The 72089-nt window shown below is 41.3% G+C and overlaps 1 protein-coding gene across 2 annotated transcripts; it reads right to left on the reverse strand.

Annotated features, from left to right (window-relative positions):
- Positions 1–3398: 3398 nt before the first annotated feature.
- Positions 3399–49595, reverse strand: DOK5 (docking protein 5). Of its 2 annotated transcripts, XM_076351771.1 has the most exons (9): positions 49447–49595; positions 28053–28160; positions 16599–16713; positions 16379–16498; positions 15433–15622; positions 13927–14062; positions 7330–7392; positions 6983–7103; positions 3399–4066 (listed from the first exon to the last, which is right to left on the reverse strand). In XM_076351771.1, exons 1-9 carry the CDS (start codon positions 49510–49512, stop codon positions 3999–4001), a joined length of 987 nt encoding a protein of 328 aa, XP_076207886.1. In that variant the 5' UTR covers positions 49513–49595; the 3' UTR covers positions 3399–3998. The 2 variants fall into 2 exon arrangements, with proteins under 2 accessions (XP_076207886.1, XP_076207887.1); XM_076351772.1 differs by lacking the exon at positions 7330–7392.
- Positions 49596–72089: the final 22494 nt, after the last annotated feature.

Below are 72089 nucleotides of genomic sequence, written 5' to 3' on the forward strand. Positions count from 1 at the left end.
TTTTTTTTTTTCCCCTAATGTACTTGATTCCAAGATTAGCCTTTTAAGATCATTACCCGCCGAGTTCTGCTGCAGTCTGGACCGTCTCCATCTACCCACTGTGCTATTACCAGTTTGCTGGTTCATTCCTGCTCAAAAGATATAACAACTTTTCTTAGCATGGATTTGAAAAGCGGGGTAAGCAGCTCTACGCTTTCTCTTCCGATCCATTCTTCTTTTACCCCTAAAACATATTCTTCCATCTCCACAATTATGGCTTGCAGATTGGTCACTGGTCTTTTGTGGGATGAAAGGGACCAGAGGGTACAGCATTTCTGTCTGCTCTTTGAGGAGCAGCCGTCTGAGAAATCGCACAGCATTACTTAGAGCTGTATGAATGGGAGAGGTTACACAGAGCCAAAGACCTGCTCATTGGGATGACTTTGCAGAACACTTTTCTGCCTTTGAAAAAGTTATCTAGGAAGATCTGTGGACATTTGAGAAAGAACAAGGTTGACTGATATAAAAGGGTGTGCTGGAATCTGGTGGAGCAACTAAAACTAGTCCATGAAATTGTTATCCTCCTTTTTACATACCGGATGAGCTCAAAAAACCCCTTGTGAAGTCCTGTTAAATTGGAGGGCCTGTGTGCAGGGCAGAGACTGGAGAAAAATATTCTCAAGGATTTGTCACACACTGATCCTTGAATCCCGTGGTCATCCTGAGCCCCACAGCTCTACAAATGGATGTGCAGCGTATTTTCTGAAGTACATCTCTTCAGAGCGTAGCTTAGTTACCTGAAGGATTTCCACTCTGCATCTGTCTTCACTGGCGTATCAGGTACCGCTGGCACCCAACTGGCACACACGATGGCATCATCATATCGCTGTCGTACATACGCAGTCTGCTGTACAGTCTAAACAACCCAACTCTAAATACAGTGAAGACCTTCCCATCACCATAAAGCCAGTAACTATAAGGGTAGCAAACCCTCTCGCTTCCTTCAGCTAATGACCTTGCTAACTAAGCAAGCCAGCCATGATGCAAAGTTAAGTGACTTAATCTGCCAGTACCACAAATTAAAACAAAGCAACTTCTTGATATTGTGTCATAAACACAGAGTAGTTCAAAGCAAAGTTACTTTTAGGCCTTTTTTCCATCCTTCACAGACAGTTTCACTAGAAAGAGTAATATGAGAGCCAGTTGATTTAATGACCCTTCATTTAAAGGCCAATGTTAGAGTGGGGTTTTTTGTCTTCTTTGTAATTGGACTGTTCAACCACAGGTAGTCTTACTATATCAATCACTGAATGAGTGAAAGGTGAATAAAAGCATTTACTGAGCTGTCGTATCCATGATAATACAACAGATGCTGTCAGCTCTAAAGGGAATACATTAGCAGAAGTAAACCTGAAAGATAAAGACCTATTAGTCATAACACGCCTTTCAATCACTTATTTATGTTAGCAGTTCAGCTTTGAAATAAAGTGAACGCAATCCTTATTTTCAATAAATTAAGCTTATCTTTGCACTATGGTGTATCTTAAGCAATGATGGCATATTGATTTTTTTCCTTCAGAAACACATTTACCTTCACCACACTCATTGGTTTGCTTCCCTGAAAGCCTCCCTCACCTGCAGTTCTGTTAGTACAACCCTTGTGGATGTAGAAACCCGCTATCTTACATTTTCCAGTGTTTTACTTCACAGTTGATAATGTGTTTATTAAACTGATATACAGATCCTAAGCCCAAACCAGTTAAAAGAGAACTTACTGCAGTGACTGGTTACTTCAGGACACTGTAACAAAAAGGCTGAATTGACTTGGAAACATCTGCTCCTTGCTTATTCCTGGAGAGAAAGTCTGTTTAATAAAGGAAGGTAAAGACATTATACAGCACACAATGCAATTCAAGAGCTGAACTATCCCAACGTGTCAGCACTGTAGCAGGGCACAGCTATTTGCAGTAGCTGAGCACGTTAGCTTGGGATCGGGCACCATACGGGACTCCAGCCGAGACCTTGCCAGCCTTAAGCAGAGCAGAAGAATTACTTCAGCTGTCTTGAAAGCTAAATGCTTTTACATTCCCTTATGACATTTAGTTGTTTTGCAGCAACACGGCCTTGTTGCCTCATGTTCCACTTGTAATCTGCTATAACCCTTACATCCATTTCTAAAGGGCTGCTGTCTTGCTTCTCTTCCCATTATGTATTTGTGTAGTCAATTAGCCTTGCTTAGAAGCAGTTGTCCCTATTGAATTTCTTCAATTTGTCCAGATCATTTTGTATTCTAATCTTGTATTCCTGTGTCCTTCCTTCCCATTTTATAGATCTGCAGTTTTAATAAGTACACTCCCTACTGCTCTGTCCAAGTGATTAACCAGGACCGGAACCAGACCCAGAACCGCACGCCACTCTGGATATCCTCCTCCAGCACTAAACACTGACAGCATCTCTGAGTACAGCTCACTGTAACTATGAGTATAGTTTTGAAATCTACTTTTAGTCATCACGTGGGTCATGATCAACGTCATGTCCTCCCAATCTGCTTTGAAACTTCATCTTCAGAATTAAAAGCCAAGCTTAAGATATTTGCTATTTTTACTCAAACCATAAGACCATTACCTCTGTCATGTGAGAAAATTAGCCTGTGCTAACTCATTCTCTACAAACATGAACAAATGTAGCTCACTCTCTACAAACCTACTCTGGCCATTGCATTCTTTTACTTTTTTTCCAGGATATCTGCTGAAAAATCAGCTGCTAACATTATACATGCCTAGATAAATGCAATTATCATTAGAATTGTATCCCATATTTTTTCAATTAAAAATATGCAGAGACCCTATTCCCCACTAGTGCCATCAAAATAAGACCTAGTCCTTAAGCTTGTTAGGTGAGCAGGAATGAGAGGGTTAGAGACGATCAGTCTGACTTGTAACCTGACAAGGCGTTCTTACTCAGAGCTCGTTAACAAAATGATTTAACTACACCTCGCTAAGCGCAGTGCTTCACTTGCATTCAGGGTAATCACAGCTTTCTATCTACAGCTGTTACACATTTCTGACCATTTGGCGTAGCACAAAGTAGTCAACCATGCTATTTTTGAAAAGTCTGTTTGCTGTTAAATTAAGATGCTGGTGCCAATCTATGAAAGTAGTGCATAACACGGATGCTGTCACAAAACAGAGAAATCTGCTTTCTGCCACAAAATGGTCTGTGGCATTGTGAGACTCCTGTTGAATCTACTACTCTGTTTCACTAGGACACCCAATGAGCGGTTGTGTTGCTTTAGATGTGGAAGGGGCACCCAAAGCAAACCACTGACCCCCTCCATCCTTCCTTCTAGTGCCCCAGTGGCTCCACAACAGCTCTGTTCATGATGCTGATAGTGACAACAAAAAGCACTGTACCACAAATTAAGTGGAACTTTTTTTTTATTTTAAACATTTACAGAGATGGAAATAAATACAGGAAATAGAAGATAGAGAGGGTGCTTTTAAAAGAAATCAATCAAGTCTTCATCAGGCTTCAAACAGGAAAAATTGTATCCAATAGCTGCTTAAAACTGGCCACCGTTTCAAAGATCAAGGATTAGGCTGAACAATAACGTAAATAACTAAAGATAAGCATTACAACAAACAAGGGCGACACAGCTGACATCAGTGAACACACAGCTGTAATAGACAAAATGGAACCACACTACAACAAGAAGCTCTCATATATTTACAACATACCTATCATACAAAAACATTTGGAAATATTTAGGGAGTGATTTCTTCTCTGTCCAGCTGTAAGATATAAAAGAAACACTGGAGGGCTTGTTGGTTTCGTTCCCCTCCCCAATATCTACAGAATAGTTTTAACTTTTGGCAAAGTTTAAAAAAAACTTTGTATTGCAAGAATTTTTCATCCAACCTGAACTCTTCCATGTTTCCATCCTTGCTTATCATCATCACTGTCATCCACTGGGGCAGTTTGTCAGAAGACAAAGAGTCTGTAAAGTTCTTTACAGTCTTTTATCGATGGTCTGACCTGTAGGTTGGAAAAGTGTCTGTGCGATGAAGCTTCACTGGGCTAGAAACATCTTCGCCGAGTCAGATGCAAAAAACAGAACAACATTCAGTAAGACACAGGCACCTTATTCAGCATTTTATAAAGGACTATGTGAACTACAGATTACAGCCTTTTAATTAAACCTATCCCTGCTTAATCTGCTGCTCCACCTCAGAGACATCCCCACTCAGATTTTCTTTCACAGTTCCTTCAGAACAGAGATGTACAAAGCAAATTAATTTTTTAAGAGTTCTGACTTTGCATTTTAAATGAAAAATGCACTTTAGCTCACAATATTAGCATCAGTTCTTTTCTGTTCATTAGAAAAGGGGAAAAGAATCAATTCAGAAACCATAAATTCCAACTATGGCGGAAGAAAGTTTTTGCACACAAGGTTTCAGATGCCTCTACCATTTCAGTGAGTGAAATGCTGCTTCATACATCTGGAATTACACAACTCGGTATAACAATTATTTCATATTTCTTTTTCCAGTAGTAATTGAAACATTTCAAGATTTTGGCAACCCAATCTAATTAGAGGTGCCTGGGCTACCTCAGTAGCCCTGACTGATGAATGAGACAAGGACTTCAGTGTCTTTCCTAATTACAATGCTGGCTGCATGGCTGGCTTATTTTTCAAAGACTTTTACCCCATTCTCATGATGACAAACTCCTAGGATCCTATTTTTTCCAGTTTAACAAGCAAGCTATTTTTCTAAATGTAAAACAAGTAGTTTGTACCCATATAGTCTATTTATCTTGTGTCAACTCAGTGCTGAATTCTTGTTTTAATAAAGGACTCTATAGTAAGGCATAGTAAGCCCAATCCACTGATTGTGTCAGAGTGCTGCAAGCAGTCTTGTTCTCGTGTGCCACAGGCTGCCACCAGCAGGTCATCTTCCCATGCCCTAATTTATTGAACAAATTTGAACAGGCATGTAAGTGCTGCTTTTATTATTCATTCCTCCTCTGGAATATTTGCCGGCCTTAGCTGGGGCTTTTTATGTGCTGCCTGCCCCCTCTAGTGTTGAAAAAAGGAAAAAGGAAAAATAGTAGCTTTTATGATTTTGCTGAAAATCAGACGACCAGAATGGAATATGGCTATATATGTCAGGGCTGTCAGCACTTGCAATTTTTAATCACACCTTGTGATATTTTATGTTTTGGAGCTGCTAGCCTCTATAGTTTCCCACTTTATCAATAAAAGTAAAATAAATATCTATCATTCATTATTCCTTGAGAAACTCCTAATATCTGAGGGGAGGAAAAAATAAACAAACAAAAAAACAAACAAACAAAAAGACTGCAAAAGTTTTCCAAACCAGGATGTTTTAACATATCTGTCTAGTGATTTCTGAATGCTTGATGTTGGTAAATGGTATCTCCATGTTAGTACCAGAAAGCCCTGCCAGCTCCTGAGGTTTTCTGCTAAACACAGGTTTACCTGTGTTTTTTTTGCAGCAGGCTGAGGCACCAAGAGCAGGGCTGCACCTTGGAGCAGCACACGCCAGCCCTGACCTTCAGGGATGACAGAGAAACAGCCTGTATCCTGGTGACCAAGCTGAGCTTCACTTTCTAATGCTCCCACAGCGAAGGGAAACTGCTTCAGTCCATCTTTATCATCCAGATGTTTAATCAAGCTCAGCCTTTGTTCCATATGTTGTGAAAATAAAGTTACGGCAGGTATTGTCTCCTTCCATTCAATACTCCAGGCTGCTCCCCTTCTATTAAGTGTTTAGTCTGTTTTCTGCTGGCTTCTCTGAGTAATGCCCTGATCCTGACGTCACAACTCATCAATACAAACACTAACTCAGCCAATCCATGTAGCTTAGAGTGGAAGATTGTGTTTTGAAATACAAATGGGCTTTTAAAAAAAAAAAAACAAACCTCTAAAAACACGCATGACTACAAGATGCTGACATTGGACCAGCTCCTCAGAGGTACTAAGCACCTGCAGCTCCTACTGCAGAGGTGCCTCTGGGGAAACCGGCACAAAGCAACAGCAGTGCGTGGCAGGTGCTGCAGTTTTCACTTTATCTCAGGAGATTAAAGTTCAGTGTTGAAACACGCTCTGAAATATGCGGGCAGAGATGGCTCACGTCAGCACTCCTGCGAAGCCCCTGCTAGCCATCCATCCTGCAGGCGCAGTGGGCTCCTTTCCTTCTCCCCATCCGTGCGCTCAGTAACCACTAGATGTCCCTTGGTGACCACGGAGGGACAACTGGGTGCAGAGACCTCTCCGGGGAGCGATTCCTCCCTCTCTGCAGCCTGGGAAGGTTTTCAGGCAGGAGGGGACTGAGCTGTGCTGCCCCTTGGGCTGACAGCAAGGAGGAGATTTGGAGAAAGACGTCTGCCCATCTTCAGGCCACGCTGCAATGCACAGTGGCAGCACTGCAGCTGTTCAAGCAACAGTTTTCTAGAACTACTTATCGTGGCTATTTCCTTTTACTTTCCCTAATTCAGCTGTTTTTGAGGATGTAGTTGTTTAGGTTGAACATTAGCAAGTACACAAAACGAATAATGAAGACTGCATCATTCTTAGCATGAGGCAGCCACCCGAAGAAGAGAGGAGCCAAATGGTTATAAGTCTGGCAAAAAAAAAATCAGGTGCCATTAGAAGAGTTTGGTAGCAGGAAGGATTGGGCAACCTTGATAACTGGCCATCCTGTAACAGTAATTTCTCCTTGTTTACCTAAAAATGGTCAGAAAACTTGTCGAATGAAGGATCCCTCTCCAATGGGGAGTAAGAAGAGCACCTCCTGATGACAAGCCCTCTGCCAAGTTGTCCATCTTAAGGTGGGATGTGCCCTGCTCTCCATCAATCAGAGAGCAGTGACAACTGGCTTAGACCGAACATCAGCCTTCAGTGAGATGGACGGATACGGAAATGATTCAACAATGTCGTGATCCGATTTGTGCATTGACTCTTTGCACCCCAGCCCCTTACCTTGCAGACCGTAGAGCTGGCCAGTGCTGTGCTGTCGCGTGATGTGCTGCCAGTAGGCACTGCGGGGCAAGGGCACCATGGTGCTGAGGGACACGGCTCGCTCGCTCATTTTCATCTGAAGCTGCAAAGCAGTAAACTGATGTGAAGGAGACAGTCATGTTTATTGCAAATCCTCCGAGAATAGCACGACCACCAGCTGCAAGGACTTCTAACGATATGGCCAGCACAGCCTCTCCCTCCCTCCCTCTGCCCACCCTACACGAGCAGAGGCAACTGAGGGGTTAGTCTCCAGGGGCACACACCACTCGGGTTAGGAGGCCATGCTGCTGTTGCACACCAAAGCTCACCTTGGTGCTCCCCTGGTCCTGGGCTAGCACTGCTTCCCCTGAGGGGAGTTTTAACTCAAGCAGCTGAAACAGAAACCGGGGATCAGTGGAAGATAGGAAAGTGCTGGTATGGTCCCCCTTTAGCAGCAAAGCCATCCGAGGGTCTTCCCAGCTACGCAAGCAACTTGCCAATGCTAAATACAGCCTCAGCCCATCGAGAACCCGACTGGAGATGTTTCACATGGGTGAGGACAAGTTATTCTTGTTAATTTTGAAGCATTTTCTATTCATCTCCCATCTCCTACAGCTGAGGAGTGTGCCAGCTGGATGGCACAGGAGTTCAACACAGGAGATAACTGCATCCTTCAGCTAAATTCCTTAAACAAACAGCACATCCAGGTATGCTGAGAGGAGAGCACGTGGGCTGCAGTGCATTGCTGGAAGCCCCATCTCACACTTCCCCATTTTTTGTAGGCCTTCAAGCTACATTTTCTTACATAATCACAGTCCCTTGTTAGTTATACTATACTTAACACAAAAATATGAGAACTGACTACTTTAAAGCATTTTTTTCCATTAATTTAATAAGATGTATGTGCAGGCTGATAAAAATAATTGTATTTCATCATAAGCTTCACAGTACAGCTAAAATTCTCCTCCCAAAGCTCAGGAAAACATCAGTTCAAACATACCGAGACTGTACTTGACTTTTCTAATTTATAAAAAAGATAGCTTTTTACAGAAAAGTAAGCTTTTAAATTTTAGTTTCACAAAACCTGAAGTGAAAGAACCTTTTACAAGATCATCAGTATATTCTGGAGCAAAACCAAACAGGCAAAGCAAGCACAGAAAAGAGGTGAGGACTGGCTGTATACAGAGAGACCCATTCCCAAGTTATTTAGAAGTGCCATCTACCTTCAACCTCCTCTCTGTACGGTGGATACTGTGCCTGTGATGTGAAGGTAAAACAAAACAAAACCAAATCCAGATCAACTCCCGCTCTTAGAACACCCACCTCCACGTCAGCTGGATGTGAATCACTGCACCGTGCAAGGTTCCACCTACGTTGTACAGCGTATTTATTACAGCTCCTTCACTAAAGCCCAGACACCCTTTGCAGTGTCACCACACACATCTCAGCACCATGGAAACAAACAATGATGGATCTTTTACTGGGAATAAAAATCAGCAGAGCATTGTGAGGATGGCATTTCCTGGCTGGAGATACTTTTTTTGGTGGTTCCATTTATTGGTGAGTTGGACAGCAAGCTAAGGCAGTTTGAGCAACAGTTTGGCTGTCAGGAGGAGTGCAAAAAACCAAGAGGCTATCCTGGGAGAAAAAAAGAGACACAGCTAGAGAAAGATTAGATAAAGACACAGAAAAGGGCCAGAAGGGCTGCTCCTCCTGAACTCAATCAGCAGGGGGAAAAATTAAAAAACCCACAGCTGGAGGTAAGAATTAGTATGTTATGTCCTGAATACACAGCGTTTCATCAAAACGCTTCGGACTGCGAGCAAAGGCAGCTTTAATGATGATGGATTTCATTCTCATAATTAACCTACTGTATCTCTGTGGCAACAGAAAGAGTAGGAATAACTTGATAATGACCTGGCTTTATGCTGCAGAAGCACCCAGCACCGTAAGCAGGTCAAAAACAGTCAGAATTGATATGCTGGAACATGCATGAGCAAAGGCTGCGAGCGGAGCGCCAGGCAGGACATGCAACTCCACACACCATTAATACAACAAATAATTTGTTAACTGGAGGGCACCTAATCTGTAGCCTTTCACCCTCTTCTGCCCAAGGAAGGAGGAGAATGCTGAAACCTGAAAGGAGATCAGGATCCCCAGAGCAGTTCAAATGCAGCTCCCTGCACACGTGGCAGGGATCAAGTTATGTTAAGTCACGCTTAAACCAAAGCAGCAGCAAAGATGTGAGCAGTGGTGAGGGACAACACAAAGCCACCCTGCAGCTCTGCTGGCTACGAGAGATCCGCAGAGGAAGGGGATGGAGAAGCAGCACTCGCAGCCATCGGCAGCCAGTGCCGAGAGCAGCTGGGGAGCTGCTGTGCCACCTCTTGTCACCTGGATGAGAGATGTACAGAGCTATTCTAAGGCACAGCTCTGGGTCAACCACAGGGTGCAGTTGGTTCCCAGAAGTCTTGGGGGCTCGGGGAGGAAAGATTAAGTATTTTCTTTCTTAGATCCCACCTTAACAATCAGCAAAACTTGCATTAGAGGCAAAACCACTGTCTGCTAAGAAAAAAAAAAAAAAAAAAAAAAAAAAATCCCGCCAAAACAAACCAACCAACCAAAAAGCAAACAAAAAACCCCACCCAAAAAAACCCACACACCAACATTCTCTCAAGCTAGCTGTGCACATGGCTCCAAAAGGAAAGGAAAGAAAGATGATTTAAGATTTGTTAGGTTTGGTTGGTTTCCTCAGGCTGGACAATGCAATTTTCAAAGATTTTGCAGAACAACTTGCACTAAGTAAACCTTCATCTTGGGATCCCCAATTGGAAAACATTGCACTCACTGTCTTTTTGAGGGAATTTTCTTCCCAGTGAAGCAAATTCATGTAAACAATCAAAATCAATTAGAACAATAATTGCTTAAGAAACATTTGCTAAATTCATTACAGCAAAACTACAGAATGGTATACTAATAAAAACAACTTCAGAAATTAGAGGGCACTAACATATTGCTGCCGTTTTGACTACTGTCCATTTTACACTAATACTCAATATTCTTCTCTTATTTCAAAAGTTAGTGAGCACCATTTCCACTCTTAATTATGAATCTCTGTGGAAATGGCCAGAGATAATAGCGGGTTCCAGCCTGGACAAATGCACTCGCACATCAGATGGATCTAGTGCAAAGTGCACACTTGACCTGCTGAGATGGGAATAAGAGTCAGGGAAGGCTGCCGGTAAACTGGCTGATAATATCTTTCTGTGAAGCACTGAGCTTTAACTGCCAAAACTGGGAAGTTCACTGTTATTACTTTAGTGAGATGTCAAGTTGTAATGTCTTTTTTTAAAGCAACCTGAAGTGAGAACAGGCATAAATGACAGCAGTCAAGTCACAGCACTACTCCCACCAGTTTTCATGGCAACCAAATACTCACAAAAACATAACTTGAATAGATATTTTCTTTCCGTTGTCTGGCAATGCAAAAGTGAAAGGAAACAAACAGTTGGATGAGATGAGTTACCAAATGACCAGAATGGCTTCATGCATTGCTAAGCAAAGCCAGCTCTTTCTTCCCTTTAAAAGAGAAAAGGGAGAGGTCTTTGAATTCACTGAAAAGGAAAATAAACGAAACCCACTTGTGAAAGTGTCACAGACTCTGGTCAGCATATGCTCAGACCTCGCCAGAAAGCAACAACACATTGACAGAAAGTGTCAGGGTGAGATTCCCAGCTGAGGAACAACTATCGCATCAATTTTCCACATGCATTTCAGGAGCCAGAGCCAGTTATAGTCACAAACTGAACCAACATACCGTAATATAAAGAGAGCGACTGCTGGGGAGGTGACAGACACATTATAGCCCACATGCTCAACAGTACTTGGCAGCTTTATTTTGCTTTATCAGCATGGGACATTCAACTCCCCCCCTTTTTTTTTTTTGCACAGGCTCCAGGAGCCCTCAGGTAGCTTAATACCATCTTCACCTCAGTCTTGGATAATCACATCACTGACGTAGCAGTGGTCAGGATTACAGGAGCAAACAGAAGACATTCAGTGTAGACTTAATTTCTCACCATCAGTATCTCTGACTTTCTACTTTTATTACCCTTTCTGTAAATAATAGCTCAAGCTTCACTAATACGAAAATTCACACAGGGTAAATAATTCTTGGAGATAGAAACAATATAGACAGCCGAGCGTGAAGTGCAAGCATCTAAAATGAACTCCTCGTTGAAGCATTCAAAAGCAGAAGAAAAACAGAGGGGAAATCAATCAATCCAAACAAAGATGTACCTTACAAATATTTTGTAATCAGCAAAATAAGACACCTGAGTTCTACACTGATACAATGATCCTCTGCCTAAACTTCTAAATCTGACTATCCTTGAACCCCAGAGAAGCCACCAAGTCTTACTGACTATTTTGGAACCAGACAACGTTTCTATGACAGACTTAGGAAACTCTTATTCAGGGGCGTATGGACTCATCTGAAACAATTATATTCCACTACTAAATTACAAGACTTTCAGTTCGCCAGGAATATGTTCATGTCCCCCACTTAGCACTCTAGGGTCTATAAAATTAGATTTAGGAGTTGTGGTTGGACACAGTGTTCATGAAAAAGCTTTTAGAGGTTGTGCAGCTGCTCTCTATTGAAATCTATAGCAACTGTACATCTGCTGAGTCTATTGGCACTTCTAAGACGGAAATTTTAGAGCACAGCATCAGACATCATCTATTAAAGATGCTATTACATAAGTGTAAAATCACCAAATATGAAATTGCCTGTAAGCCTATTCACTACTGTTACTGAACTTATCTCTGTTTTTTGAAAACGAAGTTGTGCTCTCAACAGGTTACTCAATCGCTTCTGATCCTGGTGGGCTACAAAGGTTAGCTAGTTATGCTGACTTACCCTAGCTTAATTTTAATCTGCTTAATTTAGTTACTGTTGAGTACTGGTATCATCTACCCATCTGTCTCAACTTAGATAATTTTGGATATTTTTGGACAAAAACTCCCTTCGCTAACTAGAACTATAAAGTTTTTTGTTTTAAACAAAAGTCAAGAAACAGCAAAGATGGTGTTAGATGATACTTTACTGGGAAAGGGAAGAATACCAGTGCAGCTGGCTGCAGTTCACCTGCTAGTTCTAACACTTGTGAAGGAAAGCAAGCAACGTGTCAAGCTCTTCCCAGTGAACCTGGAAGTGCTGGGAAAAGCATGTGGTCTAAATGGACACAGGGCAGAGGCTGTCACAAGAAAGGGTCCAAGTTAGCACTTCACCCTCACAGACACAGCGCTCTCCCACGGGCATTACAGAAGTGACCACATTGTAATGACACCAGCCAGAAGTTAACAGAGTAGCATCAGCTGAAAACTGGTATATCATGCTATAAATAGTGTGAAATAAATGTATTTTTTATATTAAAAAACCACTAACTAGTCTCTTTCCTGTTGAAAGTAAAGACATTGCAGGACCCACATCGCCTAGAAACAGACTTGAATTTTCCTCACCATCCCACTTCAGTTATCCCACCTGCTCCACAAACGACAGAATTACCCATTTGCCTGCGTGCTCAGCTGAAGCAATCAGTTACCCAGTCCACAGGATTGGTCGGGACACTTGGAAAGAGTTTCCTATTGCCCCTCCTCTCCTCATTTGTTCCTCCTCATTGGACTGTTATTAAGAAAAATAACTTTCCTGTCATGTATTTGGCTTCCATCCTGTCTCAAGTCCAAGAAAGTGGAAGAATAAAAGAAATACAAGTACTTAAGACAATTTGTTCCCTTCCCCATTCCCTCAACATCCACTCTCATCTTTTCTTAAGTTTCCACAAGTAGTAATGGCATTTTCTGTTTCATCCCAGCTGGATCATCCAGTTAATACTGGGATAATTCATCGCTACAACTTATCCCTGAAACTAAGATGTTAGTAGAATTACTGAAAGGATTAGACATGGATGTGGGTAACAGCAGCACTTACGTTTACAGTAAGAGAAAGATATGTCTTATTGCAGGTAACATAAACCAATTACTACTGCCTGGAATAACAGCCAGGCTTTTCCACAGTTGTCCATTCTGGGCATTTTATACATTCCAGACAGCCTGTTATCTTCAGGATACTAATATTGCTGTCAGAGTCAACCTGTGAGTCTTGGGGTGTAGAGACCAATTGTGATATGGGATAACCAGAACATTCCTTTTCACTCTACTGGTTTCATGAAAAAAAAAAAAATGAAGTTAATAAGATCCTTAAACACATTAGGTGCAAGTGCCATAAAACTGCCTTCCTTAGACATAATGCTTTTGGGGATGCCACACTGTCTGTTCTCCATCTATATGCTCGTTTTGCATCTTACGCTCCTGTATTTCCTACCAGTCATGTGTGTCCCAAAACAAGTTTTAGGCACAAAAAGCACTTGTGGAAAACAGACACCCACTGAGAGATCAGACAAACATCTAGTCCTCCCCCATAGTTTAATCTGAACCATATGACTCTTTCCAAATCATCCTTGGAGTGCAGACATCAATTAGCAAATGGAAAACTGAGCATGAGCCACAACACTTTGCAAATAGATTGATGAGAAATGCTTCCAAACAAACTCATGATGCTGATTAATCAAAGGAACCTAATGAGAATGTGCAGTGACAGGAGCTTATCATCTCTGTATTAATTCACACTTATTGATAGCTTTGTAAACACAAAAATCAAGGACTATAAGTTTCCCTGTTGTTTTGAATCTTGAAAAACAACCCCAGTTATATCTACTGCCCTAAATATTAAAATCAAGCAGAATTTAATAAGAGCAATAATCAGACTGCTTACTATCTGTGAATCAAAACTTAAAATCACATTGAAGAAACATATTGTTCATTGGTGCCCAGTGCGAAGTAACAAGCATAACAAGCAGCCGTACCATTGAATTTTTCACACTCTGCAACAAGCGCTCGTGTTGTTCTGCTATAGCCAAAGCAGCCGAGTGAACCTTCTGATAGATTGCTTCCCCATCTCTGGTCTGAAAGATGAATAGTCCTTCTCCTGTGTCACACATCCTGCCAAAGCAAGAACAGATGGCATCCAAGTGTGAGATTTAAGTTTACAGATCACCATGAACAAGCAAAACTTTACCATGCTGCTCTAAAAGCGCTATCGCACAAGCAGTAAGAAAACAAAGGTTGTTGAAATACAGAAAGAAGTTATCTAAAAGTCTTTGTGCATGGGTCCTACCACCCCTGGTCCAATCTTACTATTTTAGCCCATATTTGTATTGCTCTTGCCAAACAGGGACTCAGCTAAGTACCACTGATCTATCGTAAGTGCTTAAGCTCTAGAGAGTTCATGCGCAAGACCCAGATTTTTAATATTTAGACCCTATATAGAATCTGTGCCAGGTAGGATTAATTTGTCTTCCCCTTTCAGACTTTTAACACTGCCTGTAATGAGTTTTGCAGTTTTGTCTTCCACTTGAAATGATAAATACATATCCTCAGCATCCCAATTGCATTGTCTTATCATGGCTAACACATGATCAGCTAAATAAAAATGTATCCTTCCTCCCCCGAGAGGACTAAATTCTGCAGTAATATGGAGGATGGACATTTAAATGCCTCTTCCCTTTCCAGATAAGTTAATTGTATGATCTGCTTCTCTTTTACTATTGTAATTCTTTAATGTGCTTATCTAAAATAATGCATCCATATCCCTTAGAAAGGATTTGATAGTTTAGTTCAATAAATAAGTGCTCCAACTTCAGCCGCACAAAGACTTCAGCTCATTAAGACTGAGCTGCAGGAAGCAATACAGAAAAACATCTCTAAAAGAAGGAATTGCATTCAAATTTCTTATAAATCCATTTGTCAAATAGATGGAAACGAGGAATATAATCAATGGAAAACAGGAGTCCCTTCTCCATTCTTTAGTTTGCTTCTGGGAAACAACTTGGCACGCAGTGCTCTCAACTTCAAACTCTGCTTCTCCTGGTACAGAACCCATAACTCTGTGCCCAAAGGCCCACGTTGTACAAATTCTGGAATGATGTTCGCCCCTTCTTCCCAGATCTGTCCATCCAATTCTCTAGCTCATGTAGTGCTTTATTTAAGAACAACCCTATACAGTAACATACAACGCTGTGAGCCTCCACCCTGCAGTCCCCTGGGATACCACAGCTCTCCCACCCCCATCCTCAGGCACTTTTATTTGGCAACTGCTTCCATTCAAGCTGCAACATGGGATTAAGAGGGGGGTTTATTTGTTTTTATTTGTTTCAGTATTACCTTTTTTTAATTTTTCTTTTAGCAGAGGGTATAGACTAGCCTCTGTCTGAAGATAAGCTCTGATGTCCTTCAACAACCTTCAGAAGTGGTCCAGAGCACCACCCAGCACCACCAAGGAAAGCAACGCAATATAGCGAACACAAACCTACCTCCCTGCTTCAAACGTGAACCAAGATGGGTCCCGCCCGTAGCGTCGGAGGGCACTTAATGGCCAAGAGATGAGTTTTACTCTGGGATTCTGGATGTCCCAAAGACAGATATTCTCAAATGTTATCTGCAAGGTACATTCCCCATGCACATCTAAATTAGGGGATGGCATCAAATACACATTGAATCTCTCTGGGAGAAAAACAAAAGGTTAGTCTAAAATCCCTGCCCGTTAAATGTACAAGTCATTAAAGGAATTTCCTATTTTCCACCTCTATTACAAGATCTTATTTCCACTTTGAACAATTAATTCAAAAACAAAGACTCAATTCGATCCAATAACTCAATAAACTCCAGGTTTGGGGCAGTCAGAATGCTGCACTCAAAGGGCGTCAAACATTTGTGCGTGCATTCAGACACCAAAGAGAACTGCAGCATCATAATCCTGATATTTGCAAACAATAAAATTGTGTGCATGAATAAATACATTGCAATTGCATTCGTGCATGTAATTAGTTAATTTGCATAAGAAAGTGAAGTAGCCATGAGCTGATGTTTTGCATGCAATTACTACTATTTATTATTTGCTTTACAATGCTGCCAAAGAGCCTCAGTCACAGACTGAAACGGTTGTACAGACATCATACAAGAAAACACGCAACAAACGATAGTCCCCATCTCCAAGAGCAACTAACTTGTCTGAGAAAGAAAAATGCTATTCCAAAATAATTATAGTTACCTTACTTATTATCTCCGGTAGCAATTAAAAAAACCCAAAAGCCAAAAATTCCGCCCCCCCAAAAAAAACCCCCACAAACCACAAAACAGGAAGGAGGGCTTGGAAAAAACAATTTCGCACCAATTTATTTCTGATATTCATATGCACAGTCCAAAAGACTTTAAAATAATGCAATTGAAGATTTAAAATGTCAACATTTATGTACCTACCACTCTGCTCCCTTTCTACTCCAGATGCCAACAGGTCAGGCTCTCCAAGGCTAATGTCATTAATTCGTGTTCCAAGACACTCCATCTGCAGCACCTTGCACCACTCATCCGCCTCAAGTTCTGTATAAATGCCCAGAAAATCTGTGTGTAGGTATAATACATCCATAATTTCACAATTAATGCTCTTATGTTTTCTAATGTGCATTGCCATTTTACCCACCTGACTCACAAGCAAAGGTTTTCGATGTGTCATCATTAAAATAAATCCCAACAGCATGCTTCTTTGTGCTTTTTGGCATTCGTAATATATTCTTCACATTATTGAGCTCTGTGACCTGAAAAAGCACAATTTGGAGTTTTAATTAGGAGCTTGGAAAGATATATATCCATTATTGACTGGAGAAGGAGAGAAAGAATTACATCATGTTGCAAAGGACAGAGAAAAGGAGAGAGAGCATGAACACGCCTACGATTGCTCTTAAAGAAATGCAGCCTTGACATGAATCACCTTAGACAATCAACTTGAAGACCCTGGATGATGAAGCAGCCACATCCTCCAGTTCTCTCTTGTCTATACGTGAGCTTCAGTGCAACACCATCTGAACAGGATTTTAGCCAAGAGGCAGGTAGAATCAAAGCTCACTCCAGTTTGAGAAATATTTACGTGAAGGACATGAGAAAGACCAACCTGATGTAGCAGAAGCAGAGAGGTGAAGATAAAAATCTAAAGGATTCACCCATTTGGAGGAGCAAGTCCAGTTCCAGTACAGCTTTCATCGTGGAGGACAAAACTGTAAGAACGGTGAAAAGCTGCTCTCTAAATTATTTTTTGATGGAAAGTTGAGGATTTGTTAGAATGGTCCACTTAAAAAAAAAAAATAATCACAGTTTTAGTTATTAGAAAGCTGTTTAGCTTTAAAGATTCACAGGCTTGTAAACACAGATTTCTGTTGCTTCGTTGCCAAAAACTGGTTGGAAAAATAGCTTTCACGCCAAAAAAATAAACATAGAATCATTGAGGTTGGAAAAGACCTCTAAGATCATCGAGTCCAACCGTCAACCCAACACCACCATGCCCACTAAACCATGTCCCTAAGCGCCTCATCTACACGTCTTTTAAATACCTCCAGGGATGGGGACTCCACCACTTCCCTGGGCAGCCTGTTCCAATGTTTCACCACTCTTTCAGTAAAGAAATTTTTCCTTACATCCAATCTAAACCTCCCCTGGTGCAACTTGAGGCCATTTCCTCTCGTCCTATCGCTTGTTACTTCGGAGAAAAGACCGACCCCCACCTCGCTACAACCTCCTTTCAGGTAGTTGTAGAGAGCGATGAGGTCTCCCCTCAGCCTCCTTTTCTCCAGGCTAAACATCCCCAGTTCCCTCAGCCGCTCCTCATAAGACTTGTTCTCCAGACCCCTCACCAGCCTCGTTGCCCTTCTCTGGACACGCTCCAGCACCTCAACGTCCTTCTTGTAGTGAGGGGCCCAAAACTGAACACAGTATTCGAGGTGCGGCCTCACCAGGGCCGAGTACAGGGGCACGATCACTTCCCTGCTCCTGCTGGCCACACTATTGCTGATACAGGCCAGGATGCCATTGGCCTTCTTGGCCGCCTGGGCACACTGCCGGCTCATGTTCAGCCGGCTGTCGACCAACACCCCCAGGTCCTTCTCTGCTGGGCAGCTAACATGTATCTGTTACCTTGTACAGAGCTTCAGTAAATACATACTACAGTTGTTTCATATTTCTAACATCCACTTTTCACCCTCACAACCATAAGTAACACTCCTAAATTTGACTGAGGACTAATTCTTCATTATTTAAATTCCTTTTAATATAAAGGTTAAGACCCAGACAGGGAATCAGGAAGTTACATTTAAATATTCATTATCAGAAAACATTTCACTGATTCTTTTACATGGTAGGGGTTGAAGAGAAAGAGGGGGAATTTAACAGAAATGTTCCCAAGGCTGTACAACCTAACAACTTCGCTACTTTGGTCTCATTAGTCCTGTGGAATAGTCTCATATCAAACTGTGTCGACTCTAAACAAAGAAATGCAGCAATTGCCTTATAGATAAGATTCAGAAAGTATAAAGAGTTACGAGTGTTGTAGGGTCCAGCAACGGAAACCACTCCTCTAGAGCATCGTGGGTTCACAGCACACCCACTGCATCTCTCTGGCCCTCCATCCTAAGTCACTTTCTTCTTGGAGTCAATTTATCGCCCGTTCCCTTCCAGCAGGGGAGAACAGACAACCAAAATCACATTTTCAAGCAAGACCCCTGCAAAGGTAATCTTACTGTGAATGGAAGGAACGAAGAGCAGTTGGTGGGCAATGTCTCCCCAAAATAAAAATAAGCAACACATCCAATGTCCAGAAACTCACTCTAGGGGCAGTAGCAGAAGGAAATAATGGAAGGAACATCCCATGGGGAACACACCAAACCTTCTGCATAGCTGCCAAATTTAGAACTCAGGTTTTTATAGCCTCCAGGTTCAAGATTTTGAGAAGTGTCAGAACTGAAACTTCCTAACTGTGCTTAATTTTGCATGAGCATTTTTTACTCTTCCAGGAAATCCTGTGATGGAAGCACATCCCCCAGTGCTAACAAGACACTGACAAAGTCATTGTTAAATATGACAAATCTGTCAAAACCTATTCCCATCGTGCTCAGCACATGACAGGTCAAGCACAAATTGCCAGCTGCCAAGTTCAAGTCTCATATATTTTTCTCATATGCCAAGAAAGGATTCAAATGCAAGAGGAAAAAAAGAGCTAGACTTTTTCATTCAGGACAGCAACCACCCTGACATTTATACTGAGCACATTTACATTTTCTGCAAGTGAACGTGTTAATGAAGTTTTGTACCTACAAGTACAAAAGTTAGCAGAAGCAGAATGTAGCCATACATTTTGGTAGTGAATCATTTAGCTATCTAGGATTTGTCCTAATGGAAAGCTTATTTCTTAAAATCTGGCATGTCACACTCCTACTGCTGGATATCCCAGTAATTGTCTCTAGCGTGATGAATCCCGAGGATGCTGTGACAGGGCTCAGTGAGATCATGAAAGGTTTATACTAGTCAGGGAACAGCACACTGCCTCTCCATGCTGGCTCAGGAGCCAAAGCACTTTCAGCAGTTCGGAGGCTCAGACGTACCAAATGGTCAGCTGCTGCCCATGTTCCCCGTCAGCCCCTGGTGATGGGTAGCGCGTGCTGCCTCAGCCCCTAACAGGGAGACACCCTGCATCCTACTAAGGGAGACAAAGGACACTTGACCATGTGGGAGGCTGCTAGCTACTGCACAGGGCTGGGAAAGAAAAAACAACCAACCAACCAAACAGTACCACTGATGACCCTGTGCTCAGACTGAGTCATGCACCTCCAGGCCAGATGGGAGCAAATGTCCATAACGCTGCTGGGAATGTGAGAAGGACAAGATTAAAATACTTGCTTTGTCTGCCTACACTAAAGGAGAGACATTTCTGATCACTGTTTCTTTTACTATGACTCCAACCTTGTACATCTTACCTTCACCACTCCCAGCATCCCTGAGACCACACTTTACCCCCCAAGTTGTCATGTTTTATTCTCATTAGGGCTGCAAGCTGCAACTACTGCCCAGTTTCCTACTGGGCAGGACACTGCCTCTCCATGCTGGCTCAGGAGCCAAAACACTTCCAGCAGTTCGGAGGCTCAGAAGTACCAAATGGTCTGCATTTGGTACTGCAACTACTGCATGAGCTCCTACAGTCTCTGCAGCCCTGCCACAGAATATCCATCACCCATTTCCTCTCATTTCTGTACTACTAGAGACATCCTGTACTTTCCAGCCTCCGTACTCCAATCTCCAATCTCTCCCCTACCCACCCAAAGGCTTCCAGCCTTGCACACTATTGCTTATGTGTCATATCCACATTGCAGCCCTAGCACTGCATCATCTCTGAACCCAGCCACGGGGACTGAGATTTGCTCCTGCCACTATCTCAGATACCTGCGGTCTCCCTCCATTCTAAGGCTTCACACCAGAAGCAGTTGGTCATTCCAACAAGATCTACCCAGCACACAGAGTAGGACAAAAGCCATGGACGTGCCTTGCAACCAAGAATTTTCTTTCTTTAGGTCTCCCAGTCAAGAAAAGTTTCATCAAAAGTTACACAGCAGCTCCTCCTCCATCCTATGGCCCAGCACAGCAATCTCACTTCTCCTCCCGCCGAGTGAGGACTGCCACTTTATGCTACAGTCACTTCAGTGGACCGTTAGAGAGTTGTGCAAAACTCAAGGTGTCCAGAAGTATAATGGCTGGGTGACTTGACCTCATGACAGCATGACTTGCAATTCCTGCATTCCCCTTCAGAAACAACAAAATATGAAAAAAGCATGAATATAATGGCATCATTGTTTTGGAGCTAAGAATAGCAGTAATTTTTTCCTTCTTACCATAAATTCCTCTCAAAAGCCAGTTAGTTACTGCAGTAAAGCACTTCTTTGTAATCTCAAATGCAGAATAACATATTCCAATAGAGATTTTACAAGAATCAGCTCATGCTTGAAATCCCAAAGTTCATCCTTCTAACAGAAAAATTTGTTTTCATTTGAATATGCCTTCTCCTACATTTGCTTTTTATTACTGTACTCCCTCCACGCATACTGTGTTATGAAGAAGACAATGCAGATTATCTAAGACATTATTTTTTATCTGTTGCCTTTGCAGTATTCACAGTGGTCTATTTTGCTTTTCTGGGGTATCAACCAGCAGTTAATTCATCTCTCTAAGCAAAAACTCTCCCTAAGTCAACATAAGAGCAGAGGATGAAGACAGAGAGCACACGAGTGTGCCACTGACCTGGGTGTTAGTGCAAGGGCAACTCAGACTGATGGGCTTTTCCGTGGGTCTGCAGGATGGGTGTACAGAGAAGGGAGGAAGGAAAAAGGGGTACAGAGATGGGGTGAACATGAACAACTTATATGAGGATGATTTTTTTTAATGTGTTTATAAAGCTCTACCCTAAGCCCCTTCCTCATCACCTCCGAGTGCTATATGCTGGGAGGAGGGAGGAGGGACACGACAGGGACCCAATAATATAAGTCCACACACTGCAGCAGTGTGCAGTAAGTCAGGTGCTTCCAAGAATCACCTTATGCCCTGTGTGAACGCAGACTGCCTGCACTGCAAAGCACAGCAGCCATGTACAAAAACACACTCCAAGAGCCCTGGCTCACAGCCTGGTCAAATAAAATTGCAGGTGATTTCATCCCTTGGGTGATATCTTGAAGAAATACTGAAATCAACAGTATTGTGTCATTAATTTCACTGATCATCAAATCCTTTGTAACTCATCTTTTAGCTCTGAACTGGGAAAAAAAGGGTATTTATATTTGGAGAAATGCTAGCTGCAACATTTGGCAGCTCCTGGGTTATTTTGTGCTACACTGACTGCTTGAGAGCTCTTGTATAATGGCATTTCACAGAGCACGGTCTGAAAGTCTTCACATGCATCTGAAGATTTCCTGATGGCATTTGCTTCTGTTGAGCTGCACAAGCTAACACCAAAGCATCTCCCTTTGAAGTGTGACAGACAGGTAGCCCCCAATTCTGACCTCTGACCCAGGTCCAAGTGTCTACAGTAATATGCACACACTCTAGTCTCTTCCCAGCTGGTTTCAGACTAAGTTTTTCTTCAGTAGGAGACCTAGCAGACACAGGGAGAATAACAGATGGACAAAATCTGACACTCTGGGACTCTGTGAAGTCGGTGGCATGCAGAAGAGTCACTTGAATTCAGTCTTTCAGCTCATGCATGCATTCTGTCCTGGATACAACCTTGTGGCACCTGATTTTTGTCTGGCAAAAATATACTCAATAGGCAGCTGACCTCTCTTCCCTTTTGGGACTGAGCCGCTGAAGTTGCCTTCACCTTTCAGAGGTTCAGAGGTACTCCAGTATGGTAATAGCCCCTTCTGGCAAGATCCAGCTTTAGCCAAGAAGCTATTCCTGCTGCCAAGGCTCAACAGTGCACCTGTGCTCCTGAGGGAGAAGTTGTCTGAAGATCACTTGGTATTTGACCTGCTGTGTCACTCAGCAAGATGCTTGAAAATGCCATCATTATCCCATGTGCCTAAATAGCCTTCCTGTTGCTCACCCTTATGCAACAGATGGTTCAAATTGTCTGGCACATATGCACTGAATTCACACTGAAGAAGTGGCAGGCTGCTAACATCCCCTCTACCACGCTTTTGGAAAGGAGTCAGGAGCAGACACCAAACACCTGCAAATATTTGAGGCTGAAGTTTTCTTTTTTTTGCATTTTTTAAATAGCTCTCCTCCTGCCAGGCTCTTGCAAAACAGTGTTTTCATGGTTAGTTTAATTCATGTACGTTTTATTTGTCCGAGATTAGTAAGTAATGTACATTTATAAACTTCATTCTAAAAAGGTGGGTAAGCCACAAATATCAGACCTAAGACAGTATTAACAGAGAAATCACAAGAAGAATGATATTTTGTTAGGGGTTAAGGACCTCCCTTTGCATACTTCTCCCCTCCCCTTTACTTTCAAGCCTCCTTTATGTTAAGATGACAATCCATACAATTGAAATACATTTCATTAGATTAAAAACTAAAATACTTGCAGAGCTGTGTGGTAAGAGAGTTCTGAACCAGGACCAGGGATTAATCATTCATTTCCCAACCGACAGTACAAGCAGACAGAGCCATATCACCCCGACCAGATACACTCTGGCAAAAAGTCTTCCATCTCTCCCATTCCCTTCAAAAACATGCCAAACACACAGTTTACTAAAAATGGTCCTTAGCATTCAAAGTATGGTTTGAATTAGTACATAATTCTCAGATATGGGTAGCCTTTCAGAACATAACACAAGGGAGTATATTTATTGCCTACACAAGTGCCACATTCAATGGTTTTCAAGTATCTCGTGTTTTAATCTTAATTAAGGACTTCATGCATCTGTCTTGGCTTCCTGAAAATTCCTCCCATGATGAGTACAGGTAGAACACTTCCCGGGACACGCCAGGGGAACACTTAATGGAAAATGCTGCTGCAATTCCAGCCCAGTCCTGCTTATAAGATCTGCCTGTACATATCTAACTTACTAAGTATACATAACAGACTAAAATTTTATACAGTTTTTAAAATATTTTTAATAAATATAAAGATATTTAAAAAAAATAAAATCTACAGCAATGCCTATATCTCCCTTTCTTCAGTGGGAAAAATCATCAGCCACTAGTTTTCACTTGCTTCCATATGGAATCGCACACACTGGCCATAACCCCGCTGTAGTCCAACAGTGGCTTTTTAAGAAATTAAAGCCAGGAACAACTACCAGATTCAGAGATTCAGCTTTCACCATCACTCTCAGAGGCTGCTCCTTCATTCACAGGATCAGTGGAGCCAGGCACAAGATATGTCCTTCCATATGGAAGGACACATACCTGCTCCACAGACTTGCAATGAGCCTCGCTGTGTGGCATTATAGTGAAGATACCAAAATATCCTGACAAGTTACTTTAATTCTTTTACAGCCTCAAACTAGACATTTCATTCATAGTAAGTGATAGTATTCATTAAAATAAATGTTTAACAGCCAGTTATTAGCAGAGTGGTCATACTTTAAACATTTAATTTGCTACCGATACAGTTTTGCATTAGCAAGCCTGGAAAACAATTACAAATTACACAATTCAATTTTCCAAATGGATTATTCCATAACTAGACAGAAAGACTGTTTAAATTACTTCTGTTGTTACAAGGCAAGATTAATACAATCGGATTAAAACTCAGATCCCCTTGCGGAATCAGTACATTCCTGTCAGCAGTATGCAGTTAGTTGGTTTTCTATTGGAATAGTAAGGATTCTTCTGGCACATTGCAAAGTCAAAAGTCACTTAGAGAAATAATAATTTCTTCCTTCCTCCAATATTATTTTGTTAAAGCATATGGTAATTTGTCGTTGATTATTTACATTTACCAAGGGAAAACTAGACAGCTACCCAAAAGGCAACTCTCTGCATAGATTTTGTAGCCTGGTTCCTAATTATTTTCTCTCCCCACCAAATGAATTAAGCGGGCAATTTGCTTTGTGTATGCAAATTTCCAGTTCACTTCATAAACTACAGGCGAGTATTCTCAGATGACCTGTATTTTAGGACACTTTAACCTTTCCATGTTTAAAAAAACAGAACAAGATTAGAAAGTATTTAAAGGTCAGTATTATAAAAAAAGAAAGTACTTATTTCTTTTGTTGTTTTAAACTTTGAGTGGCAATGACGTCAAAATTCAGCCTCTGGTGCAGGGCTGCAGAACAGGACACATACATCACGCATTCAAATGCAAACAAACTGGACCCCCCAATATGACAGAAACCACCGAGACACCTCAGAAACATTGCTTGCGACCCAGACTTCAAACGGATAAAGGAGAAACCTTGACTGGATGAAGGTGACAAGGAGATATTGTACGGTCTCAGTCCACTGCAACTCAGCTTCAGTGACTGGTACCACCACGGTGCCAACAGAACAAATGCTCTGGACAGAATCTTTTGGCTAATAAATCAAAATAACATTTGCACTTGAATACATCACAGAAAAAAAAAGCAACAAAATGAAACAATTTAACACTTCAGTGAAGGAGGCAGGTGCTATTGAAAAATTAGCTCTATTCATCATTTTTCTTTTTCTACCCTTTACAGTTTTATGACTGATTAAACCTTTCCTGAGATTGATGGAGTGATCGGGGGCTCCTCAGTTTTCCAGATTTGATGCTGCTTTCAACAGCATTTGAGAATCACTTCAGAACCCAGGTAGGAAGTTAACGACCATATTTCTGAAGCACTGGTAACCTGTAAGTGAGGTTTGCCTCTCGCAGTATCATCTATCAGACTGAACTGCATTCGTCCTTAGATTCATTAGCAGAAGCTTATGACACAGTGACACTTGACATGTTAACAGGACTGACTGGGCTTCTCATTTGTAGGATTATCTTTATTGTCAGAGACAGCGAGAAGCAGCCTTCTGTCCAGGAGTGACAGAATTAGAATAGTCACAGAAAAGCCTCTACGCACCATCAAGCTGTTATTACAACAGCTGCTCTGGCCGACCAAATGTACACCAAGACAACAGCAATGACTACCCTAGACTTCTGGATGGTGTCTCGAGCACCAATGTCCCGTTAACATTATACATCAAAACCAGGTGATAAATAGTGTTAATTGAAGACTCTGCCATAAGTTGTTTGTTGGGTTTTTTTTTTTAATTAATAATTAACTATGCTTTTTATAAGAATCAGTTCAACTATAGAGCAGTATAGAGCAGCAGTAACATGTTCTCCTTTTTCAACACCTCATATGTAATACTGTTAGAAGCCGCATCATTCATCACCTTGGAATTTCACACATTTACAAAGCTTATTTAAAAAAGAAACTCATTTTTATCCACCTGCGCTCTTTGTAAGTTAACACATTTTAGCAGAAAATGCTATTTAATATTCATTAGCTTCCCTTCAGTAAGGTTCGTTAAAAATAAACAGGACCCGTCAAGTTGTACAGCTGATAACTCTAGAATTAGAAGACAGCCTTACTTACCATCACAGTGAAAAAATGGGGACACTGCAGAGCCCCACTGCCAAATAGCAACACTGCGTGACAACCCACTGTCTCGAGCAATCACATTTAACCCGCTCTAGTTGGTTAGCACTGCTTCATTACGGAGTGGCAAAGAGGAGTGATAAAGGTGGAGAACAAATGCTGATGGCCATGTTCCCAGGGTAGCTCCCACAAATGGCAGCGAGGTCGCTGCCCAGTCATCCAGCCTGTCTGCACCCCAGTGGCTCTCAGCAAGCTCATCCACAGTGTCCAGGCTGACGTGGTGCTGGGAAGAGAGATCTCTTCGTTTTATACAGGAGGACTACAGGCTTTCTGGCAGAAACCTCAGCACTGCATCCCGTAATTTGGGTCTACATACCTGGGCCCTGAAGCAGGCAGATGTTTAGGGGAAGGGCTCAGAGCATTGGAGCTGGCAGTCTAGCTCAGGAGGTCCAAGACACCAAAAAAACCCATAGAAGCTCAGACTGATCATCTCAGATATACTCAGTGTAAGACTCAGACCCCAAGACACCACCCTTCAATTCCTGAAAAGGAGACTTAGGATATAATCTATCAGTTCACTCCAGCTGGAACCAGTGCTTTCAGGAGTGCACACTACATTCAAGTGACCTGCATGCAAGCTTGTTTTACTCCTCCAAAAGTGACTGATTGTGGAGTTTGACCATTGTTTATTCCTGTCAAATAAGCTACCAGAGAAATCCAAATACTAAATTTATAGAAGAAGCAACAGTTTAACATTAAGTAACAGTTAACTATAGACTAAGCTTGACTTAAAGCTGAAAACCCCTCAAAGCTAGTGGGACTTTCTATGGTGCTTTAGTCTGCAGATGCAGACGTAGCAAATTGCTGTTAGGTTACATACGTGACAAGTAAGTGCTAACCTACAGATTTTCTTGAAAGGAGAGAAAAAAATCCAGCCTCATTTAGATTCCTCATGGATTTCATATCCACTACCTAATCTGAACTTCAAGCCAGTGTGTGCTGCTGATATATTGCATTAATACAATGAAAGAAATACAGATTTGCATTAATAATTGACAGAGCCATACTAATATAAGGGCAACATTTCACACAAAGCTGGAAATTGTCTTATACACACTGTGCAACACTCACACACATCAAATAAAAAAAAATGCACTTCTCATTACTTTTGAAAGTTGCTTAATATAAATTTGAATGAACTATTTCTGGGCATGACTTACTACAAATAGCCACAGGTTTTATGACCAATCAATTACAAATTACGTGGCATGTAGACAGACAAGTCTGAATTCAGATTCGGTATTCCCCCAAGATTTCCTCCTAAATGTATGTCAAAGTGAGTAAGCGCAGATCAGCCTCAAGCTGAGCTGTGCTCACCAACTCCTAGGAATTTATGCACATAATTCTTAATCTTCTAATATATTAAGCTTTTGCCACCAATGATTATAAATTAAAGGGCTTCTTATTTTCATCTCCATGCCCGGGAGAATTACACATGTAAACTCTCAGATGAATATGAAATGTGCACATAACTCCAGAGAAGTGATTAGAGGGAAAAACTTCATTCTTTTAATACTGGTGAATTTAGCAAAGGTTTTCACATCATCATTGCAAGAAAAATTTGCATGTTGCCCTTCATTTCTGTAGCTGTCTAATATCTTCGCACAGATGCAAAATCCTAGTAAAATGGGAACTTCTAAGTATCCAGCTTTTTGAATTCACACGTTACCTTGGACGGTTGTTAGTGTAATTATGAAGAGTAGTAGTCATTGCAAAGTATTTCAGATCTGATTTTAAAGGGCTGAGGAGAGAAAAGGACATCTTCTCTAAAAATAAAGTCATTTTCCATTAGCTTAGCAAGATGTTTGCTGCGAAGCAGAAAACAGAAACTTACTCTGCCTCTACTTCACTGAATGAAGGAACATACAAGTGGGCTTAGGACCTTGATAGTAAAAAAAGTTCCAATTTTCAGGCCAATTAATATATGTCAACTTCAGATTTTACTCTTGATTGTACGTTAAAAAAAAAGTTTAAGAAACAACCATATTACCAAGTCTTACCTTGTGATAGCATCTAAAGTAAGCAGCTCGTTCATCTGAGAATTTCTCCAGCCTCTTTGGCCCTTTGCTTGAAGCTTTTTTGAATACTAACCAGCATCTCTGGTAAATCTAGAAACACAAGAGAGTAAACTTGGCATCTCCAATGACTTGAATATCACTAATATTTGCATAGAAGTTAAATGCATAAATCAGCTGTTGCTCTGGAGCTACAACTAATGACTCTCAGTAGCTTACACAAAACATAAAATCAAGCTAATGGATAGTTACATCCTATTTCTTTTGAATTACGATACAATCAGAAATTCTTATGAAGACAGTGCATACTTGCATGAAAGGTGCTCAGAAGAAAGAGCTGTAATTATGCTTGCAAATGCAGAGCTTTCTAGGAAACAGCTTTTTAAAAATAAAGTGACACACTTTTCCACGTGGATTTCTTACTGGTTCCAGTCTTGCATGCTTAAGACAGACAGGTAGGAATGGACCTTCCATCACACAAGTATGAGAGATAAAACTGTAAGTGTATATTCTATGTATAAGGGTAAATAAGGATACATAAGGGAGAAGGAACTGAATTACTGGGTAACAAAAAAGACAGACCATTTAACTGTAGAACCCAGGACATTCTGACAACTGGCATTTTGCTTTCAAGGTCCAGTTGAATTTAAATTCAAGTCACTTGGGGCAGACTCTGTGCAGAGTGGTTGAAAAAACACTTCTCCATCTACAGCATTAAGCCACTTCATCTCTCAAGCTTCTGCCACCATTTCTTGCAATCTTCCCACCTATCCTTCAACTGTGGTGCACTTTCTACCATCCTCTTACATTCAAAACCACAGCTCTCAGCTTAGATAACATACTGGCTGTATAGAAGGAAAGAATTGTAAGCCTTGCCAACTGCTCACAGCCTACATTTAATCAGTAATTCCAAAGTAACACCTTGTAGGTTAGAAATAAAACAAAACCGCCACTAAAATTAGTGGGTTTTCAAAGAAAAAAAGTCTGATCAGCCTACTATCAAGTAGTTCACAGCTCTGACAGAGCTCCAACGCAGTGCAAATTCACTAGAGTGATCAGCAATGAGACCCATCAAAACATCTCACTGCCTCCAGCTAAGCCAGCACCCAACAGGTAACCAGTAGACAAGGCAACTCCATCCTTTGAACCCTTGATGGGTTTCTAACCAATGTAGTCAGCACAAAACAGTTATGCCTATGAAAAGCATCTATAACTTTATTTCTGTGCCCAAAAATGATTGTTAGTTGACTAGCTATGCGTCTTTCACCGGCTTTCAGCTGTTTCTGTAAAGATGTTCAGGGAACCTTATTATTCCCCCCAGCTTTATTATTCTGCCTCACATGTGGGCACTCATACTCCCGGCCCACTTGGCTGCAGAAGCATTTAGCATATGGACAGGCTGCTCTGATGCCAGGCACTAGCTGAACCTATCAAGATTTTCTTCCAATTTTCCAGCTTATTGGCCACTCAACCTGTTCTGTTTAATGCAAGGGTTTGAATTGAATTGTTCAAGAATTACTAGACACTGACCAAAATGAGAGCTTACCACCAAAAAAGCAATTCAGATATGCACCCACTTCCACTGGAAGAGACTTCCTACATTTGCCTTCTGAGAATCTTGGTTGCTGGGCCCAGATAACCTCATCACACTTGACAAGAAAAACTCTCCAAAACCCCACCCAAAAGAGACTGTCAAAAGTTTGAGTATTCAGCCCTTTTGCTTTTCAAAAACCTATAGTTTTAACTTTAGCAATTAGAAGCCCATAGAAGAGAACAGAATCCTTTAGTAATGTATTTGCCATTATACAACACACATGAGGACAACTACAACATGATGATGTCCTACTCAGACCATTTGCACTCAGGAGCACCTCTCTGGGTCAGCAAGCATCTCAAAGCTGTGGCTGCAACAGTGAGCTCAGCAGCACACAGAATCAGGGGCAGAACAGGAGAGTAACATTCTAATACAAATAAGCAAAGAAAGTTTTGCTCTGCCTCCAGCTGGGCACCGATCCAGGATGGTCATCGCCCTTCCAAATGCCGCTAGGAGCATAAGTACTATTAACAATCAACTCCGGTCAAGCATGGTAGATGGCTATAAGCTGGTGCTACTGGAATTCATTACTGCAGTTCAACAACGACTAATCCAAGACTAATTCTTAGATTTAGATCAGAATCAGGGCACAGCTGGGGAAAAAAAGAAAAAAAACAAAACAAAACAAACTTGTTACATATAAGTATCTCCAAGGATGCAAAAGCCAAATCAGCCTACAATATAAATACTGGTCTTTGAGATTTGGTTCCGATCCCCTATTACAACAATTATCTAATTTTGTTTGAGTCCCAGGGTTGGAATACATTATGCCAGTGCCCCAGGACAACATCATCATGACCCAAATAACTACACCTATAAAGAACAAATGGCATTCATGATGCTAACTTGAGCAAACCGGAGGAAAGTCAGGTCATGAAGGTCCCTCCCCTGAACTTCTTCCTCCTTCTGTATGAGCTAGTCAGCTCTCTCCTCTTAGGGAATCTCTAGGCAGAGAGATTCTACTGCAATAGTAGATTAAAGTAGAATAAAGTATTTTGTTTTGATTAGAGACAATGAACAATTTTTTGCCTGAATATACAGTTCGGAATCCCATTAATGTTAGTGACCTGATGGTTAACTCCTCTCTGCTGAGCTTATATAAACAAACTCAAAAAGAAGATACATCCCCTCACTTGAAACCTGCTTAGCACCTTAAAAAAATCAGATAATGGAGCCATCAACAATGAGTACTATTATCACAGTCACATTTTTATGCTCCCATGACACATACATCTCACAGGTGAACATCCAGCACCACCTTAACTGAGCATAAACTACATGATACCCTAAAGCTCTAGCAATAAAGCAATAAAAAAGGGGGGTTGGACTATATGACCTTTAAAGGTCCTTCCAACCCAAACCATTCTACGATTCTATGAATAACCAATTCGGCAGCATCTGCCTAGGAGCACTGAAAGCCCTTCAACACAGTCAACGCACAGAAGAGATGATGTGGTGCCCAGGACAGAGAGCTAATCATAGACCCTGTTATGAGCTACAATACAGAGCAAGTAATTAGGTCTTTGATGCCATCATGACCTACTACGTGTCTGAGACTTGTCAGTATTTCTTCAGGTTGAAGACGGCAGGTGAACTGTTTACATTGTTACAGCTGTCTTGACAGCAGGAACAAGAACCAGCCCCGAACGCTCTTAGGTGCCTATTCCATCATGAATACTTAGCTCACTTATCCCTCAAATCAACATTTTTACTACTTCTCCATGAATAGGAATTAGTTGAAAGTACTGCTTTAATTACTTCCACTCCAAACACTTGGGCTAACAGCGATTAGATAATCCAAACAGCAAATCAGGATCTGATGTGCTGAGAGAGAACAGTAATAGCTGTCATTTGCATAACACCTAAAACTTACAAAGCGCTCCCTGAGAGATCTGCCGAGAAAGCCTAACTCAAAATTTAATTTGAGTATCAAAAATTAGCATCCACTTCCTATGGTGTCTCCTGAAAATTTCAGCTTTTAACAGCCCATCAAGCAGGTAACAACATAAAACTCGAGGGAAATAATGCAACTGTTTATGAAGTGGATCATCCACAACCCAGATAGGTGATCCAATATGCATGTCCAAGGTCACGTCAAAACAGTTCTATTTTTGCTCTAAAGATCAGCTGATATAAATCATTTCCACAATTGAAGTCAAAGAAGGAGCGACTTCAAAGGAACGATGCAATCTGAGTATTTGGATTCCTGCTCTCAGTGCTGTGCCTTAGGAACCAGGCAGGATTGCTCAGCCATCCCCATGCTCCTTCTGATGCTGGAAATACACGGTGAAGCAAAGGAGTTATTAACCTCAGTTGGAACTGGCCAGCATCTGGCTGAGTAAAGTGGAAAAATTTCTTTTGACTTTCCTGGGTTTCATGGTTCAGTTGTGGTTTGAGAATACTCTCATGCAGAGAGGGAAACTGAAACCGGAGGCTTGCTGTCCTACGTGATGACCCAAACCCCCGGACCGTCCTGGAAATGGGTGTGGGGAGGGAGACCTGTCAGTCTGCACCACCTCCCAACTGATCAGAAAAGCAAGATAACGAAGAGCTAGATTTCTGAGTGCCTAAAATGTCATTCTTTATACATGAAGCACAAACTATTCCACACAAGAATCAAACATTTCAATTTAGAAACTGAAATTTGCGTTTCAGTCCAAAGCAAGTTTACCCCACCCCTCAATACCTTTGTTCAGCAACTGATCTAAAACAGCATGTGGAAATAGACAACTATTTAGAAATTGGAGCGGGGAAGCTATTTTTCATATCTTGGGGCAGGGGGTTTTACACTGGCTATTTTTTAAAACTAATATATGTGGCTTCCACTACACTATGGCAAAGCAAGCCTGTTTTACTTCAGGACCAATCAATCCCACCCCTTATTTGTTTGTTATTTAAGAGGGACATAGAGGTCAGAGACAGTAGCACAAAGTCTCATCTGGCAAATTTCTCCTTTGCGAACAAGTGAACCTTCAGGGAAAGCTGCCCTATTTTATTCCTGCATTACATTTTTCTGCTCTTTGCCCTAAACCAAAGAATTCCAATGAGCGGCATTTACAGGGACACTGAACTTGCTGTCAAATAAACACAAACTCTGCTTTTTTAAAAGCAGTAGCTGAAAGTACTGTCATGCAGCTTGGGATGATTACCAGAAAGCCTGGGCTATTGCCAGGAACTTGCCTTTTGTGACTGATAACCTCTAGAAACAGATCATCTAGTAAAGGCACAGCACAATAGCACAAGAAATTTCTCACAGTATATTCTGAACTTTTTTTTTTTGGTAGGAAAAAAAATGCTGCCACTTTATCCAAGGCTGGTAGGTAGCTGACCCACTGAAGTACCTCAGTTGCATATGGAAAATTAGTTGAGCGTTTTTGCTGAACTTTGCCAGGGAGTCTCCAGCAGACCGGAGTTCCAGGTACGAGGTCCCTTCCAACAGGGAGCTGCTCACACAGGAAATTAGCCAGCTCACGCTAAGTATTTGGATCTTAATTCTTCTATTTCAAAAAATGCCTTAATATGTCACTTCTGATTCAAAAGGTGGTAAAGAGCCCTGAAATAGAATTCTTAGCCTGAAGGAAATTTGTGAGGAGACTGGATCTAGAATTTTGCTTTCCATCTAGAAAAATGAAATACTGCCAACAAAGGCAGACTGCAGCTCATTCATTTAATTATATTCACTCCTCAGACACGTCTTAAGCAGTAGATCTCCAGTAGGTAGCTGTTTCTTCATGAAAAACTGGAGGACTGCTTTCTAGTAAAGAGGTCTAGGTATCAGCAAATATGATGATGCCTTATGTATCATGTTGAATGGGACTGTGTGGCGCTAGTGAAGACCCCACAATCTTTCCATGACTCCACAAAATGGAAGTACTTAATTTGTATGTATTTCTCCCGTAAGGTTATGACTTGCCTCTACTCTTCCAGCCCAGCTTTGTCCCTTGCCCACTTCATCCCCATATTGGCAGCTGTGTTCAGCTCTATTTCATTCTGAAAAAACACAATGTAAGTATAAAACAATTACAAGCAGATGGATTACTAGAAGGAATCACATAGCTGTAAACATATCTAACTTGTACTGAAATGTGTTCAGCATGACTTAAACGGTGCATAGAAATGTAGACTCATTCACTGGCTTTGTAAAATAAGCAGCAAAGTTGTCCACATGTTGTCTGTAAAGATATCGCTGCACTTGGCAACAAGACAATTTCACTTTCCCAGAATACCCATTTAATGTGAGTGTGTTATGAGTAAGCGATATTGCATTATTCATTGTCATCAGGTTATAATGACTACATATATCAAAGTTGGTTTACATCAAGCTATCTTCTTCTCCGGGGGACTAAAGAAAATAATCTAGATTTCTCCTTCCCCCAAGAAACACATTTGTGGAGAGATAAACCTCACTCCTTCCTCTCATTCAGTATACATCTTCAGAAACAATATTTTACACTAAGAAGTCATCCACAGCTGCTAATAGGGAATGAAGCTGTAATCTTGTCTCCATGCCTGTTCAGAATGCACAATATTGTTCAGTGTTGCAAAGTTTTTTCATCAAGTTACAAAATCCAGCTTTGGCACTGGCCAGAACTTGCTGTAAAATCAGTGCACAAAAAAATGCTTAGCAGATCTTTATGAATCTATACATCTTCTTTTACTCTTACACTTATTAATGCAAGTCACAACAGATGCCTACTGCTCTAAAATATGAGGCATTTTAATCAGTCCTTCCTCTTCAAAAACTCTTTCTTTCTACCCGTTCCCTCCCAACTGGAATTAGCATCAACCAGAAGTGGGATTTTTGTTAATGGTTCAGGCTCAGAACTCAAAGCCATTCCTCCAGCCTTAGTTTAAAACACCAAACAGCTGGATTTGAGCCTACAGATGCATTCCCACTTGGCACACTAGTTATAGGGCAACTTTGTTCTAAATCTGTTGGGGGTTTTTTTGGTACTTCATGATTACATGGGATTCATTCCACAGACAAGATTTACTTACTGCCAAAACACTCTCAGCAACTGAAAGCCTGCGTGCTGTGATCCAGGGCACATTGTCCAAGCCATGGCAGGGTGGTGAGGAGTATAATCTAAGCACAGACAGTAAAATGGCTCACCCAAGATCACCTAACAATTTAGTAATGGAGCCTTTGTTTTATTTTGTGTCTATACTATATTCCATGACAATGGACATTGACAGGGAAACACAAGCAGCATTTTACAGGTTTTGCTTGTAACTGGTATATATTAGTCATTGGTTCAGACAAAGGGGAAAAAATGCTCAACAAAAATGCTGCTGCTGCTGGCACAGGTCACCTCTGGCAGATTTCAAGATGGAATGGGCTCATTGAAAGACAAGAAATGATCTGCTGATACACTGCAGCCTGGTAGAAGATTTTTTTTTTTTTTTTTTAATTTTAAAGGGACACCCGGGAGCTTATGAGAGCCCTTTACAGTGAATCACTGCAACTGTCAATAAAGTAGTTTAGAAGCAATGTACCCCTTCAAATTGTTGATGCACTCAGCAGCTGGAAGTCTGGAGTTCAGAGGCATCTTAATTATAGATCCTGGCCAGATGATGAAGCACATTACCAGTGAAATCTCTCTGACATACAATCTTTTGAGGGCTTTGGAAGGACACTATGGTTCAGAGCAGACAGGGCAGAGAAGCCACCAGACTTGGCAGGACACCTGAAACAGCATTCTAGACCTCAAGGGGCAGGGAAAGGGCTCCAGGAACACAGGACACCCAGGAGGTTGGCACCTGAAACAGAACAGTGATAGCTGCTAATGCAAAATGTCATTAAGAAGACAGGGCTGGGATTCAGGACATGCTTATCCCACATGAGTATCATAAGTGTTCTGCAAAGGAGTAATTTCTTTCTCTTCTCTACTCAGTGCATAGTGCCTTGAATTTGCATTGGCATGTGCTCCTTACATGCAACTCACAGGAGACCTGTTGATAAACTAATGTGTAAATAAATTACACTGTGTAATAAACTGCACAGGAGATATAAGGGATAAGCAGTCATGCTGTTTGATGTGATGGAGGCCACTATAGAACTTGACTCCATTTTTTAGTTTCTCTAATGACTGTCTAGAATTTCAGGACCTAAAAGACATTAAAAGCAAGACTTTAACTTCCAGTCTACTCTCCCTGCAAAAATGATGAGTTGGATGCAGTATCATTACAAAGAGAGCATAACCTGAAATATCGTTCCACTTTCAGGCCCTTCTTTATGGACTTACACCCTTCAAAGTATAGGTTTGCTGGTTTGTTGGGGTTTTTTAATGATCATACACAGAAAAGGTTGTAATTCTGGGCTGCGTAAGGTCATTAGAGGAGAGTGCCTCCAAGTGCCAAGAAGCATTTACAGCAGAAACCCTCTCTTACTAGTGACAGTTTAAAAAAAGTCAGACTGGAGCTAAGTATCTGATTTGGTTCCTTGAACATCTGCTAAGCTTTATATATGGGCACAGTTAATTCTAGGCATGAAACCGGATAGGAGAAAATCAGCCTAGGACTAACTACTAAAGAAAAAATAGTAAAGGCTTCAATGCAGACTAAAAACTGACTCTGTGCAGCCAGCTCATGCTGGCTGAGTTCTACAGAGTGCAGTTGGATGTGCTGTCCTGCTGCGTCAGGCCATTAGTGCGGTCCAGCGAATTAACACAATTTAGTACTGTGTTAGAATTAGGTAACTGCTGAATAACTTAAAATTACTGCAATGAATTATGGTTTGGAATTATTCTTTTTTGTCACTAAGTATCTGATTTGGTCACTTTAATTACATGGGCTATAAGGGGAAAATGGCATTGATACAGCTCATTAACAGTTCACAGAGCTCACTAATTAGTACATCAGATGCAAAGAGGCTGCAGAGCACACGTGCGCTAACCCTTGGTAACAGCTGCTCACAGCTCTAACAAGAACACAAGCTCACCTGCTAAAGCCATGGTAGGGGGTGTCATGGTTTAACCCCAGCCAGCAACTAAGCCCCACCCAGCCGCTCGCTCACTCCCCCCCTCAGTGGGATGGGGGAGAGAATCGGAAGGGTAAAAGTGAGAAAACCCGTGGATTCAGATAAAGACACTTTAACAGATAAAGCAAAAGCTGCGCACGCAAGCAAAGCAAAACAAGGAATTCATTCACTGCTTCCTATCGGCAGGCAGGTGTTCAGCCATCTCCAGGAAAGCAGGGCTCCATCACGCCTAACGGTGACTTGGACAAATGCCATCGCTCCGAACGTCCCCCCCTTCCCCCTTCTTCCCCCAGCTTTCTATGCCGAGCATGACGCCATATGGTGTGGGATGTCCCTTGGGTCAGTTGGGGTCAGCTGTCCCAGCTGTGTCCCCTCCCAGCTTCTTGTGCCCCCCCAGCCTGCTCGCTGGTGGGGTGGGGTGAGAGGCAGAAAAGGCCTTGACTGTGTGTCAGCACTGCTCAGCAGTAACGAAAACATCCCCGTGTTATCAACACTGTTTCCAGCACAAATCCAAAACACAGCCCCATACTAGCTACTAGGAAGAAAATTAACTCTACCCCAGCCAAAACCAGCACAGGGGATGCTCTCCTGAACTCAGCTGTCAGAAGGCACAGATGGGACTTGCTCCATGTTTGGAGATGAGTTGTACTTGCTCACAAACTCCCAGCAACAGGCTTTGTTTCAGCCCCCCAGAGCATACAACCATTTGCAAGAGTTGTATTTCAGAGTTGGACTTGTAATTTTAAGACTACACATAATGAGATAAAAAAGGGCAGAAAGTGCACATGAATTAGGCCTTTATCTCAGTAGAGTAAATTCTTCAGCAGTAAGCTGCCAGCATCCAAAGCCAGACATGGGAGAAGGGCTTTAGTTGCTCAATCTTCAGTGTATGACTTGAACAATTCAGCTGTACCTGTTGCCACTTGCCCACCTGTTAAATTCAGTTAATGATGCTTGTTATGTGCTGCTTGGAGAGCCAAGGATGACAAATGCCCTGCAAGCCCATAACTAACAGATGGGTATAACTGCCCATTTCTGGCCTGCTGTCATTCTTTGCCATTCGCCAATTAACGTAACTGCAAGCTTCAGAAAGCATCACAGGTTTCCTGTAACAAATACATTACCTCCCATCCCTCCAGACACCTCAAGTAAGTCTCAAGGTTAGTCCATCGTACTGTCCCAACACAAGGTAAACTTCTTGTTCCTTCCACATTTTTCTTTCAATCCTGACATCAAAGCTATGCAGTTGTAGGTCATTCCCCCAGCCTCTCTGGAGCTTGGATCCGTTTTAAAATCAACATGAATCTGCATGAAAGAGCAAATAATGCTACCAAGTGAGTCACTGCAAGCTGGACTTCACCAAAATACAGTGCTTTGTTAAGAGTGACAGAATTACAGCCCATAAAATCATAGTAACAAGCACTTCAGCATTGCCTTACAGGATTGCAGCAAATAATTGAAGTAATTTGCCTAGACTGCTAGATGGACTGATACTCTGTTCAAAGCTGCTACAGGGAGAAGTCCACAGCAGCCAAAATGCATGTCCCTTTTCAAGTACTTTGCTGCACTGGCTTCAGAGTGATAACCTTCAGTGTATCCTGAATTCCCGAAGGCATGTGCACAAAAGGATCCAAGTCACAGCAGAAAGCCCACAGGGCCTGTGATCAGTGGATGGACTCCATCCTGGGTATAAACTGATGATCTGGCACCTAAGAGCTCCATTGCTCTGCCAGAACTTTTAAAGTTACCGACCAGATGAAAAATGTCACCAGTTTGTCCAATATTTTAAAACCAGAATTCAGTCAGTTTTCTAGTAAAGGTGCAATGAGACTCAGGGGAGGGTTTTGTTTGTTTATTGGGGTCTTTTTTCTTTTGTTTTGGGTTGGGGGGGAACAGACTGATACTGACTTAAAGAAACATAGATTAAAATGAGGATTCCAGAGCCAGTATTTCCCTGGTAGACTTCAGCTTTGCACTGGCTCTTGCAGTCTTCTTGCATTTGCTTAGGTTAATCTACACGTTAGTTCAAATGGACAAACCCAACTTCTATTAATTTCTCATGTCCCAGCTGTGTAGCACTAATTAAAGAAAGAGTTCAAGAGTTCATTCACATTTAGGTAGACTCCAACCTCAAGAAAGTATGACTGCTGCTTAAAAAATGTCTATGAAAGCTTAGCAGAATACTGTCTTAATTTGCACTACTTCATTTAACAGAGAATAGCCACTTGTATTTTACCATAAGCACTGTGCCGAGAGTATGCCACTCAATAGCATGCAGTTAATTCAGTACAGTCAGCTAACATCCATCCTCACTGGTGTGGAGACATTAGTGAGAGCATTAAGAGGAACTTTTCCTTTGCCGACCATAGGGCATTGACAGTTCCCCAGATAAACATTACTCGATAAGTAAAGGGACAACTTAATCTCCTACATTAATGTTACTGGAGAGAAATACCACTGGTTTTACCGTATTGATATTTGGAATTGAAACGAGTTACATTATTTTCAGTAAAGGGCAAAAAAACCACTATTCATTCCAATAGCTTGAACTTTCACTGGTATTTCTGACGGCACTTGATGAAGTCAGACAAGAAGATAATAGGAACAGTCCATCAACTTCCATGGTATACCTAAAACTACACAAACATCAAATTAAGATGTCAGTCTCAGGTGCAGACCTTACATCTGTTACTTTCTTCCAAGTGTTTCCACAAACACTGCAAAATGTTAATTTATCACTGATCTAACTTCAGGATAATGCCCATATACACCAGCAGGAGAATCACCTTCACACTGTAACGAATTGATGATGAAAAGGCATCAAAGCCATGAACAACTAAATTTCACCTGCTTACAATTGGGTTTTCTTTTCCTTTCACTGCCTTTACAATCATTCTTGGCATACCCTTTCGTATGCAGAGCAGCTCTGTACAGACCTTTGTCTAACAAAGGAAGAGCAAACAGTGACAATGCAGAACTGGGACCCACAACTGGCAGAAGTGAGGGAAGTGTTTGAGATAAAAGCAGAAGAAAAAGGGTGTTCTGGTCAGGTTTGCATTAGACTTGTTAAAATGAAAACTCCATCTTCAGAACAAGATAGCAAATGGGTAAGAACCACTTGTTTATTAGTTAACTCAGTTTATGAAAAAAGGCAAATTTGGAGTCTCATTGTTTTGCTTAACAAACTAAGCCCATCTTCCAAAGAAGAACGTGGAAGGTAATTTACCAGAAAACATATGCTGGGAAGCACAAGAAAAGCTGTTCCTGCTCCTAAAAAGGGCCACCATCAACACAGGAATTTCATACTCCAAATCATGATCTGCATAATCTCCCATCTTCTACCTCTTAGAGAAAAACTGGAACAGTTCTTAGGCTTGTTTTTTGGGATTTTGGTGGGGTTTTTTTGGAACCAAATTAGGCTGTCTTCTGTTTCTCTCCACGCAATCCTAAAGATTAGATTTGCCTACTTTTAAGATACACAAACCTCCAGATTTCCCAGCCTAGTTTAGAATCGTAGCTTGGGCTATGAGCGATACCCAAAACAAACTCAGATGCTGCCCCAAAACGAAACTCGGATAGGAAAAGCAGTGTGATGAAAAGTGGGGGGCCATGGGAAAGATATCAGACCCTTGCTTCTCCATCCTGTTTTCACAAGGCAGAAATTAAGATACCTTAAGAGAAGAAAGAAAATGTAATCCCACCGTGTGAGTTGCAAAACCTCCTTTTAACTCATCCTGAATACAGTGCTAAGCACCCTGGTCCTCTAACACATATATCACGCAAGGTGAGCAGCTCCCAAATGACAAGCACTGCTCACTTTTCTCCAACTCAACTACTTTGCTTTGAGGATCTTTGCTTCAATTCCAGAGGTAACCCCATCAAGACACCTACTGACTTGGACTCAGATCCCATTAACTTCATGCCAGAGGAAATCCAAAGGGGACTTGCTTATGGGCTGGTAGACCCAATGCCAGCAGCCAGATGGAGCTGCATTAGGTCTTGAATGACATTTACTGGTATTCCTCCCCGTATCAGCTCAAGGATAAAAGCTCAAACTTTCTAAGCAATGTCCTGGATCCTATCCCTGCTGCCACTGACAAGTTCCAAGCCGTAAGAAATCTTAATATCTGTGAATATGTTCCAACACCTTATTTAAAAGTTTTCTAAAAATATGAATATCCAGTGGGCTTAATATCTTGCAGGTTGAAGTTGGTACATAAGAAATCTGTTCAGTTTTTCTCTGCCTCAATGCTTCCAGACTGAAAGGAGCTATATAGGTGAACACTAGAGTTTGATTGATAAAGCTGCTTCAAATGTAGATATAGGCAGACAACTTTTCCTTCTCCTTCCCCCCCCAGCCTTACATCATTCTTGTTTCCAGTTTTCACAACTCATACACTAAAATACTCTTTTAGTATACCACTTTCTGGCACGCTTATTCAAGCTCCAATCTCTCTAACCATATGGTTCTAGTCCTGCAGATTGTCTCTCCCTCATTTTACCTCTCCTCCCACAGGGTTTCACAGAAACAGTGCTATGCAAAACTTGTAAAAGTACATGTCATTTTAAACGTTCAACACCAATCCTCTCAATGAAGTTTCTACAGAAGTCAGTTTAATTAAAATCAAGAACAGAAAACCCTGAAAGCTTCATCTCTTTTTAGCTTTTGACAATCAAAAATTTCCACTGGGGGGGGAAAAAAATAAAAAGCTGACGTGGACAAGTCCAAAACTTTATACAAAATTTTTTCCAAACTTCTAAGCATGAATCAGAACTTTTCCCATCGAGTCCTAAAGCAAGTGCATGCAGTAAGCATTAATACTATACTTTCTGAGGAACAGTCTACAGCACAAATTGTTGTATTTTCCAACTTAAATCTAGTATATGGCCACTGTCCAACATGTAAATTCTCATGCAATACTCAGGTACAAAAGAGATTAACATCCTCCTAATTTTAGGTGAATTTTTCACTTATTTTCTAAATATTTAAAAAAATCTTCAATATTGCAGGTAAAGCATTAATCAAAGTAAGCAGCAGTCCAGAAACCTAAGAACGGTTTTTCAGTGTTTTTAAATCATTCCAGAAATATCTAAGTACTGCACACATTACTCCACTTCAGCAAGCATTTCCTGGAAACAAGCAACTAGTTACAAAGTTGTGAAGAAGTCAGCTCCCTCCTCTGCCACAAACTGAAGACTAAACTATTACAAATTCCTGTTATGGGGTTGGCGAGGAGAGCCCTAGTTCTGCATTGGAGGACACCACTTACACCACATTCCTTCACACTGATGTGATTAAGAGTTTTTGGGCTAGTCAGACCCATCAAGCAAAGAAAATTGACACGCACAGATCTAGTTTCTGTCCTTAACAAGGTTAATACTAAAGAGGGAACACGTCTACTGTTGTAGTTCCAGCAGTCACATCTTTCAAAAGAGACCCTGTTACAGTTACCTACTAGTTTTTACTTCCCTGATTTCACTATAATCAAGATTTTACTGAATTTGGTTAAGCTGGTTCAGATCAGTGTTAAACAGTGTTCAGAAGAACAGCACCCACGCAAACTTTTTTGACTATATGTTAATGTGATCCTTGCACCAGTGAGATCAACGGTATCAACGTAGTTGCTTTCAGAAGTACGACTTCTGATTTTTCTCCTTCCCTTCACTCCAAGAAGTCAAGTCCTACTTGGCAGCCACATTGAGCACTTGCATAAGGCCACCCCTGTAATAAGAAATCACTTAGTCATGCCCAAGTTGATTTGGAGAGGCGCAAAAAATCAAATTATGCTGCCCCATCAGTGGGGGCAAGGACACTGAGGAAGAAAGGCTGAATCCCCTGACCCACATGCTTCCCAGCACAGCCAGGAAAGTGGCCTGCAGAAGGAGTGGTTGGAAAGAAGAGGTCTGGACTGAGCTTAGTTCATCTTCAGCTCTTCGAATAATCTTGTTGCTAGAGGTATGGGCAGAAGTTTATCCATCTTTAACAAAGGTGGTGAAAGCCATCGTTTAAAACTCCATTCTACACATTTGTTCCCAGAAGATCTGTCCCAATCAGACGATAGTGGCAGAAACCCCCCAGGCAGGACTGCAGGAACACACCAGATGCTGGACAACCCGGTGCTTGCCATGACTGAAACCCTGGAGGACACTGGCTGATCTTCGTGTCCTTAGGGAATTCCCATGGGCAAACACAAGCAGTATCAGAATTGCACTTTTGGGCTTCAGCTGCTAAAACCCCGCTAACCCTCACATTGGATGCTCGGACCTCTTTCTTGGATCCAGCCCAAATTTCCATGGAGGACCCACTCTAATAGACCGATGAGGCTGATCATTCCTTGCATATCAAGGAGGTGCCTCCAACATATGGGGTTACACACAACCCCAAGAGCAGGCTGTGCAGACTGCGGATTTAATTAGAAGTGTTGTTAAACAGATACGACTGCAAGAACAGTTCTGTGCCTCGCCTCATAAGTGCAAAGTGGAAGATACCTCATGAGACAGGATTCTGCAAAAATCTGTTAGCAGCGTTTCCTTTGCCAGACAGAGGTACAAGAAACAGATTGCTAGGTAAAAAAATTCCACTTTACTCCTCTCTTCCTCTCCGTGAGCTTTATTCTCTGACAAACAGATACAGAAGTCTCTGCAGAGACCTGCATTTTTAGGGACAGACACTTAGCTGTTAGCACAGCTCCATTAAAATCGATGGATCCTCCCAAATGAGTGTTTTTAATAGCCTGTAATAATTTGATAGTAATACAAACTTGCGGAGCAGACTCCCAGACCTCCACATGCAGGAAATACCTTCATAAAATCATGGCAATGATAAAATAAATCAGGCTGCCTGTTAATAATAGCCAATTTTGAGAGTTCCACACATTATTTTTAGTGTGCAGATTGTTTTTCTGGGCCATAAACATCCTGTGTATCTAGTTAGCAATAGTATATGTTCTAGAAAGATAAATACTTTGTAAGGCTTTTCTAACAAACAACAAATTGCCAGGACTATTTGTTTTAAGTACTTCTGTCATGCAGAAGCAGTAATCTATGTATATTAATTCAGCAGCATATGCTGTCCTACACTGTTCTAATTTTAATAACCCTGCCTTTTATAGAAAAAAACTTCATCCTCTTCTAGAATACAGGTCACCTTAATTTTCATATGCAAGTTATTTCAGCATTTCCTAGTCTGCTTTTAGATACGTACAATTGTTAGTGTTTTCTTGAATCCTTTGTGAAAACATGCATTTAAGCTTGGGAAGGCTACTTCCACATTTGCAAGAGCCAAAGTTCTTTTACAGCTCCAATTCTTGCATCTTCACCATGACATTAAGAAACAGACAACCTGAAGTAACATGTTGCGAATAGCCAGGGAACAGAAATAGTTTCAATGTTAGAGAGAAGTTTGCTGAAGCAGAAAGCATCACAACTGTTACACTTTCTTTGCTTTATAATGAAAGAAATAAGTATGCAAACAACTGTACATTCAATTTTTTAACCATAATTCATTCCTTATTTCAACCTGGATTTACATTGGATTATAGCATAGACCTCTTATATCAAAAGTCTTCCGGAATAAAGACATTTTAAGAGCTTTATTAGCAAGACAGAGAAAGATTGCTTCAGCATTGGTAAGTTTGTGACAGAGGGAAGAGCACAAACTACTGTAGATGGTTCCACCTCTATTTTTAACCCTTAAAATTTTAAAAGATTCTGTCTATCCTTGCTGTTGGATTTTTCCTGGAGGATTGTTCAGTAACACAGTCTCCTCACATTGCCTGTGCAGAGCTTTGATCCACCTTGTACCACAGCAGATCAAGCATCACAGTACACAGAATGAAGCTCACATTTTGACATACCTGTTCTATTAATGAGTTTGAAAGTGATACAATCTGAGAAATGGGGATACAATGGAAATACTTGCACACAAGCCAGATGCGTTCATAGTAGACAAAGCTTGGGAGAAAGAGTGCAGTCATAGTTGTATTGTCTTAAGGTATGTTCAAAAAGGTATCCCACCCCTCCCGGAAAGCAGCAACACGTAAGTCACCACAGCCAAACCCTCTATCGGGAGGAAGGTGCTTAGTTTCCAGGCAAGCCAGCCAGAATGTTTTTGGAAGCCAGTGATTTCTAGTCAATCAAGTATTGTGCAGAACCAAGCCAGACTCTACAAGGCTTTGCATAGCTATGAATATGTACAACTCCTTAACAGAGACACCTCTGCTCACCACCAGCACATCTCAGCTGGTTCTCTGAGGCACTTCTGTTTGATCAGCACTGTTTTGCTTTTAGCTACAAACAGCTCAAGGCAGTTGCTGTTCATCGAAGAGATTGTTTCCCTCTGACACTAACAGTACTTCATCACTTAATGCAACAAGACACTCCAAGTGTGTTACTGGCATACCAGAAACTAGGGGCTGACAGCTAACCCCATGGCATCTTGCTCCAGCAGTCTCCCATACATCAAGAGGCAGGGACAGGCCAGATGCCTGCAAACTCCGGAGGGTCTTCCGAGGGGAACAGCATTGTCTTCAAAGCCCTGCGTGCAGGAAGGCAGCCGGCACCCTCCCGGTGCCACACCATCAGCACTCCCAACACTGCTGCCTGTACCCTGAGGAACAGGCTTCAGGAACATCACCTGCCTTCACTTTGAGCCTCCAGCACTTACTTCTGCCTACACCTTGACAATGGCAGTAGAGGATATCCTTAGAGCAGCTTCTGTGCCGCATAATCCTTGCTCAAATTGAAACGTGGCTTCCAGCAAGCCTGAGTTTAGGTGTGGACGCAGGAAGGGTAAGCTAAGCCTTAACAACAGGGAGTTCAATAGAAGTGTTAGACTGCAACCAGCACACACCGCTGGGAGCCTCCCACCCCATGAGGAGAGGTGGGCTGGCTGCACCTCAAAGACGACTATCAAGTGCCCCTTTCCTTTTAAAGCTCTTCAGGCTCACCAAAGGTCCTCTATTTCAAAGATTTCTTCCTGTTTTGATTTTTAATTGTTATTTGAACACTCAGTTGAGCCAGTCCAAACTACAATGAAGGCCCAAGTGTGTTCACAAGCAGTGCACATCCACCCATCCTTAAAATGGAAACGCAAGAACTGGCCTTTTCATTAAGGAGAGGAAACATCTGCTTAATATATTCCCCCTCAGAAAGGTCACATCTGTATCACAGAACAAGACATTATTTGAAAATCATAAGCACAAAAAAGCATTTTTAGGTACAGAGGCCATAAAATGACTCCCCTGCTTCAGATATCTATATAAAGCACTTAATCAAATGAAAGGTGATTGCAAGCAAAAGCACTCAGCACAACAGAGCATCTTCTTTCCCAAAACATAGGTCCAGTGGTCACTAGTGGTCACTGATGGAAGCGCTGCTCACAGAGCAAAGCTGATTTTTTTTTTGTTTTAAGGAACTCTGGAAGGTTGTGCTTTTACACTGTCAGCAGTTTTCTAGCACACAACCTCATCGGTGTCACTGCTAATGACATAACAGAGGGAGACCATTGGCTGAGGGAATTATTTTTCTCCCTAAGGATGGAAAGAATCTGGAAGAGTGCGCTTTCTCCTGAATATATTTGGCTCTGCAGAAGACACATGTGATACAAATGTTGCTATGGAAACTATTCTATTAAATAATATTAAATTAAATTTACATATTTAAAGTGTGCAAAAACAGTCCAGGTATAAAACCAATTAGCCTAAATTCAATCTTGAAATTACAAAGTAGGGCCTACCAGAATTGTCCTTTTTCTTTTAAAAGAGGTCTGGTTTTGAGCAAGCTGCTTCTCTGCACCCCTTTCTTTCCAAACCTAGCACCTGCACCCCAGTTACTCAGAAAAGTCATTTCTTGAGATAATTTGTAGATACAAGCTCTGTTCTTAGTTCCCTTGGTGATGGAATTACCATACTGTTAGAGAGAAAAACCCAGGAGCTGAATTCAGTCTGAAAAGACAATGCACTGATTACAGCTGTGCCACCATAGTATTGGAATGTATTTTAATAACTCCCACTTACATCTCACCACACACAGAGTATTGAAATCCCTCTCAATTAAACAGGAGTCCTACACGGGACTAGAGTAGGCTTGTTCTTCCTAATGTTTTCAGGGCATGGGAAAGTTCTTCAAAAGTTAGTATTTTAAGGTCTAAAGTATTTTTTTCCCTTCCCACTTCCAGCTCCTGGGTGTCCAACAGCCCTCCACAACGTAGCTACCAGAACACAAGCTGTTTGCATGGTTCCTTCCCCTCTGAAGAAGCCAAGCTCCCATTAGCCACTGAATAAGATTGAATTCAAGCTCTTCCTAAAGCCGGGTGGCAGCCCCAGGTGCTCAGCCAGCTTCAGCACCGGCCGTGCACATACGCACCTGCAGCAAGGAGGAAAATGCACAAAGGAGAAAGGACACGTTTTAGCTGGGGCTGCGTACTGAGAAGTGGGTGCTGACAGTCACACTGCTGCCACAAGCAACACAAGCTTGTCCTGCATTTAAAAAACTCGGGTTAATCATAATTACCCGCTTCTACTTGGGTGTTGTAAGCCAGGACACTGGGCTTTTAAGCTGCTTAAAGAAAATACAAGTTACAGGAAGAAATCTGCAGCCATGTTTCAACCATCTGTTCTTAAGTAGTGGGCCAATACTCTAAACTGAAAACTACAAGGACAGAAAAGCATTAGTGCTGATGAAACTACTTCTTTCCAAACAAATGGAGCAGCAAGGTTTGAATAGGTCACCTCTCCCACGTAGCACAGGCCCCCGTCACCAGACCTAAAGCAGTGACAGCCAGATCACAGCAGCTACTGGCTTCCCTTTCCACAGCACTGGAAAGCCGCTGGGACAGTACGCCCAGAGCCAAGGGCAGCGTAGGGCAACAAACCCGGGGCTCTTCTTTTTAACAAATCTATGGCCACGGGAACTCTCTGGAACTTTGCTTGGGCTCCTTCACAACAGCACTTTCCATCACCCCTTTCACACTTTCCAGCCATTGATAACGATACAAACCTTTGGAATTAGAAGGAATGAGATCGAATAAAGAAACCGGCTTTTCAAAGAAAGCATTTAACATTAGTTCCATTTCCATGGACTCAGTGTCATTCTCCATGTCTTCCTCTGTTTTTGCATTCAGCTGTCAAACACGCTTCTATGAGAGGGCACTGAACACTTCGTCACCACCACCACCCCCCTTCAAAGTGTTTTGGAAAGCCTTAATAAAGGAAAGGCACAGGCATTAACAGAATTTACACCTATCTCAGAGTTAGATGTGCCTTATTCACATGCCCATTGGGTTTCACTGTTACGGAAAGGTGTGTCAAAAGTTTAATCTTACTCTTTATTTATGCTGGAGCAAACTGAATACTAATATACATCCAGTAATGAAAGGATAGTTATGATACACTAATTCTGGCAAATTTACTACAAGTTCTCTCATAATGATGTTATCTCCATCTGTCACAGAACCATGCGGTTCTTAAAAGAATGAACTATGCCTGCAAGTCCAGGTACAAGAAAAATAGCATCTTCCATTTAGAGATGCCTGCTGGAATACTTTAAAATGCTTTCCAGTTTCCAAACAAGTCAGGGAGATGCAAGTTACCAAAACTGTAGAGAAGCCATTGAACATGGATATAGCACGAGAATGAAACTATAATTGTAATGAGTCAGCAAAAGCTTTCAGATGACCGCGCACACCCCCCCACAATAAATCTTGATGCAAAACTCACGCTATGAACAATTCAGAATTGCCAACCCATCAGTTCTCAGTAAACACAAGAAATTAATTACTTTCCTGTCCTGAGAGACAGATACATCAATTAAAGCACACACAAAGCCTCCCTCCAGTTTGCGTCCCCCTTAAGCCACGTTGGCTCAGTAAGGAGGTGTGGAGCATGCAAGTCCCATTACTGGAGCGGCTCTGGTAGCTTGCTCAGGGGAGCAGGCAGCAGCAGCCCATGAACTGTAGGGTCAGACCATGCTTTAAGAGAGCATATGCCAGGCAAGGTACTGTACGGAACTGGCCCACCACTGTTGCCTATCTAGTGCCTACAACCGAAACTAGGAACATGCCACGATAGTAAAAGAACAGACTTAAAAGAAGTTTAAAATTAAATAAGGAGCTAAAGGGGGCTTTTTGGATTTCCACTTTGTGCAACTCAAATGCAATGAACTTAGAAGCCCTACATATATCACCAGGTCTTCACCTGTCCCACTCAGGGCCTTAAAGCCCCGATTTGTAGAAGCCCCTTCCTAGGAACCCCAGGACTGGAGCAGCTACAGAGCGCTCTCAGCCCTCACCCCTGCCCAAAGTTTCCCCGCACCCACAGACCCTCAGCCCCGAGGGCACTGGCACCTCCAACCCCGCCTTCCTCCGGCCACCCCCTTCCTCGCCGGTGGTCAGCGTCCTCCGCGCTCCCTTTCGCGGCAGCCGCACAGCCCCGGCCCAAAGTTGGCGGCGGCTGCCCGGCTCCGGGCGCTCCGGGGAGCTCACCACGAAGGGCAGAGCCGGGAGGTGGAGGCAAGCAGAGCCTTCCCGGCAGGCAGCATCCCCATCTCCCAACGGGAGAGAGGAGGAAAAAAAAAAAATGTATATATATAATGCATCTATATATATATATATATATGCGCATTTAGGTGCCTTTATTCTTCTCCCCCTCCCCCCAATTTTTTTGTTTCGTGTCTCCCCTGCGGAGACACCCACTGAGCTCAGTTTGCAAGAAGAGGAGGACAAAGGAGGGGAAGAAAAAAGAAAAAAAAGAAAAAAAGCCCAAAGGCAGGTGCCCCTCGGGCGAGCCCGGGAGGGGGCCGGCACTCACCCCCAGCCGCCTGCTCCGGATGCGCACGTAGCCCTGCTTCACGATGTCGTTGAAATTGGAGGCCATCCTTCCCCGGGAAAGTTGGAGCGGCCGGCGCCGCTCAGCCAGCCCGCATGGCGCGCAGCAGCAGCCTCCGGAGCCGCGCCCCGCTCCGCGCCGCCCCGCGGAGCGCCCCGGCCGGGCGGGCCGGGCCGTGGGAAGGGCCGCCGGCAGCGCCCGCCCCGCGCCCTCCCTCTCACACCCCCGCGTCCCCCGCAGCCTCCCCGGCCGGGGCGGCCGCGCCCCGGCACCCCTGCCCTGCCATCCCCGCCGCCCTCGGGAGGGCCTGCGGTCCGCGCTCCCCAAAGTCAGTTTCGGGGAGCAAAACGCTGAGGGCTCCCCCCAGTTCCCACCGTCACCGGCTGTTTCGAGAGCTGCGCTAACGGCTGCCTACATGTTTTGTGCCACCCCACGTTGTACCAAGCACGTAGTTTCCTCCAGCTGCGGGGGGGTCTGCCGGGAATAACCAGATCTGCCCCGCCGTGCTGAGGCGATGCGGCTCTGACCTGTGGTTTTACCCGGGAAAGTGCGTTTCCCAGAAAGTCTTTCAGATGCCTGAAAGTCTGCCAAGTGGCACAGCTCCAGAATCTCCTTCTAAAGACTGGTAACCTGAGCTGTTGTCCTCTGGTGCACTTGGTGTCGTGGAAATGTCACACGGGCGTATGCTGCATTTTCTAGGCAATGTGCGGTTGCGGTAACGAAAGATTTTGCCTGGCGCTGGGCCCCGGGCTTGCCTTCTGCGTCCCCCGAGTTCTCCTTTTCCAAGAACACGCAAATATTGCCAAGCGCGCATCGAGCCCTGGAGAGCAGGGCTCCAGTGACTCCGCTTGCTCTACACGGGTTACCTGGTAGTGGTACGCTATAAATACTATGTCCTGGAAAGAGGGACTGTTCATCTCTTCGTAACATCTTTTAATAGCATTACGAATATAGGCAGTCTGAGGAGGTCAGCCAGATAGATGACTTTGACTTTGAGAATTATCATGCCATGGAAATTACAAACGGGGTAGTAAGGAGAAAGGCAGAGCAGAGAATCACCTCGCAGCTGTGCCAAGCGCAGGGTGACGTGGAAGTGATGCCCGTTTTTATTTAGTTGTTCAATGACCACAAAACTCACCTAATGTATAAAACTGGCCCCTTTCTGGTTTAAATATGTAGCTTCTTCATTTTAGGAGCAGCCAGAAATGATGGTGGTTGCTCTGCTGTGGTAACAGCATGGTGCTTTCAGTTCTTGCTTGAAGAGGTGATTATGCTTTGCAAGGCTTTACGAAATATTAATTGATGGAGTGGATTACAGAGATAGAGTGTAAAACTCTCTAGCTGAAGGGCTAATTCACTTAGGATGAAGGAGACAAGTCTGCAGTCCTTGCCTCAGAGTCTACTTTATTATTTTACACTTCCCTCGCCTTTTCACTGAGCTATTTTACAGAATGCATAAAACAGAACAGCTTCAGCTAGAAATGACAAAAACTTCCACACCCATGCACCAAAATACACCAGAAATGAGAAGAATATTCCGAGACAAGTCCGTCCACTAGGATAATGTGACCCTAAATCAACACAGAAGTTGTATATTACAAAGCATAGGTTCCTCACTGCAAAATTGCCAAGTAATGCGTTTTTGTTAAATACACCGTACGGACCCAAGAACACTGTTAATACCAGCTCCATAGTACCATTTGTTAGACTTTATTGCTGTTTGAAAGCTGGGAAAGTTAAGACACCCAGCCCGCTTCATCTTGTGTAGAAGTGTGCATTCAGCACAGCAACATATGTCACAATCTCAAGCACCATAAAAATACTAATGCTGGAAGCATCAAGTATATTCTAAACTCAGAAAAAACCAGCGCGTGCTTATTTTGGCTTCAAAGACATTTGTAGCAGGAAACAAATTACAGAACCACTTCAGATGTCTTTTTAACAAGTTTAGACGTTTCTTCTAATCCCTTCCAGTACCTGTAAACACATACTGCTGATTTCATTAGCCACTAGCATATTCTTGCAGGTAAACACGTTCGTAAGAGCTTTGCTAAGTAAAGGTGGATTTAAGCCTGTGCTTACTCTTTGATGAATTAGGATATTAGTGTCCGCTTACATTTTTCCTTTGAACAACATAAATCCCTTACACATGCTATGGTTCAAAGAGAAAATGCATTTTAATTCCCATGTGTGCAATATGTTCCAAGAATGTGCCAGAAAATCTCATTGTTCAGGTTTTCAACCCAATACTATCACTAGAAAAAAACTTGTTTACCAGGTTTTCAATACCGATGCAAATGTGTGCTCTCATTGTTTTGACAGGAGGAGTTCTTTCATTTCCCTAGGGGTCTATTGACCATTTGCACTCCCTATAAGGAAATGCTGCACATGTTTATCTATATTCAAAACTGTATAAAACCTTTTTAATAAGCTTTCATTGAAATTCAAATTCTTTTCCTTTTAATGACAATGTTATTGCCATTATTTCTTAGGAAGATAAGAGTCAAGGGTCACTTTGAAGTACTAGCCTGCTGTTAATAATTTAAGTGGATTATTGTTATATTCTAATCTCATAATAACTATCATCGTATTGCCCTACAATGAGCTCGTTTGCTTTTAGGGCTCTGGAAACAGAAATCACTGTTACGCATTTTAACTGAAAATGAAGGTATCAGTTTTTTTCAAAATGCCATACTGACATTTTAAAAAGAAGTTACATTCGCCTTATTATATTTGCAGCATGTCAACCCCCATGTCCGTGATATTATTTCATCACAGTCTACAGGTGAAATTTGACAAACATCTCTGAGATTTACCAAGTTAAAGAATAAGAAAACTGCGGAGGCCATTTTAAGGAAGCAATATTTTCTGTGGAAGTTATTTCATTGAACAGATGGAGCTGGTACGAGTCAAGCATTTCCTGACAAAAAGTTTCTCATTTGCTCACCCTGAAATGATTTTCTGGAAATGTATAACATGCATCAATATTTTTTTATGAAAAGCTCCCATAACATTTTGTCTCCATAAGGTCAAGATGCCAACTTTTTTCCACTATTGTTTTGATTTTTCAGAGTAGTTTAGAAATGATAACGTCACAATGAAGTGTTCTGACCTTATCAAGTACTTTGAGGTTACTGGAATGCAGTATTTCAAACACAGTACCTCCATGAAAAGCTTTTTGGCATTCCTATGTCTAATTTTGCTTTGGTGTGAGATAAATTTTTGACATTTCATTCTGATTTTTGCAATGGAAATTCTGAATTCAGACTAGTTCTAGCTGCAAGGAAATGCAACAGATAATGAGCAAAAATAAGAGTGTCGTTCTTTAAAAAAAGTGGGGGTTTTTCCTATGCTATTTCAAACCTTGAAACGCCTTATTCTCCTTTTTACAAAGCCAAACTTGTAGTGCTGCCTTGGATCATTAGGCCAGCCATATTTAATTTTGGAAAAAGAGAAAAAGAGGTTTATTCTGAATTTACTTCTTTCACAATGCAGAGATTCAATTAGTTTTGCCTTATAATTGTGTCTTGTTCTGCCGCTGGTGCTGATGCAAAACCATACACAGGATCCACAGTACAAAACTGCTCAGAAATTCTCTTCCTTCGCCATTTACTTATCATTGTGCTAATTGAATGAATTCTGCAGAAATGAATATCTCAGATACTTCTCTCTGCTGTTACATCTTCTTCTGTGTCTTTGTTTCTAACATGCCAGTAAGGCTGCCTGTGCAATGGCCAGCACTGCCAGGCTTCAGGCAGAGGAGTAGTATGTTGGGTCACACAATTTAGGAAACCTTCAGAAAATTTGGGCTAGCCTTTTGAGGTCGCTTACCTGGTGAAGTGAGGGCAGGACCCTTGGTTAAAACATCCCCATTCACTCCACGGATTTTTGAATACATTAGGTATAAAATTGCATTAGTGAAATGCTCACATAACTTATTGGCAGAATTACTATGCAGATGCCAGTCGGTGCCAAAACATAAAAATTCATGAGACTGAACAGTTAACTTAAAAAAAAAAAAAAAACCCTACCATAATAGAATGTAGGCATATAGCTACTTGCACAGTAAACAGGAAAGTGCCTGCCAGCATAAGCCACTGATAATCAATATTTAATGAAAATAAATAATCTATTAACCAGGCTAACATGTCATTTTGCACAGTAATATTGCAGTATCAAGCACTGAAATTACCTTGCCTCTGCACGATTCATTCAAATAATTTTGCTTCATGTAGACCAAGGCGGTGAGAGGCAGAGAAGATAGCGGGGGCGGGGGGAAGCGGCAAATGAAATGCATCCTTTTACTGGAAACTGTGGTTCTGATTGTAGTATTTTGTCCCTAACAAAATTACTGTCAACACAGTGAATGTTAAGATAGAAATAAATATACGCTGACTGAATCTGCAAGCAAAGTGAATCCAGGGTAACATTAGCTATTGAAAAACCCAACTCATTTTGCTTGCTTTGTATTTCTGTGACAGTTACAAGCATTTAAGCAACTTTTTCATCCTCGCTCTCCTGAAGACACACATCAAGGGACCTTCCTGCATCTGCAGAACGTGGCTGGAGGGATTAAGCGGGACTGAGTGGCGGGTCACAGGGTCACCATCCATCCTCCCTTTTCCTATAGGTAATTTATCAGAGTCTGCAGTATATCAAAGCGCAGCTCTGGGACCGGCAGCTCGCTCTGATCTTTGGCTATGGCAGAGCTGGAGTGATACAGCCTGTGCAATTGCAGTTTCCCTGACTGCCTGTTTGATATTTCCCATCTGAGCCAGCACAAGAACATTAATCCCAGAGTAGGTCCCAAAATATGCAACTGTAGTCTTTACTGAGCCGTGAGTAGGCAATGCAGCAGTGCCAAAGACTCAGACCTCAGCGACTGTTCAATCTGGACTGTTCAGTGTGGACATGAAAAACTCATTCACGTTTGTCTGTGTGTTTGGACTTAACCGTGTTGCTTGTGTAGGTGGCTTTCACCGCATGACATACGTGGTTGTCGTTGGGGCTGGCTCAGCTAAACCCCACAGCACATTGAATAATTCCTCCAAGAGATCCTTCAAAACAGGACCTACCACCACTGATGGTAAAATCAATGTCTTCTGGGATAAGGCAGGATTTTCCAGGACAGTGAAGACAAGCCTGCTAAAGGGTATCTCAAGACTCAAATTGCCAACATCAAGCTGTGAGTTTTAGCAGACAAAGGTGTAGAAATCATACCATAAATGGATGTTTTGCCTATTGCATGCTCACAAAGGAACTTGACTGGGAAAGTATTAATGGTACCCAGGGAAATATTTAAGCCAGGGCCTATGTTTAATGGTGTCTGAAATTTTTAAGACGGACATTCTGTAGGAACCTAAACCTTGCCTCTGGTAACGTTGTCTAGGAAGAGGGTTTGGGGTTACTACTAGCACTCAGGCTGCAGTATGCCACATCAGTGCTGTAACAGGATGCTGGTTGCTATTACAGTGTATTTAAGTAAATAATTTACCATTATCACACTGCAAGAAAAGCATCAGTTAAGTTTCAGTTGAAATCCAAATGTTAAGGGTTTCACTTGAAAATTCACATAGAAGCATCTTTACATCACATCACAATTTTAAACGTGAGAAGTTGTTTCTAAATTAGACTTCAATCTATATGTTTATAGATATTCCAATAGTGATTGATTCCAGTGAAATTTATTTTCTGTTGTTTTGCCCTAAATACTCGTTACTGAGCCAATATCAAGCTAATTTGATGTCTGTGTTAACAATATGTCTACAAGGCAAATTCTTATCTTAACTCAGTGCGTATTTAAGCATTTATTGCTGCATGTCTACTGAAAATTTACGCTTGAAAGTTTTTTGATCTTTTTGTTGCTGTTGAATGAGTTAGAAAAAAGTACATATTCTAATTATAGTATTTGAAGATGGCATTTGGAAAAGATACCAAATAGTGTCAGTTCACAATGCAGAGTTTGATATTACGTGCTGCCTTATATAATCAGTAGATTTGGGGGCTGGATTTTAACATTTCATTGTGCAGTTGCAAGGTTAAATTTGCATGAGCATTTACCAGAACTGGGCACCTGAATAAAATGCATGAATGTGAAAACAAACACCATTCCCCATTGCAGCATGACTTGCAGGTAGGAAAAGCCAAAGCTCTCACAACGCCCTTGCACCCTGGAGCTATCGGACAGGGAAGGCATGAAGGGTGGATTTTGTTCTCCACGTCATTCTCCTAACATATCAATCCCTTTGCATGGAGGTGGTGCAAGAAGAATTGTGCTTTGTAATGCACTAAAAGGCCAAAGCAAGTTATTCCCCTTTGGAAGCAAGACGAATTACTAGGAATGAATGATGACTGAATCACAGTACCTTCACACCAAAGTATCAGAAAAGATAGCTAACTAAAAAGATGTACTTTCTGGCTCTCCTTAACTACAGCTGAGACAAAAGACTGCATCAATCACCCTCCTGCACATGCAATTGGAAACATTCGGTTCACGTATGAAAACCTTCATGTCACTTTTTGAAAAGGCAGCCCAAATTTACAGATGTTCTTTGCTAATTTTGAAGGTGGAAATTCAAAACAGCATTATAACACAAAGACTAACTCAAATAAGGCAGACACCAGGAAAGCAAGTCATTCTTTTTATGGCATGCAAACAAATCTGAAATTTGTATTTCAGTATTGAACTAAAAATATTATGAACACTTTCAGAGTGGTAAAAAGCAAATGCCAGGCCCTCTGCTCGGGAAGCGATCAGAGCTATTTGCATGACTCCCTAACACCGTGTAGCAAAAGGCTCTGTAGAATACAGATTTTGTAAACTTCCGCTAACTGCCCAGCAACTGCAGGTACCTTAAATTGAGTCACTTATGACCCTTCTTTGTGAGACACCATTTATTAATTGCATTTGCACTGACGATGAAGTTAAAGTCTTACTGAAGATTTAAGGGGACTTGTCTGGGTTTAGCCACAGTGCTTCCTAGTCTCTTGCTAAACTGCGCCAGCAAGTCTGGTATACAAATGGAAAAGGATTCTCAAAGGCTAAATGATTTCTCAGATTTCCCAGGGTCTTGGTCAGAAATAGCAGGAGAATTCATTCCATGTGCTTACACCTCCCGAGGGCGGTAAATATTGCTGCTGTTCAACATTTTGAGGAGCAGATTCCAGCACAGGCATAGATTGTTTAAAGCAGGAAAAGTTTGCCAAAGGGTTAATTTCAATTTTATGTCAGGTCACTCAAAAGCAATGCAAAAAAGTCAGGGTTTTTGACTGTAGAATGTGTCAGTAAAAATATTTGTTTACCATTACCCAAAATTTAACAAGTTTTCTAACAAAGCTGCCATAAATTGAACATCTGGCTGTATTGGGTGGAATTTATAGACCTTTCTCATGCAGCTACTTCCCTGAGGAACTGAGAAGAATGACTTAACGCCCAATTATCCTTGATTTTCATGCAATTTACACAGAAAATATTGTAAATTGCATCTCTCATGTAAATTATTTCAAATGAGTATTCATTAACACAGGTGACTTTGCTTGCCAAGGCTCAGCTGGCTCTGGGGACTCATCGGTTGTCCTGAATGGGGGATATACACACCGATTAGCAGGAACAGAGAGGGGGAGAAAAGCACAGGCATAGACAAAGGACACTCATTCATAAACAAAAACAACAAAGGCAACTTGAGAAACGTGCACTGCCCAACATTAACAAGTCTTGTCAGCAGTACCTTTGTTTCCTTACTGATGTTTAAATGTTAGATTAATTCAAATTTAACTTTGTCATTATTTGTGGCCGGACACATCTATCTCAATTTACGTTAACATTCTTTCAATACGTAGTTTACAACACATAAAAATGTTAAATGAATGTTAATAATATGTGAATTTGGGCGGTAAAAAGCACCAAGCTAAAAGGTTATAAGTTATTATAAGTTATATATAAATGCTGAAGAATTACTAACACGCTGTACAACCTGTGTACTCTATAACCTGTAACAAACCATTTGCTGAAACTTCCATCATTGTATTAAAACTTTATAATATCTTTATATATGGGACTCTATGGGCTACTTAAGCTAACTCAGATCACTCTCTGAAGCACACTAACATGCCGTTTCACGACCCTTCCAGCTCCCACCTGCCAGGACAGAAGCCTTTGGTGGCAAGATGGTGAGGAACAGCAGCCCAGACTGCACCCAGCCCAGTTCTTTGCAAAATAAGTATCTGAAGGCTGAAGTATCTCTCTCCCCTGTGCACTTTGCACTATTTTTTAGTTTTGATCATTCTTTGACACATGTACAAATCCAAACCACAATTAATTTTCCTTTAAATAGATTATACTGATTTTTCCTTTGAAAGATTAACTAATGTGAATTGCTATACAGCATGGGTAGTTCGGGTGCCTCCAGTTCTTTGCTACTTTGTGCCCCAGCCAATGACCAGCCATCCTGATAATTATCTACTCAGCTTTGCATTGATCTTTTCCCATACATTTTAGTAAACAACAGGAAATTGGATAGAAGGATTCCATGTACAATTTATGAACAAACTAAAACTTACCATCTTAAAGTATTAAAATTCAGATTGTGGTCATTCAGGGTGAGTCCTTATGAGCTTATACGCTCAAGCTCAAAGAGCCTTCTCTTTCAAAAAGCTATGGCCAAAACAATGGGAGGGAAAGTAATTTTTAAATTGTAACTAAGCTCACTGTAATGATATTACCTGTCCCTTTTGATTGCCAGAGCTTGAAGCAGGAGTGAAAAACTGGCAGTATACTCTGCTCTTGGCACTATTGCAGAACTTCTGGGCATCGCTTCCATGCTTCAGAAATCACTTGTGTGCATTGGGCTTTTCAGAAGAGCTTAAGGAAGCCCAACTCTTAATGACTTTTCGGTGGGGTTTGGATGCATACCTCTGTCAGGTTCCTCTGAGAGCCTGTTTATTACATTTTGAAGAAGGCTTTTGCAACGTACAGGAGGAACATTCAGAATTTTCCCATTATGCTATGGACTTGGGAGGTTTTAGGGAGGGCCATAACGTGCAATCAACGGGGCAAGGAGCAAACCTGCTCCAGAGATGCATGTGTCTCTGGGGCTCCTGGCAGTAGTGAAAGCACACGCCCAACCAGGATGCTTAATTTTCCTTAAAGTAGGTGCTGCAGACCCCTCGCCCTTTCCCTGCCTCCCCCTGGGGAGTCTGACCTTCACTTGGGCTGGATGTGGGGAAGGATTCGTTTCTCTCCTGCAAATCTCTTCTTGGTAATTTTTGACCGTGCTGCAGCCCTGACTCATCAAGAGCCTTAACTGTGAACCTAATTTAAAGCAGTTCCATAGTGACTTTATAAATTAATGGTCTTACTCATGTAATAATGTTTGCCACGTGCTCAGGCGATGGCTGTTCTAGGGCCTCATTCCTTGAATGATGGATGAGTAATTCTGAGGCCTCTGTTTCACTCTCTATCAATACCACTAGTTTTGAGGTTTTTTCTGGAGAAACTGGTATCTGCTCATTGTAACTTTATTATGAACTTTTGGTTGGAGTCTCAGTAAATCTAAACTGGCAGAATTTCATTCCCTTCAGCTGAATGATGCCAGTTTGCACTAGCAGACTCATCAGTCTTTATCTTTTGTCTTGGAAGTTTTCCTCACGGTCTCCAATCCCAACACATGCTGCAAACTTAAGATGTCAAGTAATTGTCCACAATTAATCTTTTACTGCAGGAGTTCACATAAGATCTGAAATTTTAATACAGAAGGTGGGGGCACCAATAATGACATGCAGGCTGTCAGGGCAATTCGTTTAGCCATCAACGTATTTTCTGCCAGCTTCCTTGTAGAGAAATCCCTTCAATCTGGATAGGTGTCACCAGCTAATACATTTTTCTGACAGCTTGTTCCCTCTTTTCTGAACGTCCTGCAACTACACATAGGGCCAATAGTGCATTTGTCACTTGATGAAAATACGGGCAATTTATCTCAAGGAACACGTGGATCTGTTGTATCCCCCATTGCAGGGCCTGGCACGGCTGTGCTGGTGTGAGTGGATCAAACAACTACTTGGTTAATTGAAAAGCCTACCTGGTAAGATTGATAGATCGGTAAGACTGATGAGCTTTGTTGAAAGAAAACTAATTCCCAGCTGTGGTTCAGATCGGGATAGCAAAAGTAATGCTTATATTTAGTCATGGAAATAAATAATGCATGAGTGTTACCATGGCATTTTAGCAGCATTTGGGTCTGAAACAGGCATTGCTGTCATCCCTTCTCAGTCTGTTCAAGCCTTATACTTTGTGACAGTTCATTTCCTTAACATTAAACTTTAACCAAATGTTATTTCCTTTTATGAAAATCAGCGGTTTCTATTAGACTTACTTGGGGTAGATTTGCTAAAAAGCATTTATGTGTAATATTTAGTGTCATCCGAAAGCTACTCATCACATTTTCTTCTTTGTTTGAAACTGGAGAAGGAATGTTTGCCAATAAACAAAATGTATAATTGCGAATCTAATTGTACATATTGTCTTTATAAACATGCTCGCCAATTAGTTATTTTCATGAGCAAAACACATACCTACATTTACTAGTTTTAGAGGTCCAGTTGTGAGATTTCTACCTTTAAAAGTGTAAGCAGTTCGTGATTTTGTGGAATAGAATTCTTCAGTGGCTTTTCCCCGTGAGCTTTTTTCCCCTGTATGTATCCATCTTAAATTAAGGAACTTGACTATAATGTGTGGTTAACAGTTCCTTGAAAACACTGATATAACACAGAATAAAATATATGTCTAGTGGAATCTGTAAATCCATTTTAGATATGTTCAGGTATTGTTGCCACCTCTCAAGACTGGATTACAAATGTGAAAATTTGAAGGTTTTTAAAGCCCCAGCCCCTTGTTTAGTATCACTACTATTTTTTTTTATTATTTTGTAAATTACATTTCTAGGCATTTTAATTTCAGAGTAATAACATGACCCTGAATAACAGCTTGGTTTGAACCATCTTTTAGTTACCATAGTCAGAATATGTATGACTGGAGTTTTGATTTAGGTTTTCACACAGTTCTGCACATTTCTTAATGGCTATCTCAGCCCAGACAACCTCAATAATCCCAGAAAACATTTTGCAACTGATTCACTGTAATTTCTGGACATTTTTGCTTGTACCTTGATTTCTAGAAGAAAGGCAGAAAATTTATGGTATATATTTATGTTGATTTCACTTACTGGCTCTTTTTAAGGACTTTCCGTTAATGCTACCAGCTAAGCAGAATGAAAAACTGATCTAGTGTGTACTTAGTAACATTGAACTTCAGCAGAAGCACCATGAGCAGCAATAAAATACTCTCATATATAAAACACTGTGGACTTTTTGGTCTAAAATTCTTAAACTAATCCAAAAGGAAGATTATCCTTTCGTTCAACAAGTTGCAGTGGAGAAGATAAGCAATCATGCAAGAAGATTAGAATGACTCCAAAATATCCTTGTAAAATTAACTATTAAGACTTTGACGTTACCTTATCTGCCAGTGAAAGATTTCCCAAACGTTACAAAATATGAACAATTGTACTTCAGAACTGAAAGGCACAGCACTAGACTGTGTGCACTTTTTTAGCTTTTAATAACTGAGCCAGTGTAAAATGCAGTCCAATCTTTAAGGAAGCACAAACCACACAGTTGCATGCAAACTGCATCTATGTAAAAAAAAAAAAAAAAATCAATATTAAACAAAATATAACTTGTCTCTGAGAAAGTTTATCGGAAATAAACTCATTTGAAACAGCCAGGAGCACACAGCGCTATTCCTGAGGCTGATGTGAATCAAATGTCCAGCTCCTCTCCCAGAGTGCAGGTGCCGGGAGGTACCCCCTACCCAGACGTGCCTCACTTCACAGCCCAGATGCCAGCACAAACCATCAATGCAACAGGCTTAATAACTGGACAATGAACAGCAATGAGACATGGTTCAGGACAGACGGAAGGAAATGGTACTTTGAGAGCACGAGTCCCTCATCAGGACTAGCAGGGTCCAGACATCCATCCCTTCTCTGCCTCCTCTGTCATATGAACAGAGGGCAGGGCAGGGGGCAATACAGTCTGAGACCTCAGCTACAAGGACAGCAATTTTTACCTGCTTAGGATGGGGAAAAGCCATTGCAACAGTCTTGTGTACAGATAACAGAACTCCGTAAAGCCAAGAAAACCTGCTGCGTTTCATTTCCCAAAGGCAGCTACATGTGAACAGCCATACTACACATAAAAAGCCCTTTGACCTGCAAAACCATTTTCCATGCAATGTCATACTACAACTTGTGCGTGCGTGCACATATGGAAACTAAATAGTTCCTTGCAACTTAGTGTAAAGAATGAATTGAGTTGGGAAATATTTTTACTGATAAATGTAGGAAGGGGGGGGGGGGGGAAATAAAGTAATAGTTCAAGAATGTCATTTAACACATACAAACCCCATAAATTAAATTAACTTATATGAACTTTGCAATATTTCTAAGGATATTTGGCCAAAAAGGTTGCTCAAAACTAATGAATTAGAACCCAAAATCCAGTATGATGAAGCTAGAATGCAGCTCCTGACAGTATGAATAAGATCAAAAGAGGGTTTCAGGTTTATTAAAAACATCTGCTTAATTGAAACTGAATAACTGCAAATGACCATGTTGGCAATGCATTTCATTTAGAGAAAATTTCATATGGTTAACGGTAATTATGAAATATGTGACAAATTAACTCAAAGCAAGTGAGAATGTATATGACAGGCAGATAAGAGCAAATATTATACTACTGCTACAACTCCTAAGTCTTTCAATGACAAGAATTTTAGAATCAGTCAGAAATTACTTTTTTTTTTTTTTAATTAGACAAAACCAGTATTTTTTAAGATGTAGCCCCTGCAGTTTCGATGGAACTATCCAGTTTGATGTCCCCTGGCATTATGGATCTGTTCAATCTTCATGGTCTTTGGTAAAATCAAGAATTTTAAAAAAACAGTCAAAAAATCATTTGTGCCTCACATTCATTCCTGGTAACTCTCATTCATTGTAACACCAGCGATTGATGTTTGCTCTTTTAATCATAAATAGGAAGAAAAAAACCAAGATGTGCTGTGCGAAAGTAAAAGTGTTCCCATCTCTATTCCATTGACAACCCGTGAACGCATCACGTATTGTACATCTCCTGCTTTCTCTATTGCTGAATGGAAAAATATTCTTAGATGCTTACTGAAGCTTAACCCAATGAAGCAATTAAAAGAAAAACTTAATGAAGTGGTGTGCTAATGAGACTGACTCAGTCTGTGGCAGCAGCAAATCGGCAGCTATCGCGTAAGGACAGATTGCTTTATTGGTTTCCCACCGGCGCCCTGTAGCAGCAAGCAGAGGTGCCCTCCCCCAGCTCTGTGTTTCACTCCACATCCATCACTGCCACCCGGCTTGTGGTGGGGAGTGTGGTCTGTACAGGGACACGCGACTGCTCTCCTCATGGCGCGTGTCCAGGCTTCCCCCACCTGCTCTGGCCAGTGTAGGGACTTGCTGGTTTTGGATGCAAACCATTTCTCTTATCCTGATTCCAGGAAAACGCCTATTGCCCCTGCAGGCAATAACTGAGCTGCTCAGGAGGTTATGGCTCGTCGCAGCATGCTCACAGTCCCACAGCTACTCTGCCAGCCCCTCTTAAGTGTGGAAGGGGTTAGGAAGGGCTGTGAGAAGACCCATCACCGTCTCTCCAGTATTCCAGAGACAACTTAACAGGATTTGCAGGAGATGAACTGTCTGTGGCTCCACTTTATTTCTTGATAGATAAAATCCACTATCTTTCCTTTAAACAGAGTCACCTTAATAGCTTTTTTTTTTAATCATTAAGCTGTGGAATCTTGGTTCTTGTCCTGACCTCACCATGTTAAAACCGGTACAAATGCCAGCAAAAACGTTGTTGAAAAAGCCTCTTCTTGTTTCAGCGCAGCACCTTGTTTGAAAGCAAGAGCCAGAAAGAGAGGCAACACATGGGATCTGCCACCACAAAGCCACAGTGCAAACAAGCTTCTTGGTGATTAAGAGTTTGCACAGGGGGGGGAAAAATGTGCACTTCCTTCCTCCCTCCAGCACTCTGTGAGGTCCCGGTGGTAATATCTTGTGAGGGAGACATGCCTATTTTATGCTGGAGAGCATGCTTGATTACAAGAAACATCTTGCATGAATCATTGCCAGATAAAGAGTACAAGACAGTTAAAAACACCATTTGTACTGAGAAATGCATGCCTGTATACATGTGTACCTATATATCTGCATGGTAATTATCATATCCTTTGCACTATTCTGTGAAGCCCCATAATACCTCTGCCATGTAGGTAAATTGCTGGGCTTTTTGGGTTGCGGGGTTTTTGGGTTTGGTGGGGTTTTTTTTTCCATTTACAGGTACTGAAATGCAGGCAAAATGTTAAGTCACTTTTTTAGTACAATTTCACTATGTTGGCATTATCGCCGTTCTGCAAATGATATTGGCTAGCGGATAAGGAGCATTAGGAGCATGACACCAAGCCCAGACAACAGCTGGTGGAGGCTCTCACCTCTTCCTAACAGCTAACAGACAGAAAAACTAGAGCAGCTTTGCAACAGGAAAATGATCCAACACACACCAAGAGTTTAATGGGATTTACATCAAACCTGTAATTTGTTGAATAAAAGAGAAAACAATAAGAAGAAGATGTTAGCAATCACAAAGATGGCCATATTTTATTTAGCTAAATGGATATTTGCATTTCCCCTTTGGGGAAGTAAAAGCTGAATGTGTCAGACTATTTTTCCTATGTAAATGTAACTAAACACACACATGCATCAAGTAGATAAATATGGCCTCTCAGACAGATCCCTCTCTTGCAATCATTCTTTCAAATGAGGCCATTACTGAATAAAAATGTTTCTTCAGTTTCACTCCAGATTTTCACCTGTGACTGCAAAGACATTTCTATCACCGTGTTCTGTATGGGAGCTTGTTTATGTCTGCTCAGAAGTCAAAGGTGATATGAAACCTGGGAAAAGTCTCAGTGTAGCATCTGCTCTTCTGCACCATTTTTATTCAACATTTTGTGCTGAAAACATGGGTGTCACTGAGGATGGATGATATGCAATAGGATGATTTAACCCCGAAAGCTGAATTTTCTATAGAGGTTTAAAAATGGTGCAATTAGGACAGACTGTCACAAAATGATTAATACCACAAGGTACCTATCATTTCTTTTAGTCATACCAGAGTAGCCCATTAATTTGAAATCTGCACGGTCACAAGTGTCACTTGCTCCCACATTTATCCATGGGGACCAAGAAGCTGTCTCTATAGGGAAATCAATACTGAGTATTGTTGTGAATACCTTCAGACTAATCAAAAGCATGGGTGATGTGAAGGGGGAGGAGGATTTCATTAAAGTTAACAAATTATTGCTGTGGCATGATGATACAATGTTAAATGGATGTCACAGTGCAGACAGCTCATGTTTTAAAAAATGCTCATTACATTTTGCCCTGCAGTAATGATTTATGTGATTAGGATGTTTTCTTCATCTAACCTCTCTCCCTGTCTTCAGGTTTTCTACTGCCAACCATCTTTATTATATTGGAGCACCCTCAATGCAAAATTTATAGCAGTAGTCAAATTTCTAGGAGGTTAATGTTCAGCACTTCTTTTGAAAAGTGCCTCAAATTAAGGAATAAAGGCAGCAAAATTATTTCACTGCTCAGTCTTAAAAGTGTTGGAAGTACTAATCTTAAATCTATCCATGCCACGCCTCTGATACATCGCACAGACCACTGACAACACTGTAGTAATGCTCCATTTCTGTAATGCTGCATCCGATCTACGTTCCTAGATTACTTAAGGACCACTAATGTATATTTTTTTTAGTACACTCAAAGAAATTCTTCTCAGGCCAAATCTATTTCTTCTCATCCCACTGTTTGATTCTCAGTCCGGTGCATGTTATGAGGAACAGAGTGCTACAGTGAATTGAATCACAATGCTTTGAAACCACAATATGCTGCTACACTCTTTTGATGAATGTGCACGTGAATATGTACCAGAAACCCAGCACTTGCCTTTTGCGCCAAAGATGATCATCATCCCGTTGCCCTACACCAGCATCCTGTACTAGTTCTAAACAAGAACTAGTACAGCAGCATCTGCCATCATATTCTTAGGAGTTTCAGAGAATAGAGAGACTGTATAATTAACGAGTTGGCACCCTGCAACTACCCTGAGGCGATGTGGGAGCTAAAAATGACTGGAGAAACGCAAGGAGTGGCAGAAGGACTTATTATGTTCATTCAAATAATGAATTTGCTTTCAAGAACTGAGTGGAACTGTTGTCTTAGTAACCCACTCCAAGAACGAAAACGCTTCAGTAAGTTGGCATGCAGTCACCGTAACATCTGCACACAAGACAGGTTGGTGAGTCCTGCATAAGGATCCAGATTCTCTGGAAATATCTGGCAGGAATTAACTTGGAATTTAGCTAGCACTGAACTAGACGGAACAAAAGAAGTTTGCTTTTCCCCTCACGTCCCCCGTTTCCCAAGGAGAGCCAGAAAAAAGAAAATTGGCAGGCCAATTCAGAATACACTACACCGGGCTATGTTCTGGGTTTTAAATAAGTGCAAACACACAGCACAGACAAGGCACCTTAGCTTTCCTTATTATTTATCAGATAGTCACCCTGGAGCAGAGAGACTGATTTGCCCAAGAATAAAAGGAGCCTGTGCCAGGCCGATTGCTGACGCCCAGGTGACGCTGCCTCTTCCCGAACACCACTGCTGCTGGGGAGCGCGAGACCCTCCTTGTGCAAGAACTCTCCATTCAGTTAATAAAACTCACTAGTGACAAAATTCAGGCATCACGCATGGGAGAGCATTTGCTATTATCATATTTGAAAGGATTTTCAACATTATGCATTTATAGCTGCCAAAGATAGTTATCAAATTATTAAGTAAAATAAGAAAGCATGTTCAAGAGATGAACGGTGCAAGAGCTCTGTCGTGGAAATGTGTTTTGCAATTACAATTTGTTAAAAATACATACCTTCCCCCAGGCTAAACCATCTGCAGTAATTCAACTTACCTTCGTGGATATTTACAGGGGAGGAAAAAAAAAAGAAAAAATCCCTCCGATCTGAAAATTAATCTTCAATAACAAAACTATTCTTTTAAAGCACCCACTGTTATTGTAAAAAAGCAATTAATGTACCAAATAGAAAGATTTAACTAGAGTGCTTGAAATGATCTCTTATGAACAATCTTTTGTAAACATGTCCATATTTCATTAGGTTGCTCTGCAAATAGCAGAGCTCTGAAAGTGATTGCACAACAAATAATCCTTGCAGTACTGCTTTGTTCTTCTAGTGATCTGAAGTATTGGTGTAACAGCCAATAATGAATTTCAGATCGTCTGCAATCCCTTGCTGGAATTTTAAATGTGTTCCCAAATGGAGAGAATGGTGCTTGTGAGTCTGAAGTTCAATTGGCTTTAGTGGTTTAAATGCAAAAGAAAGTTAATTAGTCATAAAAAATGGTACATGAGGAACATGGCACCCCAATTTATATTCAAATACATCTTCTTCTGGTCGAAAATAGAAAGCAAAGCAATTAGCCAGCAAAGGCGTTAACTGCTTGAGTTATTTAGTATATAACGAGTGGATGCATCCACCCGCCACTTTACTTTGCAGTGCTGTTTTTCATTTACTTTTAATGCATTCATAACATAAGGTTTCGTTTACCATTATGGTGATTAACAGGGAAACTGGATCAAACTCTGCTCTCGGTTGCTTTTCAAGACCAGAAAAGTTATTGTAGGAACAGCATTTGGCCCACTGCAGTTTCTGAATTCAAACCACAGACAATTTAGCAAAGAAGTGTAATGGAAAAAATTTTATATTTGAATTTGTGTTTCATCCTATGCTGCTTGGAATAACTGGAGGTGAGGTTAAAAGTAAACTGAGCCCAATCTACCTGTAGTAAATTGTTCCTAATGCAAAAAAAACCCCAAAACCCACAGAACAAGCGACAAGATTTCGATCAGAAAATCCTATTGGCCAAACTGTTAACCAAACTCAGTGGATGAAGCCCTAGCAAGGGACACCATGAGCAAGCAAAACCAAAGGCACTTGGCAGAGCACACGGAGGCAGAAGTTCAGCTCCAAACTTCTGAAGAAATCATGGATGATGGAGGTGGCTGGGAACTTGGCTCAAAAAGCTGAAGGACAAACAGTCTTTGGAGATGCTTGACAGAGGTTTCCTTTTCTGTCAAGAAACTTTTTCCACCCAATAGAAATTTTGGAGGTTACAATAACTCCAAGCAGGCTGCCTGGTGCTCACAAGTACTTTACGTTGCACATGCAGTAAATACTACTAAAGTGTATGGCCTTAACATGTGTGCAGCCACTCTTCTTTCCAAGAGTTCCTCAATGAAAGGAAGCACAATAGCATTTAGAAAAACAGTTATAGTTCACTTCTGCTCTCTACAAGTCATTTCTGGGATAAAGAGGAAGGAAATTCAATCCTAGTATTTATAACTGTAGCTGAAATGACTGTACTGAATTTGATGGTTATTTTCAGCATTGACTGCAAGTAGCTCTTTTCCTTCTGCTTCAACACATCCCCCCATGTTATCTGCTGGATTTTTTTTGCCTCTGATATTAGAGTTTTACTTAATATCACCTAATAAGCAACACCTACATATCCTTCCTGTTAGCTCACGGATTCCCTTCCCAGGACACATTAAGACTGACTTAAGTTAAAAGCTTAGCCAGTGGGATTTTCCAATTAAAACTTGATCAAGTTCACTCACACACTTTTGTAAAAATCAGAAGCGTAAACCAAGATGTTTTCTCATTGGTACAGTCTGACATTCATGAATCCCATGAGACACCACCTAAGTCTGTTTAACTTCATTAAGTTTTCTGGAAAAAAATGCTTATTTATAAAGATTTAATGCGATTAATTTAGAGCACTTCTGACATTCACAGACTTGTGCACAAGGCCCACTGAGTCTCTCTAATCCCTGTTTTGATGGCTTTCCTTGTAGACAGCGAGTTAAGCTTTTGTTTGGTTGTTGAACTGACTCCTCCATGAAACATACCCCGCTGCAGCTGCAGCCTCGCAGCATCACTTCTTGTAGCGATGATGGGTTTCAGGAGGCATCTGTACTCTCGGTGCTCGGGGAAAACTGTATTACATGTAATTACATTCAGTTTAAGTACCCTTACAATTTCAGTTGGATGTGGTATTCCTCAGCATTCTCTTCCCAAAGCCATTCGGTAACCTTGTCACTGTGAAAAGGGTTGTTGCAGCCCACTCCTCAGTACCTAGTGATGGGTGAAATTATCGCACTGGGCTTTCAGTGCAGGTGAATGTTATGCAAGGCCCTTTGAGATTTCTGAAGAAAAGCTCAATAGAAAAGCACAAGAAATTGTTTATTTTCTAACACGTCAGCAGGTTGGATGCAGTATGAACATCCCTGGAGGAAACATTTTTAAAAACATCTCTTCTGATAACGTCCTTTAGGAGCTACGACCCAGAAGAGATATCCTGCTAGTTTCCACTGCCCCAAATCTCTGCCGAAGAATCACAGTGAACAACTACAGCCCTCAAGTCCATGCACCTTCCCTGCCAGCAGAAAGGCCGATCCAAATGGATGCAAACTATCGCTGAAGGGTTGCTAATGACATTCAGTTCTCACCGACTTGAACGGAGGATCTTCCCATGGGACTGAATTATTAGTGAAACAGATAAATGAATATCAGAAATGGAACGTTATTCACACATGTACCCAGACTGCCTCTACAAACGTCCCTTCCTGAGAACAAGTTAGAAAAATGGTGTGGCAAATATCACTTCTTCTGAGAGGGCAAATGACTAATGCCTAAATATGAATCCAGTTTCACTGTCATTCCACTGGAGAAAGAGCAAAATTAAATGTTTGCTAAGTGAAAGGTATATGACAGGTAATAGGATTAAAGAGGGATTAAGTTCAAGTTTCAGTATAGGAATTACAAAGAGCAGGAAATAAAGTATAAGAAAACTGAAAGCAAAGAGCTTTGGCTATATATCTGTTTAAATTGTGAAATATATAAGAAAAGTCTCTACCAAAGTATAATGACATTTTGGATAGTTGTTTTCATGTGTGTCATCTGCATAGAATTGCTCTTTGCTGAAATTATGTATCATTTAAGAATTTGCCAGCTGTACAGCAAATATCACACCTAGGGCAGGAACACACACAAATAAGTCTTTCCGCTGGCTAATCTAATTTTATTCTATGCAGTTCACTAATGAATAATTTACCTGCAATGTAAATTAGATCAATTACTGTTTTCATTATTATTAACACTGTTCATCCTTATAGAGAGGAAGTGCGCCTGTTCTCTGCTCTAACATTAGGGACACTATACATTATTAATGCCAGATATAAATGCTTTTTGTCTCATACCTAGATCTACTTTGTCTTTCCCTCTTGAATCCATCTTTCATTAATAAATTTGCATGCACATTAAAGTTCTTTCAATGGAGCATGATTTTGCTGTATCTTCCAGCTTACCTATGTACTAATGAACAATTTCAGACATCAATTCATAGAAAAGCTCTATGTAATACATTATATGAACTTACTGAAGCTATATTATGTAGAAGTACAGGTGTTTCTTGTTCCCAGTTCTTCTATTCAATGGATGACAGAAGTTTTAAAACTTGGTATAGAATGGGCTCATATTTTCTCTGCTTTTTAAGAAAGTCATATGTTATATCAACAGTAGCTACAGTTATGAAGAAAATCATCACATTTGTTTAGTTCTAAAGAAGGACAACCTGTTACTTCCATCATTACTTCGCCAGGTATAATTTTTTTCCTTGAACTTGCATAAAAAATTGTTATGTAACAAATTTGGGTTCACTTAAGAGCATTGAAACAGGGATGCAGCATCAAATATAAATAAGAAGGTAAGAAAAAGTGCACGCACAGAGTCATCATTATAAAAATCCGCAGAGCAAGAGGTTTTTACGTGATCTCTCCATCAGCAAGGATGCATTCTTGCTCTGATGGTGCATTAAGATAAAAAGTCCCAGGGAGTACGAACTGCATGTCTCTTGTCAGAGTGACACATACTAAAAAACTCTGGGCTGAGCTGACTCGTACCTTGCCCGATGACTTTAACAGGTTACATGAGCAAAATTCACCTGAACAAAGTGGCAAAGATTGCTCATTAAGATGCATGATACCTACAGCCTGGAAAACTTGCCCAGAAAAATACAATACAAAATGAGAACCAGGCAACTTAACTAGATCCCAAAGAAGCTAGAACATGATACTCAAAGGAGAGTGTCACAATACTAGAGCACAGAAAGGGTTTGCGACAGTATGTCTATGGGTTAGAAATGCTAGCATCTACTAATAAGCAGATGTGATATTTGTAGATGCAATGCAGAATCTGACCTGGGCATAACAGGTTGCAGAGTTTTGGTGATCACCAAAAAAACGGTAAGAAAAAAAGGCAGCAGCAGCAAAGGAAGTTAAGCTCCTGACATTCTTACCTAGAAATTTCTGCTAGAAATATTTAAAACCTTGCACAAGGGCTGGCTTTGTTTTTAAGTGCTTAACCTCTCCTGAAGTCACTGAGAAGTCTTCCTTTGATCTCACTGAACTTTGATGCAGGTCAAACAAGTAAAGGTGCTTTGCATATTGCCCTCCTCTATCACACTATATTAATAGAATCAGGATGACTATGTCTATACTTTATAGAGACTAAAAAAAAAAATCTTAACTCTAAATTAAGCCTAACACCTCCAACTCTCAAGCAAAAAGTTTTAATACTATTTCCTAGACTACTTGAAAACATTCCAGCAGTTTTTGCTATAGCAAGAAAATCCACTTAAGTATAAACACTTCATTTCATTTTCTTTCATTACAGGGATTTCATTCAGGCAAGCCCCATTTGTGCAGATAACGGACATCCAAACTTAAGGGCATCCATTTGTCATTTCTTGCTCAATGCCACATGGCTCGTATCATTAGCTGGGTAATACTGGCCTTTTATATCAGTGTCAAATGTGAAAGGCTGTTACAGATATAGTTGTAGTCATGATACACTATTACAAAGCAACCACTTATCAGAAAACTTGAATTAGGGCTGAGAAAAAACCATGGACAGTTGTGCCTCTGTCAGTGCACTGAGAATTGGGAGGACAAGGTGTTTTCTGCATTTCTAGTCTAGCTACTTCCAGCTACAAATGTACCGGTTCAGACTCATACTGTCAAAGCTCCTCAGTATCTCCTACATAACTGTGAGCAATGCCTGGCTCAAAAGGAAAGCGAAGTGAAGACAAAGATTTTTTGCCTACTGATTTCTAAAACTGTCAAATTAAGACCTGAATATTGATTTCCAAAACTGTAAAGTGAAGACATGAATACAAATGACAACTGAAATAACAATACAAGTGTTTATTATATCTGTATAGACAAAACATCTGGGTTTTGTTGTGCATGTCAAAGTTGCATGTTCAAATGGTATTGTAATGTGTTTATTCAGATGTGCCTTTGGGGGGGCTGTACAGATTCATTTGTGAAGGCCAGCTAACATGAAC

The sequence above is a fragment of the Aptenodytes patagonicus genome, chromosome 14 (assembly GCF_965638725.1).
Source record: "Aptenodytes patagonicus chromosome 14, bAptPat1.pri.cur, whole genome shotgun sequence".
Lineage (NCBI taxonomy): Eukaryota > Metazoa > Chordata > Aves > Sphenisciformes > Spheniscidae > Aptenodytes > Aptenodytes patagonicus.

Bases quoted from the DNA above. Each gene is read 5' to 3' on its own strand.
- DOK5 (XM_076351771.1), bottom strand. From the start codon at position 49,512: ATGGCCTCCAATTTCAACGACATCGTGAAGCAGGGCTACGTGCGCATC. The intron at 28,161-49,446 runs GTGAGTGCCGGC...TTGTGTTTCTAG, and splicing joins TCCGGAGCAGGCGGCTGGGG to ATTTACCAGAGATGCTGGTT. The intron at 16,499-16,598 runs GTGGGTAAAATG...GCATTTATACAG, and splicing joins AACCTTTGCTTGTGAGTCAG to AACTTGAGGCGGATGAGTGG.